We start from the raw sequence: 70,295 nt of genomic DNA on the forward strand, positions 1-70,295 counted from the left end.
CGTTTTATCACTGTTAAATTAAAGGATTTTGATTGAACATGCCATCAGTGTTTTGCAACATTCGCACAGCCTTTGTGTAACGATTGACTAAAAAATTATCTTTAACTATATCCATAAATATGAACTAAGCCATCGAATTGGCTCTGCGCTTGATTTGTGTGGTTTAGATTCACAATCTGATAATTATCTAAGCAAATAAATATATTTCCTACACTTATGGTCTATAATCTTGTCAGACTGTTTGGCAACAGCGCCTTATTGTGAATCCGCATTATATCTTTTCAAGTTGACTATGTGCATAACTGAATACCTAGTCACCTTCTACACACAAATTCTTTATTCTGACACTCCTTTGCTCAATTCAATGGCTAAAAAACGAGAGTGCATCAGATGAAAAAGTGCCAGCACAAATCATTTCCCTTAACTGATTTCTGATAATAAATAGACCTGAAAATAAGAGTTAAACTTAACTGCGGGAATATATCATTCATGATTTGTAGCCATCAAAAGTACAATATACCCACAGATTTCTCTATCCCATGTTGTGTACTTACCTAATCCTCCTGTCCCTGCATGCTAAGAGCTGCGACTTCCCAGTCATTTTCCAAGCCAAATGGAAAAACAGAATATTCATAAGCAGTCATGTTCAACTCCAGAGATAATCCCAAGAAAATTCAATTACCTATGTTTGTTTACCAAAAAACATTAATATATATTTCTTTTCAGGGAAAAACTCAGGGAGCAAAACTCTCAAGCTACTCAAGTGTTTGCAAAAGGTCCTCTATCTTTTCTACAGCTGTCCCAGGAAGGATAGCAGAATCCATCATACACACACACACACACACACACACACACACATACATCTATATCATGCTTTTGAGCCTGTCCCAAGCAAACATGCCCTACTCCACTACTTCACTTGGTTACAAAGACAAGAAAGACCACCTCACCTCATCAATTCATAATATTCACTCTTACACCTTGTACTTGTCCTACAAATTAAACCTTACAAAAAGTGTGTGTATGACTGAGAATATATCTATCTTGTCTTCGAAATCTGGCTTAGTTTGTAAAAGACCAAATTTCTTGCAGTGCTTCGATACAAATCGTAAGTGAAAAAGGGGATACTCACGAAACTCATGAGCAAAAGAAAAAGGTGGAGAGATTTATCAGGTTTGATCCCCACAACTGGTTTTGACCCATTATAACTTTGTTTGTAGATAGATAGACGGTGGAGTTTCTATCATCACACTTTTTAGGGGAAAAAGGTTGAGGGCAAAAAGTTCATACAAGATCTGATATGTAGGAAATTGTTTTGGCCGCATATTATGTGTAAATTGAAGCAATGAAGCTATTTACACCAGCAAAAAAATAAATAAAAAAACATCTAACCAATGTATGAATAGTCGCGTAAGTTACACTAATACCATCATCGAAGCCGAATTATATATAGATTTATACAGTAATTACGCAATTGAAGGCAGATTTAGTTAAATCCTCCAACTCTCCTGCATGCTGGAGAATACGTATGATCTCAGATTTCAATCTTGTGAAGCGCCAAAACTGAAACTCTTTGAGACTGACAGATACTATCAATTTTTTGATGTGTTCCTCAGTTACAGACAGGAACAATACTCGTGATGCCAAACTATCCGTAACGAACAGTATCTCGGCTTCAACATGTTTTGTGTGATTAATAAATAGAGGTGCAACTCGAGCGGGTTGGCAGATACGAAGTTGAAATAAAATTACAAAATAATATCAAAATTTCAACCAAAGGAAACGTAAAATCAACATTATCATTCATTGTTCAAATAAAACGACATACTTCAATTAAAGTCGTCTCAAAAATTGTACCTAGCTTATATATAAAGCGGAATGGGTGAAGTTAACACTAATGGTGCGGCTTGTGATGCCTCTGGTTTGGCGGGGATTGGGGGTAACTTTCGAGATCGTTTTGGCAATTGTTTAGGCTGTTTAGCATCTTCAATCGGAATTGCTTATTTTTTAGAAGTGAAATTGCATGCGGTTATTCATGTCGTGGATTAAGCTTGGGAAAATGGTTGGAATTTTTTGTGGATTGAATGTGATTCTTCTTTAGTAGTCTTTTGCGTCTGCGTGTTCGTTGGATTAATTGCCTTTGCTCCTCTCCCACATGCATGTTCATGTCTCTCATATTTTCAGAGAGGGTGATGCAGTTGCTTATAATTTGGCTAATTTCAGTGTGGATCATTCTAAGAGTTTATATTAGATTCTTGTCCTCCTTGTGCGGCTTCTGCTTACATTTATAACCTTTCTTCACGACCTAATTTTTGGTTTTGCTAGTTTGGTCCTTGATGATTTGTTTTCTTTGTGTGGGGCAAAAAAGGTTTGGTTTTCCTTTTTCTTCTTTTTCACTGACTTTAGCTTGTGCTTCTCAGTTTTTCTCTACATGTATTTTTATTGTTATGGTCTCTTAGACTGTAGCAGCTGAACAAGCTCTATTTACAGGAGGGGTAAGGTTATTGCCCTCCCGCTTTTTTTTTTGCACCTTTTTTTCTCTATTTAATAAATAATAATAATAATAAATTATTATAGGGATAAGGCATCCACCCAATTCAACCCAATAAATAACCGAGTTGAGATTAGGTTGGGTTTGGACAAGTTTTTACTTTATTCTAATCCACCTGATCGAGTTTGAAATCAAGTAAAGCATAGATGAATTCAGGTTGACCCAACCTAAATTGCACTTCTAGTTCTAACTAAACCCCAACTCCTTGGGCAAAAGCCTTTAGCCGTAATGTCCACCAGCTTTGAATTCTATGCGCACTTGATTTATTGTTCCAGAACATATTGTTGTGGCATTACCTATTAAAAGACGTACAAACCCTCTTCACGCAATCGAAACGAGGCAACAGAGGATTAGACAGGCAAAACTACATATACATTAGGGCCAAGTCATCGAACTACCCAAGCAGCCTACCCTCCTCTTTTCAAAGCGATGAAGATCGAACATTTGATTCGAGCCTTGGCGATGGCAAGTATAGAAGCCACCCTAATGCGCCTGAAATTGAGTGTCACGAATCAAAAATATCGATATAAAACTTGTGGAGCAATTGAGCAGAACTGGAACAAGCTGTAACTTCAAAGTGAAAAGGAATCAAATCAGAGAGAATGGGAAGTCCCTCGGTTCTCCCACAACACATCCGAAAAATGAAGCTTTTATTTGCAAATAGATGGCATCCCGATCAAGTTGCCTTCCATCTTCTTAAACAAGGTCCGCGCAACAAAATAAAACAAATCTTTCTTTTCCTTCATAGAATTTTGACCATTACGAACACAGGAAAAAGGGCGGAGATCGCAGACTCAGTCTTCAAACACCTTTTAGAGGTTGTCAAAGTTTACAGGTTCCCGCAAATACCTCTCCATCTGGCGTGCCCTAGTCTTAATCGACATGTCAAACACCTTTTTATCAAACTCTATCACGAGCCCACCCAAAATACTAGGATCAATCTGCATGTGAAACAGAGAATCAGATTTCCATCCAATGTATAAAGATTTGTGAATTGAAGAGCAGACGGAAAAACCAGTACATACCTTTTGTTCAAGAATGACCTTCTTCCCCTGTCCAATTAATTCCTGCAGTGTGTCCTTCAATTCTTTCTCCTCTTCGGCGGGAAGGGGCTGATCACAGAATAACAATTAGACAGGAAAATATGAAATAAAATATACAATTCATCGTCCTGTATTTTTTTAGTCCATTAAATTTCCTTTCCATGAAAATTATACCAAAAGGAGCACCTTAATTTTAGTTACGTATCCAAGTAAGAGTTGTAACTGGGATTAATCATGCCATGACAAATGACACTTCAAAATACAGTACAAAAACAGAACATAAATCAAACACATACACTTCTCATAGTAATCATTCTATTAGGTTCCCTTGTTGCCCAAAAAAGCACAAATCATCAAAAGGGTAACTACTCAGGCAAAAACAGCGTAAGTGGTACCTCCGTCGCCCAAAGACATAACAAGGGAAATAATAGCCCCTCAAAGTCAAATAAAAGCGAAACAAAAATGAGCTACAAAGTAAGTAAACGTATAACAACTGGCCCCAAAAGGTCCAGGGCTCCTGAACAGGCCAGCCTAGTTGTGCACACCCCATTTCTTTACATAGCTATTGATCAATTTGTTTTAATATTCACTCCAAAGCAGGCAGCCTACTTTTATACTCGAGAATAACCATTCACTAGAGCCTAACAGTCATAGTTTTGTAATTAACTTTTTTATTTACAGGTCTTGTTGAGCATTCTTTAGGGATACAAATTGCTTTCTTTGCTTCTTCCAAATATTTCATAAACAGTTTATTAAACCAAATATCAGTCTATAATACAAATCACTTACAGTTAACAATTACATGCACCACTGACCAACTCAAGCAATCATATCACTTACCCAAGTAACCATCCCTCTTCCTTTGCAGTAGGGCCTTGTTTAGGAAGTCTAAGTAATGCTCATTAGAAAAATAAATTTACCATTTAAGGACTACAACTTACAATGACAGATGTGACAATAGCTTTCACTTCTCCCTTATGTGCCATGGTCAACTCCGCAAATCTCTTTGATATGGTTTCAAGGTTCCTTAACCTCCCATTCTGAGCCAAGACAACTAAAACAAAAAAAAAAAAACATAGATGCATAAATAAATAAAAGTGTATACATGTATATAGATCCTTTTACAGCCAAGACCTCTCAAGTAGGAACAATTTACAAAAATCAAAATCTGAACCCAAATCCTTTTACGGCTGCTAACACATCCATCATATATTTATAATACATACATGACTGAAAATTACCTACTCCGTTGGTGATTGTAAATATCATTTTTCTCTGTTAGGTTCTTTCACATAAGTTCAACCAAATACTTCAGATAAAAAAAAAAGTAAAATAAAAAATTGCCCACACAAACGAACAACGAAAAGAAAATGCAAGGCAGTAGAGTTTTTGATGTTTAGAACTGCCTAAATTTTGAATTTGAGGCTGCCTAAAGAAGATAATGATATGGGATTAGGCTATATTGTTTTTAACTTTCTATTGGGAGGGAGCACATCTGACTTTTTTTGTGCTTGGTTTGATGCTCTTTCTTAAATTTCTGAAGAATCCAGGCCAAACCAGATGTTCGACCTTATGGGCTTTACAACTCTTGCAAAACAGCGCATCTAAGCGCCTTAAAAGATACACGTTATGAATTCTGAGCATATTTGACAATTGACACCAAGGACACCTTATAGTGTTTCTTTTGGAAAACACATAGACATGTGAATATACTTTCCCTTTCTTTTGGCATATCCCAATTAAAATACACACAACCCATGGTCAAAAGGTGGTCATATTTGTTTGAACGGTCATACAGTGATGTACTTTTCACAAAACAGCACACAGATATATGAAATTTTCAGAGCAAGTATAATTCATCACTGCTGATATCAGAGTACAAAGAAAAGGAAAAATAATAAGAATACATCACAATTTTTTACTAGAAAGAGGCAATAATCATACCCAAAAAGTTCTTTGTAATTTCTGAAAATTTAGCTTCAGCAGTAATTTCATTGATTGCCTTCACTCTAGTATCTGCTGGCACTGACAAATCCTTTGTGAACTGAGAAAAGGTAGGACTTTTCTTCATAGCCTCAACAATGGCAAAAATCTCAGACTCAACCTTTTCCAAGGTATTAGCTTTTACTGCAGCAATGTACAAAGCAGAGGCATAGTTCCCAGAACCCCCAAACAAAACCAGAGGCACCTGGCATACCATGGCAGAAAAAATCAATACAGACCTAATCAGTATAAGCAAATTCGGACGCAGTAAGCACATACATCAGTTTATGTTCTATTTTACTGACCCTTCACATAATTTTAGCTATGATTATATAAATCTTAACATACTTTGTAACAGAAAATGTGCACTTTTTTTTCAATGCCCCGTTATAACTAAATAAGTGACATCCTAATCCATTTTGTTAATTATGCAATACGCGTACCATAATATAACATACTTCATGAAAAGAACTGAAAAATCAAAAAAATGCGTGAAGTTTCCAAGCCCATGCACAATAATATGTGTTTGCCATGAAAATCTGTCTTTTAAATAAAAATAATGAGCTGAGCACATATAATTCTAGAAAATGTCGAAAACCAACGAGTTCAATTACCTTAACCTTCACTTCCTTCTTCCCTTGCGCAGTAGAAAAGTTCCTGGATGGCTACAAATACAAAATACGAAACAATTAATCCACATTCTGAAAATTCGACTAAACTTAAAATAACGGCCTCCTAAAGCTTATTCCTCAAACCCATATTTAAGAAAAACGCACGCACAGATACACACTGTATATACTGCTAAAGCTGTGTTTGGTTGAAAACAATGTGAAAGCAACAAATTAATCAAATTTTAATCCCTAAAATTTCTAACGATCCTAATCAAACTCTTTGTCCCAGTAACACACATTTTTCATTATCTAGAAACAAAATACGAAATACAAAATTAATTAATTAATCACTAAAAATCCTATCTTTTGGGGAAAAATGAAGCGGAGAAAGCAAGCAAATTAGATCAGACACTCAAAACGAGGACCCGTTCTATGTATTTCTGCGAAATTTGAAATCTCATTACCTCAGAATTGATGAAAGTAGGGCAAAGCACCGAGCGGTGGGCGATGGATCCGTTGGCGGCGGCGGAGACTGAATCCGATTTGAGAATCTTGGTGACGAGAGGCAGGCTCGATCGAATTCGAGAAGCAAATGCCATTGTTAATAAGCACTAATTTTTTTTTGTTGCTTCTGTGTGATTCTCTCTCGCGCAGTTGTCTTTACTTTCTGCTCCTTAGCCAAACACCGGCTTCGAAAAATGAAAACTAGGGGGAGAAGGGAGGGGTAGTAAATGGTAATTAGCCATCCAGGCGATAACGCAACATTGTATTACTACCGAGTGGTACTGATTTTGTGTGCTACTAACACGGCAGCGTAACACGTGGACTAAGGGAATCAATATGGGTTAATTACGTTTTGTTTCCCTGTGATTTGCTCTTTGTAAATGTGTGTAACGATTGTGAAGATTTTTTCCTCCAACCAAAAAAAACGATTGTGAAGATTTTTGGGACACTTCGAATGTCTGATAGACATACGGATTTTTTATTGGGTTCATCAACTGTTTGATGAAACGTTTTTTTGGAATATCTCCACAGCATTTCAGTTGTAAGACAAATCAACAACATTTTATATGGATGTCGACAACACTCGATAGACTTCTTTGATATATGTCAATACGAAGACTTGTAACGACAAAGGAATCTCACATTTCGCACATGAGGGTTATTTCTTAGTTCATCTAGTCATTAATAATTTGATTGTCTTTGGATAATAATAGATAGAAACAATACTCATAAGGATTCTTATTGAAACTAAGAAATATAAGTCTTCTTGCCATCCACACAACCAAGTGCTCGAGAAATTTCCTACCTAGAAATTTTGCGTGCGCCGTGCACAGCTTTCATCTAAATAAAACTTAGATGCTTTACATTAGGACTCCAATATTAAAATTTTATTTCCATATTGCAACGACAAAATAATTATCTGAAAACAGTATTTAATAATACCAACAACATATTAAAGGGCGAAAAATTATTTAATAAGCAAATTCATATTATGCTTATCAACGTGGGTATCATGAGAAATGAAGCCAAAAAATAAAAAATTGCCTTATCCTGTGAGAGAAAAGATAAAGGAAGAAGAAAAGCCAACGATTACGCGCACTCAGTCATGGGCTTAATCCTTTCTCGACCTGACCCAATCGAATAATAAGGGGCTGCACACCGACACCGACCTGCCAAACATCAAAATCCCCCATCACAAAAGAGTGATTTTTCAATGTGATCGTCATACGATATGATACATTACGTGTCTTTATATAAATTGTGCGTGATGTGTATTAAAAGATTAATAACTTAAAAATTAAAATTTTTCACCACTTACATAAAAACACTTAGATATATCATTTGTGTTTCCGTCGTAATTAAAAATTTCTCCTATCAAAGTTAGTCAGCCCCACGCAACTACCAGTCAGATTCAGACATTTTACATTTTCCAATTCTTCCTTTCCCCAAAAAATCCATCTGTTATCCATTTTCTCTCTCTCTCCACCCACTCTCCAGCTACTTCTTCCAATTTCGAGAAACATTCTCTCCAAAACCCTCTTCTTTTCTGCATCACAATCCTCAAAACTCAATTGGGTTTCAATCAAAATCCAATCTTTGAGATCATATTTTTGTGGGTTTTGATTTGAATTGATAGATAGATAGATGATGGTATTGCAGTTGTTCTTCACAGTGGCCTTCTCTGCAGTGCCTCTCACTCTCTACGTGCCTCCAATCAGAAGCCTAAACCCATTAGTGGAGACCATGGAGGAACTCTTCTCCGAATCAAGAGCTTACACCAATAGGGTCTACCCACGTGTCCGACATCTTTGGTTTAGGATCTTGGATTGCTTACTTTGCAGCAGAACCACAAGGTAGACACACACACACACACACACATATATATAGAGATTTTGATTTCAGTTGGTAACATGTAGTCAACTGCATATCACCCAGCTTCACTTCTGAAACATGTTTAAGATTTTGGTTTTTGGTTTTTCCTTTTTGTGGTAAATAAGGTGTGAGTTATGGAGAGTTTGATTTTGGTGGTGATGTTGGTGTTTTATCGGCCGGATTTTTTGTTTATGTTGTAAAATTCTGTCTTGTAATTTCATCATTTCATGAGAATATTTTCATGGCATATTGCAGAGATGTTCTTTTTCTCTGTTTTCTTTTTTTTCATCTCTCATATTTTAGAGCAACTTATATGGTATTGATATACCGCTATTGTAGCCGTTTCTTGTGTCTACCAACATATGTGAACAAAAACTAAATATGTTCTTTTACAATTGGACAGTTGCAGTGCCCATGTCATGTAAGTCCTTCAATTGTTAGATATACATGGTATATACAATCTGGATTTTAGATTCTGGGTTTTCATGGGCAGCTAGACTCTTAGGTAGTTAATTGCCATGATTTGAGTTAAAACTAGCCGACATTCACCTCTCCCAGACCCTGCGTAAAGCGGGAGCCTTGTGCACTGAGTACGACCTTTTTATACAACTGAAATCGAGGGGAATCGAACACAGGACTTTTGAGGTTCAAAGTTCAGGATCAATGATCTTGGCAGCTCAAGCGATAAGCCGGCTGCTTCTAGAGTTGGATGGTCAAGAATGTCATATGTCATGATTCATAGATGTCTTTAAGGATAAGTATTCAAAGTTGAGCCCTAAATTTCCGGAAACTATAGGATGATAATATAAGAACAAAGGAACAAAGAGTGAACTTTGTGGCTTTAACTATTAGAATGTGTAACATATTGATAGTTAGAGAATTGTCTAAGATACGCACGGTTTTGTTTTCCCTAGTGAACCTTAGATTCTTATTTTTTAGAGAACTTTAACGAAAAGCTCCCGGTACTATTCATTTTAACGAAAAACCATATTTTTACACTAAAAAGTCAATCCTGGTACAATTCACTTTACCCTTTATTTTGTCCTTATTGTTAAAACTAAAAGTTTTCAAGTCATTTCATTAGGTTTCCTTATTTTTAAAGCTGTTAAAGAGTGGTTTGAGGTGCAAAATTTTGATGCTAAAGCCTGTGAGGCATAAGATTTTTTAGCCTGTGATCCTCCTCCCCCTAATTATGCTAAGTCGAAAGTGGATGGAAGTACAAAGAGTGGCAAGGGGTGCTCTTGTGCTAATGGCATTTTACGTGCTGCTGCAGGTGAGTGGATTGCTCGTTACATTATAAATATTTGTGTGGGGAGTGTGCTTAATGCTGAGTTATGGGGTCTTTTTCATGGCCGCTCTCTTGCTTGGAGATTGTTATAAATAAGTGCTAGTTGAAATGGACTCTGTTGTGGCGGTTACTTTAGTAATGGATTTTAATTCCTTACTTCACCCTCTTGCTCATCTCATTACTGCTTGCCGAGAGCTATTGCGGAGGGATTGGATTTGCTCGTTTTCACATGTTTATCGTGAGAAAAATAGAGTGGATGTGTTATGGCAGAACTAGGCCATGAGTTTGACATTGGTCTTCATGTTTTTTATGAGCCTCTCCTCTTGTGGATAGGTTGATCTTTGAGGATGTTGTTGGGCTTCCGCAAACCGTTTTGTTAATAGTACTTTTCTGGAAGAGTGTTCTATAGTTAGTTGTTTTTCTTGGGTCTTTTGGCCCCAGTTTGACCAAAAGAAAAAAAACTGTGAGAATGAAAAACACGTTGATAGTGAGAGAGTTGTCTAAGATACGAACTGTATCGGTTAGCATATTAATGAGATTCAATCTTTGAAAATCATAAGATGTCTCAAGTTTGAATCTTTTTACTCTTAGTTGTGTACATTCGAAATAAAATCTTAAAAGAAATCTCAAGTTCGAATCTGTTTGTAATTGATTAAAAACGGCGGAAAAGTACAAAATTAATGTTTTTTCTTGGAGCCTCCAATTGTGGGCTTTGTAGCCAAGGCCGAAAAAGAACAAAAAAATATGGGATGTGAGTTGGGTTTTTGATCTCTATGTGGATTAGGTTGAGATTCTTGAGAAGGTTTGGCGGTTTGTCATTGTTGGTTCATTGTTGACATCTGAAGTTGGTACCACACCTAAGAAAAACGAAAGGGAACCTTAACAAGTGACGCCTATGATTTTAGAAGCATTTATCATGTGAAACTGTATACCATAATGTGTGTACGTCAACTCTTTCAACTATTAGATGTGACGGGTTTACCTTTCACTCTTATGGCATAGAATAATGGAAGCTTTAAAGAAATAATTTCGGTACTGTTCATTTTTAACAAAAAATGACATTTTTATCTTTTCTGATACTATTCGCTGACACATTTATTTGTCAATTTTCATTAAAATTAAAGTTTTTGAAGATTTTTCGTTAGTTTTCCTTAGAATAATAGGAAAATTAATGAAAATTGCTTGAAAACTTTGAGTTTTAATGATAAGGACAAAATAAATGGTAAAATGAATAGTACCATGATTGACTTTTTAGTGTAAAAATGTGGTTTTTCGTTAAAGTGAACAGTAACAGGTGCTTTTCGTTAAAGTTCCCTAGAATAATAGTAACGTCGGTCCATCAAAATAGGTCTATGTTATATGGCAGATAGACTCTAGAAGTAAAGAAAATTTGGAAACTTGAAACTACATGTTCAAAAGTGGAACTTCGCCAAACTACATGGAACTCATAATTTGGCCCTTCACCAGAAGAAGAGAAAAACCAAAACACGGTCATTCCAAAAGGCTTACGGTGCATGAAACTCAATGCTGAATATCGAAAGCTTATTCATGGGAGCTGAGCTCAGTACAATTATTGTGTGGGTGTGCTCGGTACATTACAGTTTTATTTAGCAAAGCTACAATTGTCTGAAGCAAATTAAAACTGTAGACCACAAGGGCGAAACAATTAACGAACGGTAACAAAGAACTAAGAAAAAGAATCGAAAGAATGAAAGAATGGATGTAATTTGTTGCTCAATGTTTTAGCTGGAAAGTGTTGTGCAAGGTCTTAAAAACCAGAAAACGTCCAACGCTCTTGCTTCTCTTCCATCGACTATACAGGCAGGTTTACCTTTCTCTGTGGAATCCTCCTTGCTCACCACCTTTTTATTCTGCTCTACCTCTCCAAGGATTCCCCGTTCCTGATCATCATTCAGTTACAAGTCAATCAGAAAAATGACATAACTTGGATAAATATTAGCAGGGATATACGAGGTGATCTTAGTTTGGGGCAGCAAATTGAATCAAATCAAAAATGGTTTAGAGTTTGTGGAATAATAGCACCGTAACACTGATGCGATGAAATGTCTATTTGTAAATCTCAAGCAAATTACTAATGTTGGTTAGGCATGACTGAAATTCTTCTTGACTGGACCAAAGTTTTAGCACTAGCAAGCTTGAGTTGCAAGAAAGACTCGAATATCTCAGTCAAGTTAAAGATTGACTTGACTGGACCAAAGAGCTAGCTTATATTTCCTTCCCTACCAACTTTTGGATATCGTCGGCAGGGAAAGAACCAAGACCATAGTTTTAGTTCTTCATGCAATTCTTCTTTCACCTTGTGATTAAGCAAACGAATATAATATGAAGAAGGAGAAGGACGCAGCTAGGTACATACCATCAGCTTGGACTTGGAAGCTTTTGAAGGTGTGATGTTGCTGGGGGGCCTTGTGGCAGAAAAGCATTGAGGAGAGGGAGGGTTGGTGCGGATTTGCAACAAGCTCTCGCCTCCTTTGCGCTTGACATTCGCTAAACTTAGAGGGATTGGGACGTTCTCTGCCTCATCATCTCTTCTGCAGAAGGTGGTCATCAAAAGTTAATCATATGTATCCAATCATCAAAGCCAGAAAGTTTCAACATTCATAGAGGAATATTGCCTTGTTATCATGTGACCATCATTTTAACTGCATCACATGTATGTTTTTACCATAACAAGTGAAAAAGAAAATGATCATGCCATAAAAACACAGATGCAAACACACATTTACATACAGAAAAAGGCGTACAAGTGTGCACAAATATAGAGGCTTTCATTACACACAAATACATAGAGAAAAAGAACAAACTTACTTCTTCCTCGTCGGCTTCTCCTCAGTATTGCTCCCCTCCATTCCTTCAGTGTTTGTTTTGCTTACCTCATGCAATGGCGTTCTCTCCGCTTGCCTCTCATTTTTCCCTATATTAACCTCCAGCAATGGAGTTGTCTCAGTTTGCCTCTCAGTTTTTCCATTACCCACCTCAAGCAGTGGCATTCTCTCTGTTTCCCTCCCTTTCAACTCCCTTAAAACCTCACTGTTACACTCCTCATTCTTCACTACCTCTTCCTTCAAACCCGCTGGGCTTTTCCTCACATCCGAATTCTCCACATCCTCTCTCTCCCTCGCTCTCATCGCCATTCTCTTCAATTCAGAACAGAAGTCTGTAATCTGATTCAGAATGTCCCTCCCCGCAAATAAATTCCTTGCAGACAGCGTGCTTCTCAGCTTCGGAAGCACCTCATTGTTTGGCGGTGTGCTCTCAATTGGTTGCTTCTTCTCTGTGCTTGATTTGATTGTTGCCTTCATGGCCTTAGCTTGGTTCATTGGAGGGGTTGATAAATTGGGGTTCTGATTTTCACCATCTTCCTTGAATCTTGAGTTATTAGTCGGGTAAATCGAAGATTGCTTCAATCCCCTTCTCTTTAACTTCACATCTCTGAATCAGCAAAAAAAAAAAAGGAGGTTAAATCGTTCCGAATTTGAATTAAAACTGTACTGTGAAAGAAAAGGATTCATGGGTTTTTCTTGTTACCTCTGGATTTTATCACCAAGTGGAGAAACTTCAGAAACAACAGCTGACCTTGGAACCTTTCCCAAATCAACAAACAAAGAAATTAGAATTTAGAAACTCCAGAAAGAATAAAAGTAAAGAGAAGTATACAAAATCTATGCTGGGGTAACTCCGAAACGCAAGGAAAATAAAGACGAAAAACGAAGATAAGATCTTATCCCGAATACAAAAAGGGTTTAGGCTGGAAAATCGAAATCTTCAATTTTCAATCTTTCCCATCACATTTCTTAGCAACCAAGCAGATTAACGACAATAAAATATAAAATAAACAAAACCCTCATCAGAAAGCCAACCAAAAGAAAGAAAAGCTGGAAAAGAAGAAACCTTGGGAGATGATGACTTGAGAAACTCTTCAGCCGTCTTCGGATGCTTGCATTCTGCAATTTACAAAAAAAAAAAATAATCCAAGCAAATCATGAGTGAGTCAAAATTCGAAACAAAGAAAAAGAGAAGGGGATGAAGTATAATTTGTGAAGGATTAAGGTACCGGGGCGGCAGAACCAGGCCTGATCGTCGACGGAGTTGTCATTGGGGTTCAAGAAATCGAACCACTTGGGGGCGTTTATCTCCTCGTAGTATTTGTCCTCTGTGAATCTCCACTCCAAACGTTTCCAATCGATTTTTGCCGGTTCCATAACTCTCACAGACAAAAACCCAGAAAGAAAGCGAGCTGTACAACAACCACTGCAAGAGAGAGAGGGAGACAGAGAGATTGGGGGGTTTTGTTGGGTTTTGGAGCTGAAGAGGTGGACAGTGGAAGAAGAAGAAGTAACCGTTGCGGGAGAGAGAGCGAACGTTGGTGGCGTCGGTGGGGTTTTACCAAATTTTCGACCGTTGGAGATTAATTAATTAATTAAGTATTGGGGTCTTTTTTTCCTTGTCAAGAATTAAGTGTCGGGGTCGTGGCTTATTTAGTAGGATTTCCCATTCTTGGATCTGGACTTCGGAGGTACACGTGCTTTGGATGACAATCATGTGATTTTTAAGATTTGTGGAAAAAAAGGCATCATACTAAATTAAATAATTACGATGTCATATAAATTAAGCACATCAAATAAAAGAACGACACGTGAATTGTGAGCATACCACACCTGACCTTAAAAGGCTAAACATATGCCTACCTTTGTGGGTCGATGGCATTTGGGGCCACGTACATATCAATGCGTCCTTAAGGCCCATGATGTGCCATTCGTGCTACCACATCTTTTCCGGCTCAATGAGGCATGGGTCCACTCTTCGGATTCTCCCTTGGGTGTCACATCCTCTGGCGCCACTTCCTGCTAAAGGCATCCCATCAGCGACTTCCCATAGCTACCGGCGGAGATTGGTCACCACGCTCGCAAAACATAGCGATCTGCCAAGCATGAACTACAACCTCTCCTCCTAGCTGCTTGTGATGAGTCTGTTTGGATCAAAACTGAAACTTTGGGCTTGGGGGAAGTTGGCCCAAAGAGCAGCCTAAAAGGAAGAAGCCCAGTCGAAACCCAGCCGAAGTCCAGAAGACAGTAGAAGCCCGTTTCTGACTAGATGCAGGCCATGCAGACTACTTGCTCACCTACCCAATGGCCAAGTGGTATAGACCAGCCAGCTAATCAGCCTAAAAAGTACTTTTTAATGGCAGTACAAGTAAATAGCTAATGAGTCACTATCCTTCAAACTACATTCGGGCAAGATTATTGCTATAGGAGGCCAAACCAAGTTGTCTATAAAAGGAGAAGGAGAAGTCAGAATCAATAACACTCAAAACAAACAAATACAAGCACAAACTCTGCTCAAAGCCAGATTTGCCTTCAAAACGAAGCTGTAGTCAGCCCAAGCCCTCATCCATTTCAGGATAAACCTTTTGTAATAGCTCTGCTACCCTGCTCAACGCCTGCTGTAGTATCGATTTCCTTTCTGCAAACTCATTTCTCAACCCCTTTTCTAAGCCTTCAAACCTTCTGTTAACCCACAAAGATAGGAAGTTGCAAGACGATCAGCCTTGCCCGACAAGGTTAAACCTTGCTCGACCTGCTTTGTTTTTTGTCTTTTTCATTCATTAGCCTAGCAATATGTTGTATACTTCAAATTGTATCCAAGTTATTTCTAGTAATATGGCTTTTAAAAGACTCTTTCAGCGCTTGAATCCGATTTGAATATGTCTGCTCTATTCAAGCCAGATCTAAGTTCTAAGCCTTCGGGCATATAAGATTTGATCACATTAAAAAGTCATTGGCCTCAAGGCATAAAAAAGAACCTGATGTGGACTTAACTCATCCACTACAAGCTTTGATAACAAGAAGTCCAAAGTTACTTGGGGCGCAAGTAATCGACCTACCACTAGGTTTTATTTCTGTTATATTATGATGACCGTATAACGTTCGAGTACGGGATGAATTCTGATGGGAAGCCTCAAGGCCTATTCAAGGCCCCACAAAGGCACCTATTTGGATTCATCCTATTTCTCGGGCAAGAACATTGAGTATAGAAGGGGTTCTGATGGGAAGCCTCAAGGCCTATTCAAGGCCCCACAAAGGCACCTATTTGGATCCATTCTGCTCTTTGAGCTCAAGTAATCAGAAGTATAATGGTTATAATAACCATATAACTCACAAAAGGAACCTTATGTGTTTGAGTACTAAGTTAGTTACTTACGGGAAGCCTCAAGGCCTACACCTAAGGCCCTACAAAGGCACCTGTCAATAACTAACATAGGCTCTCGAACACATATAACTAAAACCCAAACATCCGTTCTACATCTACCATGCTGAAGATGGTAGTGGCACGCCTGAGCAATTCAAAGTTAATCTTGATCGTGAGCCTCAAGGCCTACATTCAAGGCCTCATAAAGGCACCTTTCAAAGTTAACTTTGTCCTTCTCTTTCAGCCTTGCCCGACGAGCCTTGCCCGACAAGCCCGCCAGTAAAGCAGGAGCCCGACAGAAAGCATCAACCGGCGCCAACCTCTCGGGGAGCTGTGTGCTCGTCGGCCAGGAAGCATTCCCCACGGAAATTCCCGCCACGAACAGAGTCCTTCCTATAAATAACCAAGTCAAATAAGGAAATTGGTAATGGCCCCTTATTACTCAAAATTCTCTTGTTCTAATTTTTGTCAAACTACCCCTGACTTAGGCATCAAAGGCCCTTTGGCAGACACCCTTCCCCTTCTTCTCGGGTGTTCGTCAATTAAGCTAAAAGTGATTTTTGTTTTGTAGGTGTGATTTCGTCGAACCAACAATGGACGAAATTTGTATCTAGGTGTGCTACCATAGATTAAAATATCCTTGATATTACCAAAATATATCTCAATACATCTGTAAAATAGGGTTGTCCATAATCAATATGGGTGAAGCAATATCTATACAGGATATCTTAGAAACTTCAATTATATTTCAGTAATATCAAGAATTTTAATAGTTTGGTCCAATCTTAGACAAATTTGAGAAATTTAAAGATATTTCAACAAAAATTTTGTGAAAATTTTGGTGCAATTTCGATCATAAGATTTGTTTATAGTTGCTAATCAATATCTGAATAGTGTAATTTAAAATTGAAAGACAATAAAACAAAGACAGAACTTGGCTGCTGAAAAAATCAACAACAGCTCTTACTACTAGCAAATTACATATGGACACGTCTAATCTGTAATTAAAAAATCAATTACTTGAGACATGTGCCCATTTGTGATTGGTCAATAGCAGGAGTTGTTGCTGATTTTTCAGCAACCAAGTTCTGTTCATAAAACAATTGTCTCAACTACCATGCATGTGTTTGCATTGTTTAATTAAAAAAACTTAAATCATACCATCAAGGTTTCATGTATGTTATAAAGTACAAACAACAAGGAACAAAAATATAGAAAATGTATTTTATACAATATAATTCAAATTCAAAATTCTTACTGGTGTAGAAATTTCAAACTTAACTTTATGTTTTTGAGCAATCTTCCATGATTTTATATTATATATTTTTTAATATATTCATTATTTTATATTTTAAACCTATATTTTCACTCGATATTTTTCTAAATTTGGACTATCGATACATCAACAAAATCGAAACTTAAATCCTTGGTTGTAGGCTTGTACCACAGAATCTCAAAATAACAAAATTTTTAGAATGCCATTAACTTTCTTCTCTCTCTCTCTTCCATAGCAAATGGTTGGCACTTTTCACATGCTAAAGCTTCTTGTAAAATAAGGAATTCATTATGTTGTTTGGACAAGTGAATTTTTGTTTCGTGTGATGTAAATAGATCCAATGAGTACCAAATGAAGTTTAATATAGGTCCAATCAGTACCAAATCATCAACTTCACAGAACCCAAATAAGATCCGATCCACCTCAATCTCCTCAAGTCTTCAATCAATCATACAAAACTACAAAATTCACTAAATAAATTGACATGAATCTGATATAACAACATTTTCAATAACACAAAGCTCAAATAAACTAAACCTCTAGCTTCGACGCGAATCAGTGATTTTACGCACAATATAAATTTGTCAGGTAATTTATCTCTTATTTGAATCTCATATTCACTTACAGGAGGTTGAATTATAGGGTTTGTTTTCTCTACTACTTCACCGGAGCGTGTTAAACGAAAGAGATAAAGGGGGAGGACCATAGTCTTACCATAGTCTTCAACTACTTTATGTATAGGCAAAGAAAAAATAACCAAACTATATGAAAGGGAAGGAAGATAAAAATTCAGCTTCAGCTAGGAAATGAAATTGATGCTCTAGTGCCTTGACTCCTCACCGAAAACCTCGAGGTTGCAAACTGGGCATACCTAAACAAATATAGAAACGGAAATGAGAGTGAGTTAGCGGGATGGATCATCAAATGGAAGAAAGAAAATAGTGATATAATGAATTCTGAAATCCATGATTTTAGGGCGTTGGCCTACCTTGTTGATACCGAGCCATTTGCTGATGCATTCGCTATGGTAGACATGTTTGCATGGCAATGTGATTTGTCGATCTCCTCTTTTATACTGCATCTGGCAAATCACACACCTGCTCGTGGAAAAAGTTCGCATCAAGGGGCAAATTCCAAAAGATCAAAAGAAAAAGAGGATTCTTCTTCTTTTTTCTGGTCAAAGGAGAATCCTCCAACAAGTTTTCTGGAAACAGATAAAAGAATGGGAAAAGAAGTGTTCTTTTGATAACTTCTACAACACAAACCAACTGAACAAATCATCAGCAAATAAAGGGTGCGCCACGAAGTTGCCCATTTTATCAGAGCAATTATATGCTAATAATTTTATTTTTTGGGAAATCATTGTGAAGACAGTAAAAAAAATCAAAAGCATCACCAGATATTTTACATCTTTTAAAGGATTAAAGTTCATCTTAGACGTTTCTAAGACAACTCTTCTCGAGAAATCACATTTTCAGTTGCTATATAATGAGGTTGGCGTCTCAAGTGCTTTGTAGATGATGATAGAGTTGAAGCAGGAAAAATTTCTCATTTCTGATAGGTTAAGTGTTTATGACAAGATTATTTGCGTTAGTATGACAAAGTTTTCTCATTAGGAGCCTACAATATTTAGCATAATACCAGACAAATATCCAGATTGTCTAGAGAATTACAAATGAAACGAGAGGCCATCACATTTACTTCTGAGATAAGGAAAAGATAAGGTTGGAAAACAGGTTTAGTGTTTCAGGCAGATAAATTCTCATTATCAACTGTCCATGAGTCAGAATGTTACCTCTCTCCGGATTTTTTTCTTAAAAAGAAGTTTCCACACTTGTACTTTGATGATGGAAGCAAACTAATAAGTTCGTCAGAAAGACCTCGGCTTTGAGTGCCAACTGCCTCACCCAAGTCAAGTAATTCCTAGAGGCAATACATAAAATAAAACATTTCAATATCATTCATGAAAAATTGGAAAATCCTATAGTTTGTACTAGATGTGTCATACCAATATAAATAACAAAACAAAGAGAAGTCAATGCACAAGATCAGTGAAACCACTTGCCTTAAGTACCCCAATCTATACAGCAAATATGGCTAATTGCAATTATGAGACAAAGGCTCAAGGAAAAAGAGGTAGAGGAAGACCTAAGAAGACTTGGAAAGAGACTTTAAGAAAAGGCATGGAGTACTTGCAGCTAACAAAAGACTTGGCGTAAAACGGATTGCAATGGTATTCTACGATTCACACATCCAGCCCCACTTAGTGGGACAAGGCTTTGTTGTTGTTGTTCAATATGTCTCATATTCTTAATTTGGGCCGGGTATAAAGAAGTTAAACCAATATTGAAGCTAAACCCTAAACCCTACTAACTTCAAAGAGTTATGTGTGGACGTGCAACTGCCCAGGTTTGTGTTAATGCTTAATAAGTCCCTTGTGGGAACAAAATGGTAAAGAATTTCTACTTCCAACAAGATTTGCTTCGTCTGAAAAACCCATGGGACAGTAACAATGCAGGATAATAGAATAAGGTATACATAACGAACCTCATAGGTCATGTTATCAGGATCAATGTCCTCTTGCCATGCAACCTGCTGTGCAGGAGTTCAAGTTCGAAATAGTTAAGTTCATTTTTCCAAAACAAATTAGTAGGCTTAATAATGCAGAGTAAATATGCATCTAAATACCAAATAATCCAGCAGAAGGAAAAACATGCAATTGCACAAACCACAAAGCAGGATCCATACCTCGGAAGTATTTGTATTTTGCTGATTCTGAATACCTTAAAAAGCAAAAGAAATTCTTTATGGTTAGAGATATTGTTTAATCAACCGGTTAAACGTCAGTTTCACAAAACATGAGTGAAGTATCAAGGTTATAAGAAAAATCAAATCACATTATGGCATCATAGCACCATCAGAAATCAATTGCAACAAAATGGTATTGTGGGTTTTAAAACGTAATGAAAATACGAAATGTCAAGGAAAAATGGTCTTTGATAACTCCAATTGGCCAGTAGCATAATCTTTGATTCCACCAGATAAGTAGTCACACAGAAAACTGAATTGAACTGAAATTTGATTTCAAATTCCTAGCACAAGAAGCAAAGCATGACAATAAGGGAAACTTAATAAATTAAAACATTTGGCATGCAGTCTAATCAAAGTGTGATCAATCAAAACAATTTTCAGTGTAGGAATACAAATAAGTAGAAGTTTCTGACTAACATTCTTCAGGCACAGCTTGAGCTTCCATGACAGCGTCCTCTTCTGGCTGTGAGTCGGAGGTTGCAGGCTCTTCTGGATTTGTCACTGTAGGGTATTCCCAAGACCTCCTGCTGACGTCCATTCTTGGTAAATGATCATTTACCTCATATGTACCGTAATAAGAAGTACTCCCCGGACCAGATGGTAAAAACTTGTATGAACTCATGTTCATTGACCAGTATGCAGTTTCCTGGACAAACAGCATATAAAGATTAGCATTTCAGCAAAAACTAAAATTTGAGTTCATCAAAATAACACAGTATTTCACTCAGCAAAAATGCTAACTGTAAACGATATGACAATATCTTGAATCCAACTAAAATCAAAATTTACTGTATAGTTCAGAAAATTTGTAACGAAAACTCTAAATTAACACTCAGTAAAGGCATCGATACATTTCAGCTTCCCCAGATCTTTCCAAACTCTCATGAATACCAGACAAAAGACGAAAGCAAATGCATCTGAACAAACACCAGCTTTCCAAATTTACAAGCAAGATGGATCTAAAACAATCTTACGAGGCAGCAAACCTTATGAGGCGGCGCAAAACATGTCATAGCAGAATAACTCTCACAACAAAAGAACACATCAAAAATGGAAAAAGCTAACTTGCCTGATCATGCATCGGGATGGTGTGACCATAATTCATCGGTACATTAGCAAGACCGTCAAAGAAACCCATGAAGCCTTCAGTAGGCTGGTAAGGATAGCCGGTGTCCAGGTAATGCATTTCCATATGTCCATTAACATTCATTTTTGCACCACTAATTAAACTGAGATTCACATAACAAGCTACAAAACGGAAACAAATTATTTCAATACTTATGCTAAAAAATGAAATTTAAACTAAAGAAAAATATAAACTTTCACTATATATTCATATTTGTGTGTGTATTTATGTGTACATTGCAGCACTATCCTCGTAGACTAAGAAACTTTTACTATAAATTCAGAATAAAAACTTTTTCTTTCAACAATTTGGGACAAATTACAACATATATTCTAAAAATTTGCAAAATTTAGGGCAAAATATGGACATGGGCATTCTCAGAAATACTGAAGCAGAATTTAAAGCCCTGTTTCATCTCCTACCTGTACATTCCTGTTTGGCTACTAAGAAAATGAAAGAAAGAACTTCAAGACATGAAATTTTCCTTCTCTTTCCTTCTGTTTTGATTTTCTCAGCAGCCAAGCGCATGACAAGGTTGTGTAAAGAAGCAGTACCTTGATATTAAGCCAGAAATCCCTTCACATGTCGCTGTAAAGCAAAAAATCTGAGAGACCGAACAAGCAGCCCGGAGGACAAGTGAGATAAATTGCAGCCTTCTTTCTTTTCAAGTTCAAAGTTTCTTCCCCTGAATTTCTTTGCACTTCACATATGCAGAGAGAGAGAGAGAGGAGAGAGAGAGGCTTTCTGAGTTGTGTGTTTTGTTTTGTTGTTTCTACCACGCCAACTTCTTACCAAAAAAACATTACAACAACAATCCCGTCTCTGAGTCTACTCCATGCTACACCATTTCACTTTATGTAATTAATACTAGTATATTTGGGACATGTGATCTATGGATGGATGGATGCATGGATGCCTTGGCATTGAGCGATTGAGTCAAGGCTGGGCAGAGGGGTAAAAGCCGTTTTTACCGCCGGTGAGATCAGTCGGGGTGGGGGGGCCGCCGCACTTACCAGAAGATCTGTCTCTTGCTTTACTCTGTTGAATCTTTGCCGTACATCTCAGATCAGGTCTGCAGTGTAAAAAGATCTTCAAGGTTTTTTATCCCTACAATTTGTTCACCTAAAAGAAAAAGTTGTTTGGTCCCTATTTCGCAAATAGCCTTATAAAGTGCAACAGGATAAGGTTAATTAATATCAAAAAGTGTCTCCTTCCAAACAACATTAGATCATAAACAAAGGTAAATTTTGGTTAACGACCCTTGTTTTCTAGGGTTGTTGGGAGCGAAACATGTCAAAACGAGTTCACTGTCATTCAGCGTTTTAGTTCAATAATGGATTGTTTGACAATGTTTCAATAATGCATTCATATAATCAGATAAATTTGCACAAGACAATGCATAATTAAACTGAGATGCTACGTGACGGTGAACTGGTTTTATGTTGTTAATTAAAGCAAAATGTCTCACTTTGGCCATTTCACAAAATAAAACACAACTTATATCAAATTGATTTATTTCTAATTTCCTAGAGCTCTTTTACGTAAAAGTCTCACACCTATTGATTACAAAGGCGATTAAGTAGGAACAATATCGATAGAATTAGTAGTGGACCGATGTCTGTCTCTCTTATCATAGTAGTGAGTTGGTTAGGATATTGATTTATTCACGTGGTGATGAATCTATTTTGAGTTGTTGGTAATAAGGCATAAGATTGTTTGGATTGTAAAACTATTATATCACTCTATAGTATAGAGTGTCACAGTGTTTTTTGTTGAGGGTGACAATTCATAAAAAAGAGCACAAATAGTGCCTTCAAGTAAAAGAAAATGAATATAGCAGATGAAATTAATAGTGATAATTTCTCAGTATAGAACAAAATAAGTATGAAAAGTAGGGGTGAGCATCAAATCGACCGAACCATCCAAACTGACCAATCTAGATTGTATTGGTCGGTTTGGTTTGGTTTTGATCAAGAAAAAAGTCAAACAATTTCAAAACCGAACCAAACTTATTTTATGTTAGTTTGGTTCAGTTTTGATACTTTTAAAACCGACCAAAACTAAAACGAACTAATTTTATGTTAGTTTGGTTCGGTTTTGATACTTTTGAAACTGACCAAAACTAAACAGGAAACGATAATATATCTTTTAATTATAACTTTATTTATTTTACATATGTCAACATATTATAGGTTCTTTGGATGTCTAATTTTACATATACAATAAGTGTTAACATATTATAAGTTGTAATTAATGACTATTAACCAATAGAAGATTTGTTTGTATTTTAGGATTATGTGAGATTGTAACTAATAAAATGTTTGCTAATATGAGATTATATATAATTGAAACTTAATTAGTCCTACTTAACTTGATTAAATCTTTATGTTCTAAAACTATCCAATTGACATGTGTGAGATGTATCGAAATGTTGGACATTTCTTATTGATGTGTGGGCAATAGGCTTAAACCGACCAAACCAAACCAAACTAAACCGATTAACAATGGTTTGGTTCCGTTTCAATGGTGCTATTGATCAAAACTAAATGAAACCAAATCGTTGAATGTTAGTTAATTTGGTTATAGTTTTAATATCAAATCAAATCAAACCGATTGTCGCTCACCCCTAATGAAAAGCCCACTATTTGAAAGCTCTGTAGAGCAAGAAGCATTATAGACTTATAGTATAAATTTCCACCAGCAAATGTGACACATTAGATTATGACTAGCTTATTGTGTAGTTTAGCCCCATCTCCCACTCACTCGGTATAAATATTATCTATGTATAATAAAAAAAAATTCCATAAGTCAATTTTACACCTTTGAATGATGCCTTTAGTGGTCATTACAAACTTTATTATGTATTTCAGTGTATATATATATATGCCATTGAAAGCTTTGTTTTTACGCAATAGAAAATAATCTAGCCCTTTGAACCATTGGAGAGTGGCTGTTCTAGCACGTATATAAAAATGGAGCAACATATTTTAACTTTGAGTAAGTCAATGATTCAACCAATGAAAGAATCTTATGCAAAATCACAATGGAAGAACTATAAGGAAGGTTTTTAACTGGAGAAATGCTAAGAAGACTTTCTCAAAAGTGAAACTTTCAACGGACTCTCCACCACATTATGTTTTTAGCATAATTCTCTTACTAACATTATAAAACGTCATGCCAAAAACATGAGCTGGCAAAGAGTATGAATAGTCCCACTTTTTAGAGAGTCTCCTTAACATTTCTCTTTTAACTAAGATTCCGATTCAAGAATTGGTCTCGTTTGGTGTGTAGGACAAGTACTAGCATCACATTATATATAGTAATTCAATCCTAATGCACGGTACTTAGGGTATGATTACTGGAAAGGGATCCTCTCGGGATCCCTTCCTTCTAATCCACCAAGTTCAGGAATCCGGACCATTGAAATTTGATCCAACGGCTACAAACAGGGGCTCACTTTAAAAGTTATAATAATTTTAGTCATTAGATCAAATTTCAATGACCGAATCTCTGAACTTGATGGATTAGGAGGAAAGAATCCCATAATTGCTTACAACGAATGAATTTACACAAAACATGTATTATTTTTATTTGCATTTTATAGGATAATCAATCCTTATAAAAAGTTACGACAACTAATTAATCGTACTAATCCCATCACATGGCTCAGAGCACATGGCTCAGAGCACATTACTCATAAATTGAGAGAAAGACATTGATTTGATTTGCATTATTATGAGTAAGTTTTTCTCTACCTGACAATGTATGTTAATTGAAACGCCAGAATATGATGTATTTATTTTATATAAATTGCTCTTGTAAACCGCACAAAAGACCTTGGCACTCGGGCCCGGGGCCCTACCATGAAAACAATATATAAAAACCTAACAGAGTAACAATGAAAAACATGATTTAATTAGTCCAGATGTTTAATCCTATGTTAGGCCAACCATCTTAATTGGTAAACCTAGTTGAGACTTTGTAAATGTACTCACAATGTACATTTTTAATTTTTTTTTTTTTAAAGTGGGACAATTGGTGTCAAGCCACATTTATCCACCTTTTCCGGAAGTTGGAAAGACTACAATGTACATTAAGTTTTGAAAACCTTTATTAACTAGGGCACTTTGTAGAGACATTGAGAAAGGTGCCAATTTTGAAGTATAACTAATATGCGCATTTAAGTGATGGATTGTTTTGATGATAAGGGTTTTTCTCTTCAATTCACTATGTTCAGAATTCAAATCATCCCTCCTCCACGTAGTATAAATTAGTGTAAAACATCGCTCGTAAATCGTCGGATTAGTCATTGTCTGCAAGCTTCAAGTCCAAGGTTGCACCAAACTCGTCCTCCGCACTCAGGCCGAGCGCGACCTCAATTGCCAAGCCACTTAACCACTGACGCCACTACGATGTGGAGTCGACAGTTGGAGGAGGGATGAAGGATGGTATTGACAGAGGAGAGAACTTGGTGGAGGGTGGTAGGGGCTGAAGACGAAGAAACCAATCTAGATAGCATGGGAGATGGAGGAAGAAGGTATTATTGGTCTCTCTATGCCTTTTGAGAGAATACAGTTAATTTAATTACAAATATTAATGAGATAGTCACCGATTTTTTCCTCTAAATTTGTAAGGAGCTGTCAATTTTGCTCTGAATATTAATTTTTGCAAAGCCTCTTGGGGATTGAAAACTAATTCACCTACCTATGCTTCCATTTCCTTTCAAATTAGTTCACTTCAACTTTGAAATTTGGAACCTATAGGCCACAAGGGTAATGTGACATTCAACCTTCTTTCTCTCTTTTAAATTCAAACATGTATACGGCAGGCAGCAGTTGGGACCATGAAATAAAAAGAAGAGAACCGTTGTTCCCTAGAGCTATATTAATGGAATTAAATAAGTTGGTCTTTCGGGGGGTCATAAAGGCCATTGAATGTGGATATATAAATACGATCAAATGCTGGTTGTGGGTAGAGTTCTATGGATGGGACCATACTAGCACATAGGGCCTTGTACTACAAGCAAGTTATTCATGGGGCTTCCAACAAAAAAGCTGGTCAAGATTATACGTAAAAGGACGAGAGATCTGAGAGTGTTTTATGAAACACACTAGTAAGATGTGTGATTGTGTGTAGCTAAAAAGAATTCTACAAATTTGGGAGACGTGAATGATATACTTCTAAACTCTTTCTGCTCATCGTCGCTAGGAAGAGAAGTCAAAAACATTAAGGATATGATTAATTGTCAAAATTTATTTTTAATACTCTTTTTAGTTGAATATCAATTCAAACAAGTTAAGAATCTTCATCACATTCAAGATATTATCTCTTAATAAATATCTTGAGAATATTCTTATCTTATCTATTCTACAGATGACTCACTTTGGTCAATGGGAAGTCGCCATGTATAAGGCAAAGCCCTACAACTAGGTTGGCCGCCTCCCTATAAATGTCTCATCTCCACCAAATTCTGATAAACTTTTTGCTACGCATATAAGTCTAGAAAGCCATAAACACTGAATCTTTTCAGAAAAACTAACTTGGTCAAAGATGTTATTTTGTTTTATAGTTACAATTTCGTCAAGACCGAAGACTGCTGAATTTAGCTACTACAATGCGCGCGATAAAGCATTTGATAAATGTATTTAAAATGACTTCGATGTAATGCACAGAGAGATTTGTATATGACTATTTAAAATGAATCATTAAAAATCCTTTATTTCGCGGTCTTATGACATTCATGTAGTGATTTTTCAATCTCTTAATCTAATGTTTTGTGATACTTTTCTACTTAATTTCGCCTAAATCCTTCACCCATATATTTAATTAAGATCTCTTTGGTTCGAGTATTAGAAGTTTAAGAATGAGTATGATATTGTTTTACCATGTTTAGTAAGCATTCAAAATACACTTATTCACTACTTTATGTTTGTACAAAATGAAAAGTTCTAATTAACTATGGATACATATAATAAAAGAATGATGTTAGTAACGATATTATAATCATTTTTAAATCATAAATTAGATCCGACAAAAATTCAATTTGATCTGATTCAATACTTATTGGATATGAACCGACCAGTCAAATTTAATAAATGCGATAAATCGATTATAAATGAATCCAAATATAGATCAAAGTTGCCCAATTCGATTGTGATCTCCTACATGGGCTTTTTAAGGACAAAATACTTGTTACATGGTATTTTTGGAGGAAGGGGGGAAAGCTAAAACCCTTAGTACCATGGTATGCTATTCCATGCGATGAGAAATAGTTTTCACAACATTTCCAAACACGTGAACCAAAATCTTCCATTTCAGTTTCGTACGATTGATTTGTCATTCACATATACAAAAGTAGACATTCACTGTATCATAATTGGAATTCAGAAATCAACCAAGATCAACTGATAAGCAATGACATCACCATTTTGGACAGCACTAAACGTGACATCAATTTTGGCCTTTCATCTTTGGCTAGTGTATTGAGTTTCTACAAGCAAGCACAACAAATTTACTATGTTCCGACACTACACCAGAGCAATGGATGGTTAGACTCGCAGTCAACGGAACACTGATGCGATGATTGAGATCACAATACATATGTGCTTGCAAATAAGTGGCAACAAGGACCAAGAAGTAAGATCATTGCCCCAACGGAAACAAGCGAATCAGTGGGTACTTTCATTTTTTGGTCAAAAATTACAATGGTAAAATTAAACCACTTGAGGCTCACAAAGATCATGAACAACATTATTTTTTTTTAATATAAGAGTATGTCACCGGTCACCACATACAAATGATAAGACTAATCCTCTTCTTCATATAATTTTGATGTCACATGAGGCTAAAAACGTACTTTTGGCCTCCAAGCAAATGGTACACTAAAACAGAATCGATGACCCTAAAAAGTGCATCCACAGGAGTTCAAACTTGAATTAGGAGTTTCAAACCGCTTTACTAGGCCAACCCCTTGGGGTTCCTGAACTACAATGTTTCAAGAATAAGACTTCTAAATTTAATTTCAAAACTGCTTCCATTCCATTGATGAAGGACTGGTTTGGTATTACTGTGCTTTGAAAAAAAACTGCTTCTGCTGTGCTATGAGAATAAGCTCATTTTTTGTTGCTTCACGTTTTTAGCTTATTTTCATCCAAAACTGTGAAAATAAGATGTTTTTAAATGTTTACCAAACACATATTTAAACTCAGTTTTTTTTATACCCACTTTTTATAAAAGCACCTTAGTATCAAACCAATACGAAGACTATCCCTTTCTCCCTACATTGTTTCAGAAATAATAGATAATAAGAAAACTGATTAAGAGAATCGCTTTTGAGTAATAACTTTCAAAAAGCAAGTTTTTAGGATTCTTAAAAAGGAAAACTAATGAAAATGGTTTGAAAACTTTGAGTTTTAATGATAAGGACAAAATAAATGGTAAAGTGAATAGTACTAGGATTGACTTTTTAGTGTAAAAATGTGGTTTTTCCTTAAAGTGAACAGTACCGGGTGCTTTTCATTAAAGTTCCCTTCTTAAAATGTTATTTTCAGCTTCAGGTGTTCACTACCATGGAAAGAGATCATCTTCGGATCTCTTTCACCAAATTCACCAAATCTATTAATCTGAGCTTTTGAAATTTAATCTAACGGCTAAAAATAGGGATTCCCTTAAAAGTTATAATAACTTTAGTCGTTGAATCAAATTTCAAGGGTCCGGATAGGTGGATTTGGTAGAAGGGATCTGGGGATGATCCATTTCCCACTACCATATTCAACATATGACTTTAGCGAACAACTTTTTTCAATGAGTAAATTGTAACAATAGTCCTTCAACTTTAATCAAATTGGAGCAATGATCCCTCAATTAAAAATTCATTAATTTTCCTTCGATTTTTAACAATACGTAAATTTCAGAGACGAACATTTGATTTGACCATAATTATTTGACGTCATTGAAGGAAAAATGATGCAAGCATGAATTCACAAACTGGAAAAACCAAAAACAGAAAGAGACATAAATAACTAGATCCGTACTTCTTGCCGAAGACAAGCAGCTGTAGCTTGTCATAACCAGACAGGACACCAGCACCAGCAATGGCACGGAGGATGTTAGCACCAGCACCCTTGAAGAGAGAGTTGGCACCCTCGTTCTTCAAGATTTGTTGGAAGGCATCCAGGGAACTCCTGTACTTGACGGCTTCACCGGAGGTCATCATCATTCTTCTGCGGACAGTGTCAATTGGGTAGGAAGCAAGACCTGCACCATTGGTGATGAGCCAACCGAGGGCAAAGCTAGCGAAGAAACTGTCCTGTAGTTTTCCAAATATAACAGCAGCGTGTCACCATATTCATACTGCAGATCAACAGGCCAATAAGCCCAAACACTTGAAAGGAAACAAAAACAAGTTCTTGTAACGATCAACTAATAATAGACGATGACTGCGGGCAACAGATTAGAACATTGGGGCCTATCATTACTTAAGAACCAACTTCATCGAATTCTTTGTAATTGCTTCGCATAGCGTTCTTCACAAAGGAAGCATTACAATAAAACGAAGCCAAAAATAATAAACAGAAGAATGGCTGCATCATACAACTTTTTGCAAAATTATTTTAGTCCCTTCTCACAAGTTTAAGAAGGGAAATGAATGACATAAGAAACATTATATGTCATAACAATATGCATGCATACAAGTGATTATATAGTACGTAAAAAAATAACAAAGTTGAGCTAGCAACTAACGTAAGCACACCATCGAAAGAATATACAAGCATGAACAAAAAGGTAGTGAATAAAGAAATGAAAGAAATAAACTAACCTGCAAACCTCCAGTAAGGACAACAGGCTTCAGTGAATCATAGAGTCCAAAGTAGAGATCATGGTAGACAATGATTCCAACACAAGAGATGTTGAATCCACGGTAAAGACCAGCAATTCCATCAGATTTCAGTGTCTTCTTGTAGACATCAATCAGACCATTGAATTGTCTTTCTCCTCCCTTCTTTGCAGCTTTGGCATCATTGGCCAAACGAGTACGAGCATAATCCAAATAGTAGGCAAAGAAAAGATAAGAAGCACCAACAGCACCTCCTGAAGCCAAGTTACCAGCAAAACATTTCCAGTAACCATCCCTGTCTTTCTTGAAGTTGAACAGCCTCTTGAAGTAATCCTTGAATGCAAAGTTCAAGGCCTACAACAAATCCAGGTAACAATTTTAGTACAAGCACACATCAAAATTTTTGTTTTAGCAAGGGAACATTTAGTAGAACAATAACATCACTAACGTGAGTGGGGAAGTAACGGATAACATTGGCAGTGTTCTCTCTCCACAATGAACCAAAACCCTCTTCCTTGATTGTATGGCTAAAGCACTCACCAATGCCCTTGTAAGGTTGAGACAAACGACCAGTTTTGATCATCTCATCCTGGTTTTGAATCAACAGCTTGACACGCTCAATTGGGGCAGCAACAGTTTTAGATACGGCAGCGGAGACACCGCCCATGAGAAAATCAATAAGAAAGTGGCCTTTCTCTGCACGGGCTTGAACAAATATAATGTGGGACAATACTTCTCTTTTCTTATTATCAACAGGCCATGATCAATAATTGCATTGAGAAACTTTTGTGTGACCAAGTCAAATGGTCATTAGCTTCTGAATGTCGACGCTATGTTAGTATTTTCATTGATGGATCTTTTCCTTGGAGTACAAAGAAGATCAAAGGAGGGGAGATTTTTTTTTTCTTTTTTTTTTCCTTTTCATTTTGTCGTAGAAGAGGGAATATTTGAACAATTGATGGTGCCAGTATAAGGTGTGGTTTGGTATTGAGGTGATTTTAAAAAAACTAGAGAGTATTTTTGTGTTTGGTAAACTTCCAACTTCAGCCTTTTTCATAGTTTTGGATGAAAAAAAAGCCAAAAAACAGAAGCAGCGAAAGGCAGCTTTGAAAAACTAGCTTTTCAGCTTCTGCGCAAACCTCTTTTCTAAGGGCTGGTTTGGTATTGTTGTGCTTTGAAAAAAAAAAAACTGCTTTGATGTGCTATGAGAATAAGCAGCTGTGAAATAAAGCAGCAGAGTGTTTGGTAAACTTTTTTGTAAAAGTGATTTTGGAAAAGAAAAAAAAAACAGTATTATAGTGTTTGGTAAACTTTTATGTAAAACAGTTGTGATTGTATGAAATGACCAAAAAGGGTTTGGTCTTATTTAGTGTGCCTTGAGGGGAGTTTATTTGGTCTCCCTCTTCTTCTCTCGTTCTTCCCTTTTTCCCGTGAGACTCTCCTTTCTCTCTATCTCTTTATCTAACTATGATACTCTACTCTCTCTAATTACCGAGAGAATCACCTACACCAACGCCAATTTTCAAGTGAAATCCATACCAATATTCCCTGTTTTAGGTGTAATTTGACCTATGGAATCGAATGGTGGCGTTGCATGTGAAGATCAAGTACTCAAAAATGAAGAAAGCCAACCCTTCCCTTTAGGTGAAAAACTCTTCGACGAGTTGACTTGAGGCTCGATGAAATTGGGGTGCTTCAAACTGAATTCAACCTTAATTTAATCTCAGGTACAACTTATGTATCATGCATATCGAATTTTGGCATGAAATTCTTGGGATTTAACCCCAAATGCCATCTCTATGTTCAAGCCCAGAAATCTGGTGACCTTCTTGGTCATTTTTCCGGCGAACTCAAGCCAATCGCCAAATCTTAACTCTGGGTAACTCTCTTGACTTTATCTGTGAAGTTTGAGGTTAAATTTGAAGGACTAGAGCTAATGCATGCTTTGTATTTTCTGCCCAGAAACCAACGAAGCATCACCGGTGCCATTACAACTAATCAAAGACCAATTCATTCCTAATCGACATCTGGGTAAATCTCTGAACCTCTGTGTGAAGTTTTAGTTGCTTAAGGTCATTTTGGGTACATGAAAGTTTTTTTAAAGCGCTCAACGCATCTTAAGTCATGTCTAACACTCAGCTGCAAGGACCGGTAATTAAACAAGTTAAGGTCCCACAAATTCTCTATTGTTGAGGCCAAATTATCGCATATTCGAGAAAACTGATATATCTTAGCCGAAAATACAAAATAACGGTTTAATAACAAATAATGGGACATTAACCAACAGTGATATTAACAAAGGTGTTAAGTTGTTGCAGTTAAAAAAATACGTTGTGTAATATACGGAAATAAAAACTTCATGACTCGAAAATCATGTGAAGTAATATGCAATTAGCCCAAAATTGAATTATAAACAAGTGTTTGGAGAACAGATAAACCTTGCACACCCTTCTCAACGATTAAGCTAACAAAGGCGGGAAGTGGAACATCTCCAAAAATGGCAGCCATGGTGGCGGAAGAAAACCCAAAGCAGAAGCAGGAACTTGCAATGGGTAAAGAAGACGATGACGACGAGCATGGCGCCAAGGAGGCAGTGCTCCAAAAGTACTTCCTTCAAGAATGGAAGCTCGTCAAGTCCATCTTAAACGACATCGTCTCAAATGGGCGGGTGTCCGATCCCTCCGCTCCCCACAAGATCCGATCCATTGTAACGCTCACTTCCATCACTTTTGATATTCTCTGCATTTTGCAAGATTGAATTTTTTGTTAGAACCCATTTGGAATTACTATTATTAGACCAATAATACCATTTTTCGTTAATTACATTGTGATTGGAGACATTTTTAAGTGAATATGATATGAAATTAGTTTGCTTTTTAAGTTTTTGATCAAGACACCATTTTAGCTTACTGTAAAATGAATTGGTTTTGGTTTTGGATTTGTGGGATGCATCCAAGTTATTGTATTTAGGAGTAGGCTTTTCTGATTGGGTCCGTTTCGATCATTTCAGAGGTGAGCTAGTGATTGCACTGCTCCAAGTTGGTTTCTTGTTTGTCTTTCAAGGCATTACTCGATTGGTGAAAATGTTTTTGTTCTGTACTGAAAATTTGCTATTTGTTCCTTATTTGTATGCAGATGGACAAGTATCAAGAACAGGGTCAACTAGTTGAACCTTACCTGGAAAGCATCGTTACCCCGCTCATGTTTATTGTTCGCTCTAAAACAGTAGAATTAGGTGTAGCTTCAGATGAAATTCTTGAAGTAATTAAACCCATATGCCTTATTATTTATTCTCTCGTCACCGTTTGTGGATACAAGGCGGTTGTCAGGTTCTTTCCGCATCAAGTTTCGGACTTGGAACTTGGTGTGTCTCTTTTGGAGAAGTGCCATCACACAAATTCAGTGTCATCACTGCGGCAGGAAAGTACAGGAGAGATGGAAGCTAAATGTGTGATGCTTTTGTGGCTGTCTATACTCGTGTTGGTTCCGTTTGATATCTCCACTGTTGATACTAGCATTGCAAACAACAGTAATCTTGGAAAACTTGAGCCAGCTCCACTGGTATTGAGGATAGTAGGGCTCTCCGAAGATTACCTTTCAAATTCAGGCCCTATGCGCCCTATTGCTGCTTTGCTGCTCTCGAAGCTTCTAACACGTCCAGACATGCCAAGGGCCTTTTCCAGGTTTCTTTCATCAAGTACATAGGTCATAACTGGTGCATACCAACTGCCTACTTTAGCATTGCATGTTTATGTGAAAAAAATTGATTGAAATTCCAGCTGAGAGCAAGCTGTGATTACACCCTCATGGAATTTAACCTTCTAGCCAAGAGAATATGAGTTAATCCTCTCTTGTTTTTGTTTCTGCACCACAATAAGTTCTTCCCTTTTTTTTTTTGGAAACACTTAAAATTTAGTATTGGTTTTATGGTTGATATTTTGAATAGAAGATAGTACGAACACTCAACGTCAAGTAACTTATCTCTCCTTACATGCTCTAAGACCTTGCTGTTTGAACCGTCAGATTTTCACCCAATGTCTTAGAATGGGTGATAAATTTGATATGAAATACCCAACCTTAAGTGCTTGTACATTACCCACACATGCTTATGTGCATGTTCTGTCATTATTTCTTTCTTAGCTAGTATGCTGTAATTCTAGACAACTTTTATTGCTGCCCTTGCTTACCTATTTCTTATACATATTCTTCTTCAGCTTTGTTCAATGGTCACACAAAGTCCTATCTTCTCTGAAAAATGATGCCATCAATCATTTCCGGTTACTTGGAGCTACAGAAGCACTGGCTGCTATTTTCAAGGTCTGCTTTTACTTCTTTGTTGTTCATACGAGATTATGATGACAAACGAGGCCTAAAGCTCACAATCTAAAACTATGCTTGATATAATGATAAAGTAGTAACTAGTAACGATATTATATATTAAAAACTGTTCGACCTACTTGGTTTTAAGATTAAATATGTTCATTCATTTCCACTTTGAGGCATAAAATATCCCTTTAACTTCTGATACACATACTTCAATTTACATGTTTTTTAATATAAAAACAAAACTGTATATTATTAAGTTATGGAGATTGTTTTAAACTTTTATGGATGCTACAAATCTACGTACAGCAGAAATCTATTTTTCTAGAAAGGTTGTCATTTATTTTGCTCAGTTTATAATATTTCAGTATCTTATATACTATCTTCAATAGACAGGTTGGTGGGCGGAAACTCTTGCTTGATGTGGTTACTATTGTTTGGGTTGACACCTTATTGTTGATCAAGTCTAGCATTGCCGCTAGGAGCCCATTACTGCGCAAGCATCTGATGAAATTAACACAGAGGATTGGGCTTATTTGCCTCCCTCATCGTACACCTTCATGGTGCTATGTGGTTAGAAATACTAAATTTTTTATTCTTTCCTTATTTTGAACTTAGTTTTATAAATAATAAGTTGTTTCTGTCAATGTTTAAGAAACTTAATCTATTACACTTGTATTTCATTACAAATGGTATGTATTTCCTGTTGAGTTCCAAATATGTCCCACCTTTTAGTATCTTTCTTTTCAAATTTTTATGCTCCTGTTAAATGATTAGAGTACTTCAGAATTCAAATACCAGATGTGATTCTGCATCTAGAAGCATAAGATTTTTGAATGGGGCTGCACATTAAGCAATTCTTTGCATTTTACAAATGACCACACAATGGATTACTGACTTTTGTAAAAAAAAGCCCTGATATGTCTTGGATAATTTCGTTTTTTCTCTGATGGCTCTCTTGCCTTAATCATGTACTGTTGATGCAGGGGAAAACAAGCTCTTTGGGAGAGAACGTAACTTTGTCTGCATCTGAAAAAACTGGTCGATACAATTATGCTTTAGATGATGAGGTTTCCAACTCCGAACCAAGTTCAAGCTGCCAGCAAGATGAAGAAATGGATGTTCCAGAAGTCGTAGAAGAGATTATTGAGATGCTACTTACTGGGTTGAGAGACACGGTATGTTTAAAGGTGTGAGATTCCATGAAAACTTGATTACTTTGAAGTTAGTAACTCCTGCTGTTAAAGTTTCAATGACAATATGGATCTCTTTTTTTTGTTGGTCCCATCTTGGTCATTTACTTGATCTTTCTTTAGAATTTTATTGGTTGGGAACATTGCTGGATTTCTGATATAGTAACCTTTGGAGATGCCATCATTCCTCAATATTCTGCTTATCTGCAGACATTTTGATCTTGCATTTTAACCAAACTGTTTGTTGTGAACTTGAAAAGCCAAGCATCTGCATAACAGCTTTGAAATGATTCTCCTCATAAGTGAGTTCGTTCTTAACAATTACTATACAGATGAACCTAAAGGATTATTAGTTATACTTGCAAGATAAAGAAAACTTTATTAGTTATACTTGCAAGATAAAGAAAACTAACTAAAAGTCTGATTTCCAAGATGTGGATGATTTGGCTGAGGCTTTCAATGTTGGAATGAGAAAGAACACTTACAAAAAGTCCCATCAATTAGATGAAATCCTCCTAAATTACCTTGGAAATGGGGAATAATAAGTTTCTGTGGTAAATACTCAGGAACAGTTCTATTTAGTTCACTGGTTTATCCTCTGCACCACCTTTTTCATTGATCCATGAGGTTCAATGCGCAAAATAGTTGGTGGTCCTTGAGGAATGAAATGGTCATCATGTCTCCTGATTCTTTTGAGATGCGAGTCCACTATTTTTTACATGAATTCCAGTAAGCCTTTCTTTCAGCTTCTCGCACAAGTTTTCTTTTTGGGTCGAACTCTTCCAAAAGTTAATCTCCTATAAAACTAAAAACGAGAGCTTCATTGCATGGATATAGATTGCACCACAGAGCAACATAAGTTGGTAGTGATTCATCCTATTTTTGGATATTTTTATTTTACTTTATTTGAATTTATCTTTCCAAAAGTCATATGGTATGTACTTGTTGTTAATAGCATTTTATGCAGGACACGGTTGTGCGTTGGTCTGCTGCAAAAGGCATAGGCCGCATTACATCATGTCTTACATCTGCCCTTTCAGAGGAGGTCCTGTCATCTGTGTTGGAGCTGTTTTCACCAGGCGAGGTATAGTCTGGTCTCTTTCCTTAGTTTCTTTTCCCATACTTATACCATTCAACTGGTTCAAATGGCCATGCTGAAAAATCTTTCATACTCACATGGATTTCTGTAATCCTTTAAAATATAGCATCTTCATGCCCTTTCATTAATTGTAAGTAATTGTACCAATTTTATTGCTCAAAGGATGTACTGATATTTTGTTTTTTCAGGGTGATGGGTCATGGCATGGTGGTTGCTTAGCACTGGCCGAATTGGCACGTAAAGGGTTGCTCTTACCTATCAGCCTTCCAAAAGTTGTACCCGTTGTTTTGAAGGTTTGGAAAGTTGATATTCTCTTACCACTTATAAATCTAGCTTATGCTAATTGACTTTTTTGTTGAACTGTAGCGAAGTGTATGTCATTATGGTTGATCCACTATCGAACATTTTTCATCAATAGTGAAATGATTTTACATTTACTCTAAATTTGAATGCCTTCTTTCTTTTCCTTTATTTTTTTCTTTCCATATGTTATACTACGATCTGGGTGTAAGTGACAATGAACATATGCTTCCGGTACATCATGTCATATTTGAACTCTACTTTGGTTTTGTGAGCTTTTATTGAGCTTCAAGTTTACACCGCAGTAGGTTGCTCTAATATGGTGCTGTTTCTCTGTTGTATTCTACGTTAGATTAATGATCGATGTTAAAGTTGAATTAAGTTTAAACTATAAATTCTTGGCTTGTAGAGATATAAATTAGCACTGATGAGAGTAAATCTTCTAAATAGGCACTACATTATGATATTCGAAGAGGTCCACATAGTGTTGGATCTCATGTACGGGATGCTGCAGCATATGTTTGTTGGGCTTTTGGCCGTGCATATTATCACACGGATATGAGAAATATACTGGACCAGCTTGCGCCACACCTTCTGACAGTGGCCTGCTACGACCGTGAGGTACTAAACTTTTATTATAGTATGATTTGAATCATTATTTTGTACCACATTTGCTTTAGGTTTCTTATTTTCTAGTTTTATGATGCTTAGGTTAATTGTAGAAGAGCAGCCGCTGCGGCTTTTCAAGAGAATGTTGGAAGACAGGGTAGTTACCCTCATGGAATTGACATAGTGAACACTGCGGACTATTTTTCACTTTCTTCACGAATAAACTCTTATGTTCATGTTGCTGTCTCTATTGCTCAAAATGAGGATTATCTTTATCCATTTGTGGATGAGCTGCTGAATAACAAAATTTGTCACTGGGTAGGCTCCAACTAGAATTCTTTTGATGCTTATTTCAACTGCCTATAGTTTTTGAAGTTACTTTAAGCTTATATTCTCTACAATCTTAGCTGCTAAAGTTTTAAAATTCCGTACAGACTGCTTTTATCTATCAGTGTAGATCTTATGCTTTACACAATGTCATCAGGATAAAGGATTGAGAGAACTTGCGGCTGAGGCTCTTTCTGCCCTTGTTAAATATGATCCTGAATATCTTATAAACTATGCTGTGGAGAAAATAATTCCTTGCACTCTCTCATCTGATTTGTGCATGCGCCATGGAGCAACACTGGCAGCTGGGGAACTTGTTTTAGCACTGCACAAGTGTGGTTATGCTCTTTCTGCAGGTTGGTGTTCTAACCTCTAAGAATTACAAGTAGAAGATTACAATGAGCAAGATAAAACTTGGGTCTACCTTAGATTAAAGTGTTTTCTTATTTCCAAGCAGAAGGTTTCAGATTCAGAAACATTTCAGAAGTACAGTTTCTGGATCATACGTGAACCGAGTAACTTTCTTAGAAATTGACTTGTATGTATGTTTATATATTTTCCGGTAGGTATCAGGATAAGGAAGTAGTACTGTTCACCAAAGTGCACAGAAAAAGTAGGTGCAGTGGGATAAGAGGGAGATAAATTATAGGAGTGAAAACATAGGGAAGTGTTTTCAGATGTTCTTTTTTTCACTGTTTTTTTTTAATGTTAAAAACAGTGAAATTTTTTTTGAGGCATTACTGAAACTTGAAAGACATGATTGCTTAGAAACAAAATGGTTAGATAGAACTAGGTCACAGAAAACAAAGTCCTTGCTTACCAGTTTAGATGTTGTACCAAAAGCCCTAATCCATGAGGAGGAAGTTATATAATGACATGTCTAGGAGCCAACTCATCTGAGGTCATTGACACCATAAGTTCCTAATGTCTCCTTTTCAGATGGTTTTCAAATTTCAAGTAAAATAGATCTTTTTTCTTTCCAATTCAAGCAAAGCAGTTTTACCGGGTTTGTTTTCTACTTTTCTTTTCTTATCCATGCTTTTTTTTGTTGGGGGCAGTTGCTGAGGTGTGGTGTAAGATTGGTAGTTTTTTTGCATTAGCCATTACTGTTTTGCTAAACTTGGCGTTTACAGATAAGCAAAAACGTGTTGCTGGTGTTGTGCCTGCTATTGAGAAAGCACGCCTTTATCGTGGAAAAGGCGGAGAAATAATGCGTGCAGCTGTTTCCCGCTTCATTGAATGTGTATCTATATCATCTGTGTCACTGCCCGAAAAGATAAAATGTAGTCTGCTTGATGGTCTTAATGAGAATTTGAGACACCCTAATTCGCAAATTCAGGTGGTTACCTCTTGCTTTAAGTCTTCTAACTAATTTCTTATTTATTTATATTTTTCTGCTATCTAAATTGCAACTCATGTTTTTTTACTATTATATGCAGGATGCTGCAGCTGAAGCTCTGAAGCATTTTGTGCCAACCTATCTTGTTGTTTCATCTGTTGGAGGTACTGGTGATATAACATCAAAGTACCTCGAACTCTTGAGTGACCCAAATGTGGCTATAAGAAGAGGGTCAGCACTAGCGCTAGGTGTTTTGCCTTGTGAACTTTTCGCCCATAGGTGGAAGGATGTGCTTCTGAAGCTTTGCAACTCTTGTTTAATTGAGGTGCAAAAGGAGTTTTGGATCTTCATTTCCTTTCTCCTTTTTTGTGGAAGAATATCAGATGATGGTCTCCTAATTATATTTCTCATGTGTAGGATAATCCTGATGATAGAGATGCTGAAGCACGAGTAAATGCTGTCAAAGGACTTGTGTCAGTGTGTGAAGCATTAACTCGGGAAAAAGAACAATCTGGTATTGATGCTGTGGAGGGTGACATGTCCTTGTTTCTTCTCATCAAGGATGAAATAATGATGACTTTATTAAAAGCTCTTGATGACTATTCTGTTGATAACCGAGGCGATGTGGGTTCTTGGGTGCGTGAGGCTGCTATGAATGGCCTTGAGAGATGTGCATATATCCTATGTAAGAGTGATTCTGTTGGTCTCACTGGAATATCAGGTCGAGTCGATTCTGCACTGGAGTTGCAGAACTGTGATGACAATAACCAGCTGCAGTTATTGTATGATGCCAATCTTGCTACCAATATAGTTGCTGGCATTAGTAAGCAAGCTGTAGAGAAAATGGACAAACTGAGAGAAGCAGCTGCAAAGGTTCTACAGAGGCTTTTGTACAACGAGATGGCCTATGTCCCACATATACCGCACAGGAAAAAATTGGAGGAAATTGTTCCTAATAAAGCTGATTTAAAGTGGGGGGTAAGCATACACATGCCACTTCTGTAGTACTAATACTATTGATGAGTAAATGAAGTTCTTTGACGTAGACCCTATCCTGTACTTGCTTGTAGGTGCCAACTTTTTCATATCCTCGTTTTGTACAACTGCTTCAATTTGGCTGTTTTAGCAGATCAGTGCTATCTGGGCTAGTCATCTCTATTGGTGGGTTGCAAGATTCTTTGAGAAGGGCATCACTCACAGCATTGATAGAGTATCTTCAAGTTGTAGAAAGTGAAGACCAGAATGCAAGGTCCAGAGAGTATATGCTATCTACTGACATGCTTTGGGTTCTCCAACAGTATCGGAGATGTGACAGAGTCATTGTACCTGCATTGAAGGTATTGTCAAATACTACCTTATTCTGAGAAGTGAGAAATATGAATTTCTTTGTTTTATGGAAATTCTGACGGAATTAGAGGCTTTAGAGAGCAGAGTTAAATAATTAGTTAGCTTCTTGTTTATTCTTACCTGAGACCTTGGCTGGCTTCAGAGAGATGATACCATAACCATGCGTTAATGTTGTTTCCTTTGGCTAATCATAAGTCCATAACCTATTTATTGCAATATTCATCATCCTCCCTTGGTCAAGTTTCTTGATTTCAATGAAATCTCTTTGGTATTGCAGACCATCGAGATTCTTTTCAGCAAACAGATATTTCTGAGTATGGAGGTTAGTCCCTTATCATCTTTAAACTTTTCAATATTAAGTGCATGTTTTCTGTTTCATATAGTGGTTTGCAGTCAGTCTTTTGATTATATATGACATGAGGGCAGTTCTGATTTATTTGGATCTCAATTTCAATTTACAGGCTCATACACTTGTTTTTTGTTCTGGTGTTTTGGACTCTCTGGAAGTTGAATTAAAAGGGTCAAAGGACTTCTCCAAGCTATATGCAGGCGTTGCAATACTTGGATATATTGCTTCAGTTTCGGAATCCATCAACACTCGGGCCTTCTCTCATCTTCTCAGTTTTCTTGGCCATCGCTACCCTAAGGTATGGTTCCCATGAAGTTTAAGTATTTTATGGATCAAAATCTTAAACATAATTGCATTGTCTTCTCTCTTAACCGATTGTATCACTAGTGGGTAGCAGCTCCAGTTGCAATTGTATGTTTCCTATAAGTTTTTTTCTTCTTTCCTCTACCCAGATACGGAAAGCTTCTGCTGAACAAGTTTACCTTGTCCTCTTGCAAAATGGGGGTCTTGTGGTGGAGAAAAAGATGGAGAAAGCGCTTGAAATTATTTCAGAAACCTGCTGGGAAGGTGACATGGAAGCTGCAAAAGTCCAAAGGTTGGAGTTGTATGATATAGCTGGTCTTGACACAGATATACTTCGAAAGGCTAGTAGTCGAGTATCAAATAAGGATGGTAACAGAAAGCCAACAACTACAGATGAAAATGCATCGTATTCCTCGTTAGTTGAGTCATCTGGGTTCTAAATGTGTACACTAATCCCGCGTTTTCTTCTGCTGGCTAAACACGACAGCCCTTTCCTATTGTTGTTTGTAGTTTCGTTCTTCAAGTGTGCTTCGAGGTGCTTGCTGATATTTTGTTTGGAAAATCTCCATGGATCTCAAACTTGGATTCAGAGAGAGCGCTTTTTTGTAGCTTTACGTTACGAGTCTTTGGCACGTTATTTGTAAATAACTGAGTTCAAATTCTTCGGCTCGTTTCTACTTTGAGTGCCAAATATAGCAAGCCCGATAGAATTTGATGATTCCATGTAGCCCCTTGTTAGAGATGGATTTTAGAGCAAAAGAGGCTAAAATAGGCCATTAGCCATTCATTGGAGATGGCCTAAGCCTTCAAAGAAGCTATGGACTCTGCACTTTAGTCAAATTTTCACTTTGTGGAATTCACATCGTTAATTTAGTCTTATTTTTCCTGCTTCTGTTTGTTGTGCGTCTTTCTTGAGTCTGCAATCTCTTTGTGGAAAGCTTCTCTAAACTTTCCTTGCTCCGTAACTATTTTACCGAATATGACTGGCAATGTCATTAGTGATGGTGAGTTCGATACTTAATTATAACCACTAGATAGTGTATAGCTGAGCCTAGTTAATTTGTTTCCTACGTTATACTACGGAGGGAAAATCAGAGAATTGAGAAGTATAAGTACAGTTTGTCCTCATCAAATTTTTTGTAGGAAAACTAATGAAAAGGGCTTGAAAACTTTGAGTTTTAATGATAAGGACAAAATAAAGGGTAAAGTGAATAGTACCATGATTGACTTTTTAGTGTAAAAATGTGGTTTTTCGTTAAAGTGAACAGTACCGGGTGCTTTTCGTTAAAGTTCTCATTTTTTTTCTTTCTTTCATCCTTGATGGACATCTACTTGTATGCTTACAATGACAAAGAAATCAGGAATTTAACCCACAAATTATAGTTTACAAGCTAATTATAATAATAAGAGCATACTTTAAGTCATTAAAATGATAATTGGTTTATTGCCTAAAAAGGTTAATCCTTACATCTTTTTCTTTTTAAATTGCTAAATACGACTTGTTTACAAAATAGGTAATGTTAGGTAGACCAATTTTTTAATTTATTAAATTTGCAAATGAAATGATATGTCACTAATATGAAATAAGCACGTTAATCAATACTTATGTAACAATCTTATCATCAACAACCATGCCTTATAGTTTACGAAATTTGGTTTAAAACTTTGGTCTCCCTATTATTCCCGGAAAAAAAAGTGTTCTATCATAAGATTTCTTTAGTGCTGGTGTTCCCACAATCCTACTTACGTCCTAATTCCTCTCCCACTATTTTTTTTAACAAACAATATTATTTGGAGTGGGCTAGTAATAATGTGGTTCAAATTCGCCTTTGGCGAGAATCGAACCTTAAGACCTCTCACTTACAAGTGAAATTGAATACTACTAAACTATAGTACTAAGTGGCTCCTCTCCCACTATTTAATAAAAAAAATATTGGAATTGTTCAATTTCTTAATCATCGTTTAAACTTTAAGGATCATCTCTACAAACAAAACAAAACAAAACAAAAGGGCAATAAAATAAGATCATTTTATGATAAGAATTCTGATATCTACTGGTGTCTGGATAATTAGTTTAAGCATTAATAAAATGATCATAGTGTATTGCAGTAATAGGAACATTTAAGTGAGTAATGTTTACAACTAATAGATTACAACAGATATTAAAATATAGAAAGTGTTTGAGTGATATGTATGAATGCCCTACATGAAAGTCATACTTGTACACGAACAGTGACTCTTCCTATCATGTCAAGTTAGCATCTAATGCACGTCCTCCTCACCCGTCACCCTTTGGTGTTTGGTACACTGTTCATCATCAAGTGCAGGAGAGTTCATCCATCTTATATATCACTTTCATATTTATAAAGAGAATGGTGAAACTAAATACATTGGAATTTATTTTTGTTTATTTTGGTAAATTAAATGTGGGGGCTAAGGTTTCATAATACGCCGCGGTTTCATTATACAGGTCTATGTGCCAGACAATAAAATATACTCAATACATTGTTGTAGTTGATTAATGTAGATTGCAAATTTTGTACATCGGTTGGCCTTTTTTTAGTTAAACTTCATTACTCCATCTAATAATTCTTAAGATTGTACATGCATGGTGGATAGGCTCCACAGTTGATGAGAAGTTCCTTTTTCTACGCCAACTGATTAGTGGAAAGAAGTGTGGAATTGAAGGATGTGGTAATGAAATCAGATCTCAGAGTACAAACATGTCTGCACCTATTTGAGAAACTACACAACAAATTAAGAGAAAGAAAAATCTTTTTCAAGGTTTTACCTAAAGATTGAATGACAACGAAAATTCTATGGTATTTTAAAGTATAAGATATTTTGAACTTTTTAACCGTTAATGATAACATACTTTTGATGTGTGCATGAAAAACAGGGGGAAGCCTCTCTTTATTTTATTTGTTGACAGACGAGGATGATAGTAAATTATTTTTTTCAAGTAAAAGTTGTACAAATCAAATTAATAAACAATTAGGAAGCGAGCCAAATGTGGTTTGATTTGGTCTTTTGTGGGAGTTCCAACTTGGGAGGGATAGGTTCTTTTTTTTTTAAATTAGGAAAATAATTTAGACATATTTTATAAATTATATGATGTGACACTTGATAATTGAATTTTATTTTCATTATTTAAAGAAATAATTCAATTATCAATTGTCATATTATGTGAATTACAAAAATATGATTTAAAAATAATCTAAAGAAAATGTGGTCTCCTATAGCTTCATCCTTTGAAAGTGATGGACATGGGAACTTAAAAGGCTGAAGCTCAATTTCCAAACACACATGCACTCATGTAGTCTTGGAATCATTAAACCATGAGCATGGACTCTAGTCAAACAAATACTTGAAAGTGAAGAAAATTAGAGTATTTAACAACTCTTAATGATGGTTTAGGGATTAGTTCTTCATTGCTTTGGCAATTCATTCTCTTATCAGAAAATCTCGAATCTCTAACTGGCTCTAGCTAAAATTTAGAAAAATGTCAAATGAAAAGTAACTCAATTAGGCGAAAAAAAGTTGATTGGATACACACTAATAACTGATGGTTGTGTTTTTAGATAAAAAGTAACTTTATTAAAAATGACCAAGAATTTATATATGACATACATGTCAAATGTGAGTTACTTAGCAAACTTTACTCAAAAAGTACATAGGATTTCTTGCAATCTCATGATCAAAGATACAATAGAAATATACAAGTCCTCTACATAAGACTCATATTCAACCAATCGGGAATTAATTGTAAAAGCATCACAAAGAAAAGACCGCACCACCCTTTGTTGATCTTGCAATGGTCCACAAAGAAGCTCCACTATATACGAGTCACCTTTAACATACACCAAACTTTGTTGATCTTGCAATGATCCACAAAGAAGCTTCACTATATACAAGTCACCTCTAATATATGCCAAGCTTCCTCCTCATAATCCTTTGCTAAGCGCCTGACCATAAAAGCAAAAATATTTTACATCTAAACAACAAGCGCTACTCCAAGATTTGTTGACTATTAAGTTATAACCGTTATAAAAGACTCTTCAATAGAGTGAGAAAGTGATCAACGCCAATAAAGTTTTTCTTGACAAAGTGAAAGCACGATCATAACTAGGTAGAAGATGGAGATGGTTAGAAGATAGTAGGAAGCAGCCACATAGAATAAAAATTTGCTAGTTTGCTAAAAACAGCTGTCTCTAGTCATTTTAGTTAAACTTTAGTCAATATAAAATCATAGATCACCAAGACGAGGTCTACATATCAAATATTAAAAGGCTACTACAAAGCTCCTCTCAAATGTATAACATCTGATCATTTTAAAAGTCCCTCCACATAAATTTGTGGTGCATTCTTAACTAATTTAAGTCAATTAAGTTTTATGGAATTTCAAAATTCCTGATCCAAACGCACCTTTAAAAATCGGAATATAAAAACATGAAATTACACACCACTTAAATTTCAGTTACAAAGTTAGAGGCCATGATGCCTATACCATGTGAACCTTTCTATCATGAAATGACGAGTGATTCGTACCAAGTACGACTACATCTATTGAAAAACATATGCAATGAGTTTGCTTGTTCCAGTACTAGTCAAAGAAAACATGTCACAATTCAAATTGTCCCCTGCAGCTTGTCCTTTGAGTATTAATTAAAGAGCAAGCTACTCTCTCTCTAGAAATTTTTTAGGGAACTTTAACAAAAAGCTCCCGGTACTGTTCACTTTAACGAAAAACTACATTTTTACACTAAAAAGTCAATCATGGTACTATTCACTTTACCTTTTATTTTGTCCTTATTATTAAAACTCAAAGTTTTCAAGCTCTTTTCATTAGTTTTCCTAATTTTTTATATATTCCGAATGTGGGTAAGTTATCATAATATAATAAAGAATATATATTTTTTTAACTATCGTTCCACTTATATTATAATAATAGTGTACCAACTCATGTTTGGGTATATTAAAAAATCTCTCATCTCTAGCTTTCTCTTCCTATATCACAACGAATGTACGATACAAATCAAGCCGCATATGTTGAGATGGTGGTGTAATAGTGGTTTATGGTGTTGAAGAACGTCATATAAAATGATCACAACGATGATTAAACTAAATCAATTTCTCGCATTGGAAATTCAACTAACTCAAAAATGGTTTTTTATTTTATTTTTATTGACTAAGACTATAACAGTGATTTCACACGAAAATAACACACTTCAAGAATTCAACACTCTCTTATCCAAGTGGTCTTACATACAATATTCCACAATATCAATTAAAAAGTGTCAACAAGTTTGGCTAATTACTTCTATTGGTAAATAAACAAATGAACAATGTCTTATTTGAACACTTAAAATAACCAAGATAATAATTAAATCAACGAAATGATATTTAATTTTTGGATAAATTACATAGTAGCCTCTCAGATTTAAGGTCTATTACAACCACATACAATATCTTTAAAACATTTCACTTTCATACCTCATGTTCTATTTTATTTCAAAATAATACATCTGTTACATTTTCCATCCATTAATTTGTTAAATGTTGACGTGGCTGTCACATTTGTGCCACGTGGCTGCCAAATGTGTGCCATGAGGCAAAATTTTTTTTTTTTTTTTAATTTTTTTTTTAAAAACCTAAATCTTCTAAATAAATTATAAAACTAAAATAAAAAATAAAAAATAAAAAATCATACAAACCCAAAAACCCCCCGACCCACTTCTCCATCTCTTCCCTCTTCACCCTCCCATCCCTACTCTCTCCCCAGACCCACACCTCCCATCCCTTACAAACCGTCACCCTTACCCTTCTTCTCCAGTTCACCCGTGTCCCGCCGCCGTCGTCTTCCTCCTCAAACCCCCTGCTTTGTTTATCCAAATCCATCAAACAAAACAAAAGCAACATCACATCGTTACAAAAAAATTCAGAAATGCCAATTAAACCCAAGCCAATTGGGAACACAGTCGATTCGGAGCGGGGCCTGCGAGCTCCAGTCAATTAGGAGCAGTGGGTCGGAAGCCGTGACCGGATCGAGAGGAAGGGGGGTTAAAAAGATGCAGCCTTGGGGGTAGCCATTTGGGTGGGCGAGCTTCCAGTGCACGAGGTCGGAGAGCTCGGGTTCATGGTGGTGGATTTAGGGTGGGAAGAAGAGAGTGAATTTTTTTCCGGTTGGGCTAGGGTGGTGGTGGGTCGAGTTCGTTGGGGTCGCGGGGGGGGGGGGGGGTAGGGGGATAATGGCTGAGGTGGGTCGCGTGGTGGGGGGAAGGGTGGGAAAGTTTCTGGGTTTTGGTTTGCGGGGGTAAGGGTTGCAGGGAGGTGTCTCTGACGTTTTTTTTTTGTTTTTTGTTTTTTTATTTTTCTGGGTTGCGGAGAAGATGAAGATGGGGAAGAAGATGGGTGCGGTGGGGTGTGTAGAGGAGGGAAGAGGGTGGGTGCAGGGGGTGGGTGCGCGATGGGTGCCATGGGGAAGATGAAGATGATTTTTTTTCCCTCCTCTTCTTCTTCTAGGTTGCAGGTTGCAGGTTGAGTTTTGGAGGGGGGGAGGAGGGAGGAAAGATGAAGTGGGCTTTGGTTTTTGATTTTTTTTTTTAGTTTTATAATTTATTTAGAAGATTTAGGTTTTAAAAAAATATATTAAAAAATTACTTTTTTTGCCACGTGGCACAAATGTGGCAGCCACGTCAGCATTTAACAGATTAATGGATGGAAAATCTAATGGATGTATTATATTGAAATAAAATAGTACTTGAGGTATGAAAGTGAAATGTTTTAAAGATGTTGTATGGGGTTGTAATAGACCTCAAAACCTAAGGGGCTACTGTGTAATTTACCCTTAATTTTTTGTTGATTTTTTATGGATGATATTTGAATGGTGTGACTATGTGGAGGTGTTGTTTAACATTGTCAAGTTAAAGGGCCTTATACTTGCTTATAAAAAGTTGAGCTCCTCTCTTATAATTAACAGTGAATTGTCAATTTAGTTCCTGAATTATCACCTGAATGAAAATTAGGTCTCTAAATTAAAAAAAAAAAATGTTCTTGAAGTATTAAAATCTGCAAATTACATCCCTTTTTTTTTTTAAGGGGGACAACTGGGGGCAAGCCACGGTTATCCACCCCTTCCGGGGCCGAGAAGATTCACAGAGTCATTTCAGCCTCCCCTGGCCATAAGTCTGAGTTCCACACCAGCAACGGGTTTTGAACCTAAGACCTCCAATTTTTAATTTGAATGAAGCCTCGCAATCTGCCCTTTACCACTAGGTCACCAACTCGTGGTTGACAAAAAGTTGGATAAAATAACTTTGAATATAACAGTAAGGATGAAATTAACAATTTTTAATGAATTTAGGGACTTCTTTTATTGAAAAAATAATTCAAGGACTTAGTTTTTACTGAGGTGATAATTCAGGGACTAAATTAACACTTTACCCTATAATCAATTATTTTTAGATAGAACTTTAATTTTCTTCATAATATCACAGTAAGTTGATCACACATGCTATATGTGTTTGGCTTGAATATCCCCACCCGTAAAAGGGCTTATAAAGATGTGAAGTATTTACCGTTTTAGAGGGAGTAAGATTCTCTTCCCCTCCAAAATTCTCTCCTCTTCTATCTCTTCCTGTTTAAACGGTTACGATTAAATCATGTTAACATCTTGTATTGATTTGTTTTATAGGAAGAGAAAAACAAAAACAAAAATAAAAGAGTAAAAGAAAGAGAAGAGAAAGAATTAGAAGGGGAGAGAATCTTATTTCGTTTTAGAATTCGAACTTTGACTTCCTTCCAAGAGCACCTAAAAACTTGAAGACTACACCTCAAAAATTTCAAACCCCAACGTCACACCTGCTTTCACGAGTTTGTTGACCAGCAAAGCAAGAAAGAGGGAGCGGTACTGCATGTATATGAAACATTGTTCACGCCCATCCAAGCAAATGCTGGATGGACTCAGACCCTCATCAAGAAATGACTTGATTGCTTGAAGCAAGATATAAAAAGTGAGCAAATGCATGGATGGACTCATACCCTCATCAAGAAACGACTTGATTGATTGAAGCATGATATAAAAAGTGAAAATGTTAAGACCAAAAATAACCTAGCTAAATTCCCGTCTCTCTCTTCTCCTCTCTCTCTCTCTCTCTCTCTCTCTCTCTCTCTCTCTCTCTCTCTCTCTCTGGAGACAGGCTGCAGGTCTGCTACCTGACTTTATCTCCCCATCTTGTCAATTTCTGGTTTTTTTACTTGCCACCCAGGGTGGTAAAAAATTCTTGACTTTCCACAGCTTCAGTTTATTTCTTTTACCTGCAGGATCATACTCTCTCTCTCTCTCATTATATATATTCCAATCTCATTCTGTGGCCAAAGTGCCACACCGACAGCCAAAACTGTGTCTTTCTACAGTACTGTCCTTCACTGAGACTGAGAATACTCTTCTACCATGGCAGACCCCTATAACTCCTCCAATCTCTACAATAATGGATGGATCAACTTTATGCCTCTCCGCCCTCACCATTGCCCTTCATTGCTCTCTACTGCTACTTTTTTTGCCAACTCCTCTAGAGGTACCCCCATTAATTTGAATATATCTAATCCTCCACACTCTTACTCTTCACATAATTTATTCATTGACTACAAATCCTCTAATAGTCAAAGCCAGATGCCCTCATCCATTAATGACCATATTAATGTTTCCTCACCTCCTCTGAAAGAAGCTCTTCCTCTACTAAACAACTTATTAAGCCCTAGAGGGGTCCTAGAAGAGGAACGTGGTCATGAGCCCTCAAGCAGCAGTACGATTACTCCAATGGAAGTGGAAACCATGAACAAATATGATGCTGTTTATGATGACGGTGATGACGACGAGAACTTGAGTGTAGCCCTACACATAGGCCTCCCAAGTTCTTCTAATTCTGGTAATGTGCAATCTCAGTTTGCAGATCATGATCATATTACGGAAGGAGTGATCAGTAGTACTATTAGTCATGTCGTTTCATCAGGTAACCCTATTGTGGCCGTGGACAGACTAAACAAGGGTGGTAATTACTGGATTCCCACCCCTGCTCAGATTCTTAGTGGCCCAACTCAGTTCTCATGTTCTATTTGCTCCAAAACTTTCAACAGATACAATAACTTGCAGGTATTTCCTTATATACATATGGAGAAAGAAATCCCTTTACAAATTCTCTTATTGCCTTGCAATTTCTTATTTCCTTATCTGGATCAAGGTTAATTAGTTTCCTCAGTTACCATTGAAGGTTAATTAGTTTCAGTGAGGTCGCCTGTGCGTGTTTAATTAATTGTGGCTTAATAAACTATGTGTTGTATGCATGTGTCTTTGATTTTTATTTGTGTACTCTTACCATTAATATTTGGATGTTCATGTTCCTTCTGATCTGAAAAAGCCTCCCTGGCGCAGAATTTTAAACTGCTGCAGAAGCAATTTAATTACACACACACACACACACACACCAAGAAGTAGTAGTACTTCCGGTACCAACGCTTGTTAACTAGCAGGACAGCTTCACTAACAGAAAAGATGAAGCTATGATGAAGGTGATGGAGAGATCACGATGTATATCAATTGGTGGCAACTGGATGTATACTACTATTTGCATAATCAGTTGAATTAAGAACTAAAGAATACTGTAGTGCATTTTACATTTTTGGAGATTTAATGACATGCTTTTTTTTTTCCTGATACAATTATATGTTAACTACGGTCGGGAAATAAATTGGTATCAAACTCGTCATCCACGAGATTCAAACCTCAAACCTCTTATTTAGAATCGGTGGAAGTAGTTGATCCCATATATGAGAAGTTCTTCATGGTATTAGGGTCGGTAAGCTCATGTCAAGTACAAAACTACACTACATATATGTGCTTCAAATCACCCAATTAATTAACTTGTTAACGTGTTTAGCTAAAAATTTAGCTAAGCATGTGAGAATGTGAATAATGTCCCATGTCAAAAATTTAAGAAACTTTGCAATAGTTTATATGGAATTAATTTATGATTTACATATTTTTTTTATTCGTTGAGTCTTAGTATGTTATTGACGTTTGAATCTCCTAAGGACTTTTGAAACTAAACTTTCATCTTAGTGGGGAATATAAATGTGGATTATTTCTTCTAGGCTAAGAAAATGTGTGAAAGGTACCTGTTTGACATAGTTTTTAATAGTTTTCTGTCCCTATATCAAACTTGTTTCCTGCGCCTGAAAACATACTTACCTCAAAAACGATGAATTTTCTTGGCCAATGATAATTCTAGCTTCGTTCACTCCACCTAGTGACGGGTACAAAAGTGACGACATTCATTTCACAGTGCAAGAAGATTGCCAATTTTCTGTATATTTTTTCTGCTCCTTTTTCTCTCATAGGCAACATATCGGTATTTATATATGGATAATACTTGCATCCTTCCATAATCGTTTTTTTTTTAAATTATGCATAACTTGTTAAAACACAGAGAAAATAGAAACACATATGTTAACTGTAATTGGTATGAATCTAAGAATTTCTATTTGAAGAGAAAGAGAAAAGTATTATTCATACATATTATATACATCGATGTTTGAAATGTATAGCTTTAACTTGCAGAAGTTATAAGGCGTCAAAAGTTCTTGGTGCATATAATTAGGTTTCTTATTTGTATGGAATTATATATATATATATATATATATATATATATATATATACATCTTTGGGCTCTAACATCATTTTTTTTGTTTTTCCTTCTTCTTCCACATGCATGAAATTAATTAACTGTACAGATGCATATGTGGGGGCATGGTTCTCAATACAGGAAAGGACCAGACTCTCTAAAGAGAACTCAACCCACAGCCATGCTAAGACTCCCTTGCTACTGCTGTGCACCAGGTTGCAAGCACAACATTGACAACCCTATAGGTGCAAAGCCACTCAAAGACTTCAGAACTCTTCAGGTACATTACAAGAGAAAGCACGGTGTCCGGTCCTTCATGTGCAAACGCTGTGGCAAGGCATTTTCTGTGAAAGGTGATTGGAGAACCCATGAGAAAAATTGTGGCAAGATTTGGTACTGCATTTGTGGCTCTGATTTTAAGCACAAGCGATCTCTCAAAGACCACATCAAGGCCTTTGGTCATGGCCATGGATCGTTCGATATTAAGTGTTTCGAAGAAAGAAGATGAACCCGCACCCGAAATCGAACATGATGCTGAGGCTTCAAGACGGTGTACATTGCAAAATTAAGATTGATGTGTGTATGTCATATCTCTACCTTGAGCTCTTATGTACTATCTCCAAATGTATATTTGTTCCTCATCCTCATGAATGGACATATGGTAACTTGGCCTTGCCTTTCTTATGTATATTTTTATTTCATATATTTCAACCTATGAACTTCAACTGTAAACAATACAATTAAGATAGTATACATGGTTGAGATAATATAAATTGATGAATTTTTTTGAAGAGGCACCTTTTTCCCACATCAATTTTCAGTTTCAGGTCCTAGTGTGGAGAGATTTTTCAATGTGTTGGGAACTTGACTCGGGAGTTTGTTGGGAATACGATTCGATACACCAAGTGTAATAATACAATTGGTTGGAAACTTGAAAAAAAAAAAAACAAATTTACACCTTTTGTCATAAAATCAATCAAACCAAAGAAAATATTGATGCAATTTCAATACTTTAAGGTGCAATATGAGAAAATTGAATTTTCTAAATTTATTCTAGAGATAACTTCAAACCTAGAGGGTGTAACATGTAGTTAGCACTTAGCACTATGTTTTAACTTTTATGTAAACATAATAAAAAACTATGAAAATGGGATAACTTTTAGAGCATCTCCAAGAGAGTTCACAAAATTAAATTTGAAGTGTCACATAGCATTTTTGTACTCCAAAAAAGTTGTCAAATGAGTCTCCAAATTTAGCAAATGTTCAACACTGTCTAGATTTATCCCACTTTTCAATTTATTGTAGTAAAAGTAATGTAAATTAAATTTGTAGATTAAATTTCCAAATTAAATGATGTGTCTCCAATAAAAAATAAACACGTTAATCAGCATTTAAGTAATAATTCAACTGTCAACTTCCATATCACTTAATTTAGAAAATTTAGTATTCATAACATTACCCTTATAATAATGTGTCTTTATCAACTTTTTCCCAAAAACTAAATACTAAAAAGGGTCACATAATGGAAGATAGTAAAAAATAATATGTCATGTTATCTCCTTCCCCCCCCCCAGGGCTGTGTTTGAGATTTTGGGGGCCCTGTATGAAATTTATAAAAGCGCCCCTCCTTAAGATAAGTCTTAAAAAATGTAGGACAATGTATTGATGCTAGAAAACAATCACTTAAATCAAAACAAAACTTAGCACTCACTGATTGCATGTTTAAAAATGTCATTAATAATAAGTAAAAAGAGCTACAAACATAACGTTCACTAAATAATCAAAAGCAGTTCAATCTTAAACAACCAAACAAGAAAACAAACTTCCAAAACTCTAACTTTAAAGTTTCACTTGAATATGTAACATTATTATATAATAATATTGAAAAAAAATACCATCTTTTATGGTGTATTATTGGCACTTAAAATATCTTATTGTTATCTAAATTTTTGTATTTAGAAAGAAAAAAAATTACGCTTAATAGGAGTGTAAGATGAGATTTTAAAGTGCTAACCAAAATCAATTTTTGAATATGGAACATTATTTCATAACAAAAGCAATTTTAAATATAGAATATTATTACATATAAATATTAGGTTGTTATAAATAGGCAAAAGTTAGAGAAATAACCTTTGCTAAGAGCGAGAGCGAAGCGGATGTAATATATCACATTGTTTTGTTTATTAACTATAACAGAATGATTGCAGGTAAAAGAGAAATAGGAGAATGCAAAAAATATTTTAACTTATCTTTCTTCTCTTATTGCTTTTTGTATCCGTGTGTTTTGAACACTCGTAGTGCTCTATTTATAAAGCAACTACCTTGAAAACTTACAAAAATTTCACTATTTAGCATATGAATCTTTACTGTATACATGTGGGCAAACATACCCATTGTTTACAACACTCCCCCTTGGATGCCCACATATTAACATTAGTTGCCTCGTTAAAACCTTACTTGGAAAAAAAACCATAGCGAAGGAAAAATAGTACAACTTTACTCGGATTGTTGATATGGTGTTGAGCATGCTTATGTTGCCCGTTAAAACCTTGATAGGAAAAACCCAGTGGGAAAAATCCTAATCGAAGGAAAAAGAGTACAACATGCATGTATCATGGATGCTCCCCCTGAATTGTATCTCCCCATGATTCCTCATTCTTCAAATTTGTAAGCCGACATAATCCGATTCCCTGCACTAACTTCTAAAATGTGCACTTTGGTAGAGATTTGGTGAACAAGTTTGCCAAATTTCATTGGAACAGAATGGTCTGACTTCAATAACTTTAGTATTCTGAAGCTCATGTGCACTGAAAAACCTTGGAGATATATGTTTAGTTTTATCACCCTTGATTAATCCTTCCTTCATCTGGGCAACACAAGCTGCATTATCTTCATGGACAACAGTTTGAGTGTCTGTCTTTGAAGGTAGACCACATGAATTCCAGATGTGATGGATCATTGATCTTAACCAAGAACATTCACGACTTGCTTCATGTAAAGCAATTATTTCCAAGTGATTGGAAGATGTAACAACTAATGTTTACTTCGTTGAGCACCATGAAATTGTTGTATCTCCATTAATGAACACATATCCAATTTGTGAACGGGCTTTATGCGGATCAGAGAGAAAACTAACATCTGCGTATTCAACAAGGATCTGGTCATTTGTGAACTTGTCTGAGTAAAAGAGACCCACGTCTGTTGTCCCACGAAGGTATCGTAGAACACCTTTGACTCCCTTCCAATGGCCAAATCGCTTCAGTATTTTTTCAATGTAAGTTGATTGATGGGCCAAAATTTCATTAGCACAATGCTCGATCTGCAGGCCAAGACAATATTTTGTTTTCCCAAGGTCTTTCATTTCAAATTTGCTTTTCAGATACTCAGCAGTTTTATTGAGCTCTTCAGGAGTTCCAACTAGGTTCATATCATCAACATATACTGCCACTATAGCAAAACTAGTATTTGATTTCTTAATGAACACACAAGGGCAGATGACATTGTTGGCATAGCCTTTGTTGATGCACAAAATCAGCGAGGACTTTGGTACAACAGAAAATGTTAAGTTTGTGACCTTTGCTAGATTGCTCCGGTCACTAGTGTGGATAAGTAAGTAAATGGATAGGGATAGGGAAGCAAACACATGATGTACGTGGTTCACCTAGATTGGCTACGTCCATGGAGTAAAGGAGTTCTCATTAATTGTGAAGGGTTTACACAAGTACATAGGTTCAAGCTCTCATTTTGTGAGTACTAGTGAATGATTTAGTACAAATGACATTAGGAAATATTGTGAGAGAATGATCTCTATTTATAAAAGAGAGTTTCTAGTTTCATTCTGACATTGACACGTGTCGTGTTGTGATTGGCTTCTAATGTTGACACGTGTTGCGTTATGATTGGTTTATGATGTTGACACGTGTCACGCTGTGATTGGCCTCCTGGTTGGAGGGAAACTCTTCTGGGTCCTTGATGGTATAACGTTGACCGGTGCTCAGTAGTTTCGGGATTGGTCAAGTATGGTACAAATAGTGCTCCCCTAAGTTCCCGAGTGAGGGAAACTCCTCGGTTGGGGACTTGCAAGATCCAAGCTATTGAGTAATCACGAAACTTCTAAGTACCGAAGTGTGGTATCATTTTCACTTGCTTTATCTGTCTCATATGTAAATGTGGCATCTTCTCTGGAAGTACTTTTCCTTCATCCAGGGGTGGTATCTTTAACCGATGAAGATGCACAAGGTAACGTATCAATTTCACTTGAAGTTTACTTGTAGTTTCGGGCTTGGTCAAGTGCGATACAAACCCTATAGTAGGAGTCCCCCAATTTGCCGAGCTAAGAGATTTGCCGAAGGAGGTAACATACAAGGTAAGTAATCAAACTTCCAAGCAAGCAACCTGGATCGGAGGTTCGACTTCGGCTTCCGGTTGATTGTTCTCCTTCTTCTTGTGTCGTAAACATCACCAAGGATAAGGATAATCAAATGGAGAAGAGATGATATGAGATACTTTTGTTTTTTAAGAAGTAACTTTCCACAGGCTTATTCTTGAACTGGGCTGGAGGGTTTTCTGGGTTCCTCCAGAGTATAAGGCTGACTCAAGAGTTTGAGGGTTAAAACAAGTCCATCAAATCTAGAGTACGTTCAACCATGATGATATGGGATACTTTTGATGTTGACAAAGTAGTGGATGTATCGGCACGTGTTCTATTACGCTTGTCTCCACATGCTTCATTGTATCATTCTCACTTGCCATATCTGTTCCTCAGGCAGATGTGGTATCTTATATGGAAGCATAAGATGTTGAAGATGAGTACTCAAGAGAAATGCCAGGTAAGTAATCAGGCAAGGGGTTCCAGGCAGTTAGTTCCTGACTGGAAGCTTGATTCCAAGTGCTGACTGATTGCTCTCTTTCTCTTTGTCTTGCAGGTAAGAACAAGGCCAAAGGAAAAGATAGGAAAAAGCATGATATGGGATACTCTTGCTTTTAACCCTGATGATATGAGATACTCTTGCTCTGGTGTGGCTTGTTTGCAGAGGTACTATCAGGAGGAAAAGAAGCTGAGTATTTCGAGAGACTCTGCTGAGAGTGCCCTCTCGGATGTGAAGAAAAGTTGAGCATTTTTTTTATTTGCAGGTCTTCCTGGCTGTGGAGGATGAAGGTCGACATATATAGGAGTCTCCCTAACAGCAAGTAGTAGTGATATTCCTTTACCCTTCTTGGTCATAGAAATGTAGTGGGAGCTGCAAGCTTCACATGTTTTAACTTTGTCAGAGCACTTTGAAAAAGTGGTCTATGGTATCTGGAAAGTTGATGTTGCGTGTAAAGATTGCAGACAAGCTTTATCCAAGGAAATCTGGCTCTCGAAGTTCGGAGAGCAGTGCCTCTTCGGTTTTCGAACAAGCAATCCTGTCGAGGATCTGACTTTCGAGATTTAGAGAACAATGCCTCTTCAATTTTTGAGAAAGCAATCATGTTGGGAGTCTGACTCTTGAGATTCAGAGAGCAATGTCTCTTCGATTTTTGAGAAAGTAATCCTGTAGAGAGTTTGGCTCTTGAGATTCGGAGGACGGTGCCTCTTCGATTTTTGAGCACATAATCCTGTTAGAAGTCTGGATCTTGAGATTCGGAGAGCGGTGCCTCTTCAATTTTTGAGAAAGCAATCCTGTTGGGAGTCTGACTCTTGAGATTTGGAGAGCAGTGTCTATTCGATTTTTGAGAAAGTAATCCTGTTGGGAGTCTGGCTCTCGAGATTCGGAGGGCGTTGCCTCTTCGATTTTTGAGCAAGCATTCTTGTTAGGAGTGTTTTCTCGGATGTGAGTAAAGGTTGAGCATTTTTGCCAGTCTGCCTTGCCACGGAGTACGGAGGTTGACACACATTGGGACTTTCTAGTTATCAAGCAGTGGTGTTGTTCATTTACCTTTGTGGGTAATAATAGGGTAGCTGGACCTTCAAAATTTATGTGTTTAAACTTTGTTAGAGATCTTTGGCAAAGTTATCTGTGGTACCCGAGGAGCTGATGTTGCGTGTGGAAAGTGGTGCCTCTTAAGAATCCGAAGAGTGGTGCCTCTTCGATTTTTGAACCAATGGCCCTGTTGCCCTTTCTTTTATAAGGGCACCAATTATGTGCAAGAAGTACATTCAGAGAGTTATTGCTTGTAGGAATTTTCCCCTTACTTCAGAGATTTATTGCACCTCATTTCTCCTTCATCATTTTTGAGAATGTCTGGCTCATCCGACCGTCGTTTTGACTTGAACTTTGGTGAAGAGGCAGCCATGCCTTCTCAAGACAACATATGACGCCGATCCTTCTTATCCCCTACTGGTCCTCTTACTGTTGGGGACTCTGTGATGAAGAATGATATGACTGCTGCGGTGGTGGCCAGGAACCTTCTCACTCCCAAAGATAACAAACTACTTTCCAAACAGTTTGATGAGTTGGCTATTAAGGATTCTCTGGCTCTCAGTGTTCAATGTGCAGGTTCTGTGTCTAATATGGCCTAATGCCTATTTGCTCGAACCCGCCAAGTTGAATCATTGGCGGCTGAAGTGATAAGTCTCAAACAGGAGATCAGAGGGCTCAAGCATGAGAATAAACAGTTGCACAGGCTCGCACATGACTATGTTACAAACATGAAGATGAAGCTCGACCAGCTGCAGGAATCTGATGGTCAGATTTTACTTGATCATTAGAGGTTTGTGGGTTTGTTCCAAAGACATTTATTGCCTTCGTCTTCTGGGGTTGTACCGCGTAATGAAGCTCCAAATGATCAACCTTTGGTGCTTCCTCCTTCTGGGGTTCTGCCTAGTACTGAGGCTCCGAATAATCACACTCTGGTGCCTCCTCTTTCTGGGGCTCTGCCGACTGCTGAGACTTCTCCTGAGCAACCCTTGTGAAGGCTCCCTCTTGTTTGTTTATTTTGATTCATGTATATGTACATATTTGTAACTTATCGGAGATATCAAGAAACGAGCTTTGCTTCATTTCAACGTATTGTGTTAAATACACCAAGGTCTTCTTCACTAAGTTCTTTGAATTTTTCCTTTTGTTGAATTTTGTATGTTGAAGCTTTGTGAGTGAAGCATGTAGGTTGAGGTAGTGTTCCCTTAATTTCTCGAGTGAGGAAAACTTCTCGTTTGAAGACTTAAAAAATCCAAGTCACTGAGTGGTCGTAAGACTTCCGAGTATCAAGGTGCAGTAGCATATGGTAGGAGTCCCCCAAGTCTCTGGTCGAGGGAGTTGACGAATGAGGCATTTCCTTTCTAAGTGGTAGCCCAAAACTCATTCTTCATATATATTTGTTATGAAAGTTGTTAGGCCCAAAAAAGAGGAAAGGTTTTGTAGGTGAAGCTTTTGTGTTGAAGCTTTGTAGGTGAAGCTTTTGTGGTGGGTGAAGCTTTTGTTGGAGAAGTTTTTATGGGGGAAGCTTTTGTGGTGGGGGAAGCTTTTGTTGGTGAAGCTTTTATGGGTGGAGCTTTTGTAGGTGAAGCTTTTGTGGGTGAAGCTTTTGTGGGTGAAGCTTTTGTTGGTGAAGCTTTTATAGGTGAAACTTTTATAGGTGAAGCTTTTGTGGTGGGTGAAGCTTTTGTGGGTGAAGCTTTTGTTGGTGAAGCTTTTATAGGTAAAACTTTTATAGGTGAAGCTTGTGTGGTGGGTGAAGCTTTTGTAGGTGAAGCTTTGGAGTTGAAGCTTTGTAGGTGAAACTTTGGAGTTGAAGCTTTTGTTAGGTACCATGAATTGATTTTGCTTCACACTATCTTAATCAAGATAATGTGAAGCTTTTAAGAATTTGTAGTTGTCCTCCATTGATGAAGCTTTTGTTGGTGAAGCTTTTATGGGTGAAGCTTTTGTAGGGTACCATGAATTGATTTTGCTTCACACTATCTTGATCAAGATAGTGTGAAGCTTTTGAGAATTTGTAGTTGTCCTCCATTGATGAAGCTTTTGTTGGTGAAGCTTTTATGGATGAAGCTTATGTTGGGTACCATGAATTGATTTTGCTTCACACTATCTTGATCAAGATAGTGTGAAGCTTTTGAGAATTTGTAGTTGTCCTCCATTGATGAAGCTTTTGTTGGTGAAGCTTTGGAGTTGAAGCTTTTGTTGGGTACCATGAATTGATTTTGCTTCACACTATCTTGATCAAGATAGTGTGAAGCTTTTGAAAATTTGTAGTTGTCCTCCATTGATGAAGCTTTGTTGAACTTCCCCCCTTTTTTTTTAGGAAACTAGAAATTTGAAAATGTGGGAGAGACAACATATACAAATTTTTCTTCTACATTGTTGAGCAAGAGATTGTGATGCAACTCACACCTTGTAGTAGTCGAAGGTTTGGATGAACCATATAAATTAAATTTGCTTCAAACAGTCTTAAATTTGCTTCGAAGGTTTGAGAATTGTAGTTGCCCTCCGTTGATGAAGCTTTTGTTGGCACCATAAATTGGTTTTGCTTCACACTGTCTTGATCAAGAGTGTGTGAAGCTTTTGAGAATTGTGGTTGCCCTCCATTGATGAAGCTCTTGTTGGCACCATAAATTGGTTTTGTTTCACACTGTCTTGTTCAAAAGTGTGTGAATGTTTTGAAAATTTTGGTTGAACTCCTTTGATGAAGCTTTTGTTGGCACCATAAATTGGTTTTGCTTCACACTGTCTTGATCCAGAGTGTGTGAAGCTTTTGAGAATTGTGGTTGAACTCCTTTGATGAAGCTTTTGTTGGCACCATAAATTGGTTTTGTTTCACACTGTCTTGATCAAGAGTGTGTGAAGCTTTTGAGAATTGTGGTTGAACTCTTTTGATGAAGCTCTTGTTGGCACCATAAATTGGTTTTGCTTCACACTGTCTTGATCAAGAGTGTGAAGCTTTCTACGAGTTGTAGTGTTTGCATTGTTACAGAGATGAAATGTCTGAAGCAGATTCAAGAGGGCTGAATAGCTTGATCTTCCTACGCTATGCACTGAAGTTGTTGTTGGCTTGCAATAAGACTTTGTTGGTGACTATAACTCTTGTTGGGCATAAGTGCTCCCCTAGTTGAGTTGTCAAGCTTGAGGGTTTTTGATTATTTGTGAATACAAGGAGTTCACATGTACAAGTTGTACCACTCGTCTTCTGGTAGGTGGAATGAATGGTGAATTGCTTTCATCACTTGGTTGGTGGTACGAATGTGAGTTCTTTCATCACCTTTCATCACCTGGTTGGTGGCACGAGGATGAGTTCCTTCTTCACCTGGTTGGTGGCATGAATGGTAAGTTACCAAATGATATTAGAGTACGGGTTGTACATTTCATCACCTAGTTGGTGGCATGAAAAAGAGTACGGGTTGTACATTTCATCACCTGGTTGGTGGCATGAAGATGAGTTCCTTCTTCACCTGGTTGGTGGCATGAATGGCAAGTTGCCAAATGATATTAGAGTATTGGTTGTACATTTCATCACCTGGTTGGTGGCATGAAGGAGAGTACAGGTTGTACATTTCATCACCTGGTTAGTGGCATGAAGATGAGTTCCTTCTTCACCTAGTTGGTGACATGAGTGGCAAGTTACCAAATGATATTAGAGTACGGGTTGTATATTTCATCACTTGGTTGGTGGCATGAAGGAGAGTACGGGTTGTACATTTCATCACCTGATTGGTGGCACGAAGATGAGTTCCTTCTTCACCTGGTTGGTGGCATGAATGGCAAGTTGCCAAATGATATTAGAGTACAGGTTGTACATTTCATCATCTGATTGGTGGTATGAAGGAGAGTACGGGTTGTACATTTCATCACCTGGTCGGTGGCATGAAGATGAGTTCCTTCTTCACCTGGGTGGTGGCATAAGTGGCAAGTTGTCAAATGATATTAGAGTACGGGTTGTACATTTCATCAACTGGTTGATGGCACAAAGATGAGTTCATTCTTCACCTGGTTGGTGGCATGAATGGCAAGTTGCCAAATGATATTAGAGTACTGGTTGTACATTTCATCACCTGGTTGGTGGCATGAAGGAGAGTACAGGTTGTACATTTCATCACCTGGTTGGTGGCATGAAGATGAGTTCTTTCTTCACATTTCATCACCTGGTTGGTAAGAATAAGGGTAAGGTGTTGAGGCACATTGTAGCAAGTGTCGATGACACAAAGTATGTTGAACCCTTTCGAAGCACAGATGGCTTATGTATGGATATGTTGGAATGTATGATGTTTATGTATGAATGTGTTGGAATATATGATGTTTATGTATGAATGTGTTAGAATGTATAATGTTTATGTTAATTGATATGAGTGATGCTTATAAATGTTTTGCTATGCATGAAGGGATTCATGCTTTTGATATGTGAACCATGTTGGTTGTAACACTTAGTATCACATACTTTGTGTCAAAGTACGTATGTTGAATCTCTGAGTTGGAGTATAAGGGTAGGTCAGCGTAGACCAAGTGTTCCAGTGCTAGGAACGCAAAAGACTCAGAAGAAGTTGTCTGAATTCCCTCTTCTTTAAATATTTACCGAATGACTTGTGTGACAAAAGATCTCAAGCGGTTGAGAGTCAAAACATTTGTAATGTGTATACCTTCTTATAATAGCATTTCCTTCAGTACCTAGTCTTCCACTTTGAAAGAGTGAGGCTTGGCCCCATAGTCATAATAGTCGACGGTACGTTTACCCCTGGTTGTCTTGATACGAACTTTTATCCCTCTTGTTGTAATGGGCTTGCTGAGAGTAAAAATCCTTCTTCTTTCCAAGAGACAGATACGTGTGGTGACTTAACGAGTAGCTAAATGAGGCAGGAGATGATGCAATGGGTGTCTGAATGGCCAATATCTCCACACTTGGTAAAACTTGACTTCCACTTCCCATTTGATGATAGGGGTTAACCATATGAGGGTTCCTTTGGTATGTCTTTGCTTCGGTGGAGGCGTGGTTGTAAGCCTGTGCCATCACCTCAGAGTAAGTCTTCCAAGTGTTGGCATTGATCATGTACTTGAAGAAACAATCATGTAGGCCTGCCGTGAAGGCCTTGAGGGTGGTCTTGTCATCTGCCTTAACATAGCGAGAATACTCATGGCTGAAGCGACCGGAATACTCTCGTAATGACTCGTACGGCTTCTGGTGAATAGTGTACAAGTCATCTGCAGAATGCAAGTGATCGGTCTGGAAGATATGTTAAAAGACAAACAGTTTCCTCAATTTCTCAAATGAGTCTATTGTCTCAGGTGGAAGACGGCAATACCAGTTTAGAGCTCCACCAGAGATGGTGGAGGGGAAGAGAAGACATCGCTCTTCGTCAGTGTGCATCCGATATACCATGGTGGACTCAAAGAGGTTAAGGTGTTCAATTGGGTCCTCCCTTCCAGTATAGAGTTGTAAACTAAGCTTTTGTTTTGTCTTCGCTTGAAAGGGGTGTCGATGATCCTTCTTGTGAGAGGGCCAGGCCTGGGTTGGTTCCAGTCAGGTATTTCGGCCTGACGTTCGGCCTTCAACTTGTTTACTTCCTCAAGAAGTTGTAGGACAATGAGGTCCTGAGTGGAGTCATGTACCACTGGAATTTTCTTTCGTAAGTCTCCATCGCCTCTTGGAAGTAGGAAAGTTTGAGCAAGGGCGTGTGGTTTTTTCTTAGACTTGCCGTACTGACTTCTAAGGCGAGTCTGTCGGAATACCTCAGAGTCCCCCGTACCTTCATGTTCCTCTAGGACCTGTCATTCCTTCCTTAAATTGGCAGTTTGCCTGGGTCGTGGGAGGGGACCGAGTCTTTCAGAAACTATTGGGTCATTGATCTTCAAGCATATGTGGAGGGGATTCTCTCGACGTTGCTTTAGAAAGTCTCGGCAGTCACGATAAACGGCTTTCGATCATTCCAACCCTTCTGCAAGGAAGTGTCTTCCTCCACTTCTTCTACTTCGGGTCGAAGCATCTGGGTTGAGAGAAGTCTCATGTTGATCAATGTTTTGATGATTAGCTCGCTCTTCATCAGGGATACCCATGTCGACGGGAAGTGACCCTCCATGTTGGGGGGCACCCAGATGCTGGTTGATGTCCATAGGGGCAACGAGCTCGCGTGTTTGAGTACGCCTAGTTTCGTGAAGCGTCTCAAAGAGCTTCTCATACTGCTCTTGGAGGACCTCATTCTTCATTACTATCTTGTTGTTCTGAGCTTCTAGCTCATCAACTTTAGCTTGAAGAGCAACCTTCTTTCATTCATTCTTTCGTTGCTTCGCACTAGGTACAAGAGGGGTGTCATTCTGTATGTTGTGGCTTCTTTCGCTCCCCATGTTGGAGAGGGATGCCTGGTCAAAAGAGAGTGTACGAATGGTGGAAACCAGCTTGGCAAAGCTGAAGAGAGTGGGAATAAGTGTCGTTCCCACAGACGGCACCAAATGTTGATGCACAAAATCAGCGAGGACTTTGGTACAACAGAAAGTGTTAAGTTTGTGACCTTCGCTAGATTGCTTCGGTCACTAGTGTGGATAAGTACGTAAATGGATAGGGATAAGGAAGCAAACACAAGATGTACGTGGTTCACCCAAATTGGCTACGTCCACGGAGTAAAGGAGTTCTCATTAATTGTGAAGGGTTTACACAAGTACATAGGTTCAAACTCTCATTTTGTGAGTACTAGTGAATGATTTAGTACAAATGACATTAGGAAATATTGTGAGAGAATGATCTCTATTTATAGAATAGAGTTTCTAGTTTCATTCTGACATTGACACGTGTTGTGTTGTGATTGGCTTCTGATGTTGACACATGTCGCGCTATGATTGGCTTCTGATGTCGACATGTGTCGCTCTGTGATTGGCCTCCTGGTTGGAGGGGAAACTCTTCTGGGTCCTTGATGGTATAACATTGACCGGTGCTCAGTAGTTTTGGGATTGGTCAAGTATGGTACAAACAGCCTTCTTTGATCAAATACTCACTGAGACGATTATACCACATTCGCCCAGATTGTTTCAGCCTATATAATGATTGCCTTAATTTGATTGAGAACATACTTCGTGGTTTGTTAGTCGTTTCATGCAACTTAAGTCCTTTTGGGACTTTCATATATATGTCAGTATCTAATTCTCCATATAGATATGCAGTGATGACATCCATAAGTCGCATATCAAGTTTTTCTAAAACCACTAAACTTATTAAGTAACGGAACCTAATTGTGTCCATTACAGGAAAGTATTTCTCTTCATAATCAATTCCAGGTCTTTGTGAAAAACCTTGTGCAACGAGTCTTGCTTTATATCTTGCAATCTTGTTTTTCTCGTTGCGTTTCCTTGTGAATACCCATTTGTAACCTACGGAGTTCACACCAGGCGGGGTTTGGACTACTTGTCCAAAAACACTTCGCATTTCCAAGGAATTTAATTCTGCCTGGATTGCATCTTTCCATTTAGGCCAATCATGTCTCTGTTTGCATTCATCAACAGAGCGGGGCTCAATGTCATTGCTTAATATGATTTCAGTGGCTATTGCGAAAGTGAACATATCGTTGATGATTACTCCATTTTGATCCCACAATTCATTAGCACATACATAATTTAAGGAGATTTCTTTGCTTTCATGTACTTCTATCTCTTTAAGGACATGTGTCTCATCAAGGACATTTTCTTTTTCAGAAAATTTAGAATCATGAATTGTGGATTTATCTTTCAATTTCTTTTCCTGAATGATTTCATTTGGATTCAGCTGTGCCATCATCTTTCTCTTTCGAGGGGCTGAATCTTTTGAATATGGTGGTTTACCACGCTTCAGGCGTGCACCAGATGAATCATTCGCTACCACCTTATTTTGTCCAACAGGGACATCAATTCTTACAGGTGCATTTGCAGCTGGTATATATGACTTTGTCACTTTCGAAACATCATTAAATGCATCTGGCATTTGATTAGCAATAATTTGAAGATGAACAATCATTTTCACTTCATCTTCACATTGAGTGCTTCGTGGATCAAAATGAGATAAAGTGGGAACAACTCATGTCAGCTCTTGTTGTTCTTCTGGAACGGTCTTTTCTCCCCTAACGACGGGAAGACTATCTCATCAAAATGACAATCAGCAAAACAAGCTGTAAATATATCACCTGTTAAGGGTTCTAAATATCTAATGATAGATGGTGAATCAAAACTCACATAAATTCTCAATCTGCGCTGAGGTCCCATTTTAGTGCGTTGTGGTGGTGCAATAGGCACATAAATAGCATAACTAAAAACTCGTAAATGTGAAATGTTTGGTTGATGCCTAAACACGAGTTGTATTGATGAGTATTGGTGGTTGGCTATGGGTCTCAACCGAACCAATGATGTAGCATGTCCCCATGTAGAGATTGGTAATTTTGTTTTCATGAGCAGAGTGCGAGCTATTAATTGAAGTCGCTTGATAAATACCTCTGCTAAGCCATTTTGAGTATGGACATGAGGAACAGAGTGTTCAACATCAATGCCCAGTGTCATGTAGTAATCATCAAAGGTTTGAGACGTAAATTCACCAGCGTTATCAAGTTGGATTGACTTAATGGGATAATCTGGGAATTGTGCTCGCAACTTTATTATTTGAGCAAGAAATCTTGCAAACACTACATTTCGAGTAGACAATAGGCAAACATGTGACCATCAGGTAGATGCATCAACCAAAACCATAAAATATCGAAATGGTCCACAAGGTGGTTGAATAGGCCCACAAATATCCCCTTGAATTCTGCAAAAATGATGGGGATTCAGCATCAACCTTTAGTTGTGATGGTCTAATTACCAACTTCCTTTTGGAACAAGCCTTGCAAGGGTTATCATTTGAGACATTAATGTGTTTGCTCAATAATGGATGTTCATTAGAGTTGGTAATGATTCTACGCATCATGGTAGATTCTGGATGACCCAGACTATCATGCCAAAGCATATAAACTTTTGAATCAATGAACTTCTAGTTCATGACAGTATGTGCCTCAATTGTCTTTATGTATGTATAATACAATCCATTTGATAAACCATGCAACTTCTCCAATATACGCTTCTGGGTATCATTGGAGGTAATGTTTAGATATTCCACATTTTCTGCACTTTTTGTTTCAATGTGGTATCCATTTAGATGTATGTCTCTAAAACTCAACAAATTTCGAGTAGATCGAGTAGCGTATAACGCATTTTGTATGAACAATATTGTTCCATTTGGTAACATGATATGGCCTTTTCCTGAGCCTTCAATTACATCTGATTGCCCTGATATTGTTGTTACCTTTACTTTTGCAAGTATCAAGTTCGAGAAATACTTTCGATTTCGAAGTATTGTATGTGTGGTTGCGCTGTCTGCAAGAAAAAAAATCTCCACCATTGCTCTTGTTTTGAGAATAACGATAATTTTTATTCATGCTTTCTGAGTAATGGAAATTACAATTAAAAGCAGTTTATTCATACTGGAATACTACTTTTATTGAATTGAAAGTGCAAGCATTAAATCACAAGTGCAAATAGCAAGAGTACATCAAACATAAATGATTTAATCGAACCCAAACACTTCATTCCCTCTTTCAATAATGAAGTCTGAAACATTCAGGTGGGTTGTGTTCAATTGTCCTAATAAATCAACACTGGATCAGGTATATCCATCTGTTGAGCCTGGTCGAGAAAATTGGTCTCAACACCCTTCTCCTTGAGGGAGGCTTGATACAGATCCACTAGATGTTTTGGGGTACGATAGGTATGTGCCTAGTGCCCATTGCCACCACACCTATGGCAAACTCCTTCAAAATTTCTAGAAGTGTTCATATGAGCTTTGCCTTTCTGGCGATTTGCATTTTTAAAGCTCGGGCCTGTAGGAACCTGGTTGTGAAACTGGACACCATGGTTCTTGCCCTTTTGGCCTTGCTTGTAGCCACGTCCTCGTTTGTAATTATTGCCATGAGAGGATGTGGTATTCCCATCAAGGGAAACAACATTCACTTCTGGGAATAGTGCTGATCCAGTAGGTCAAGACTGATGATTCTTCATCAGAAGCTCATTGTTTTGCTCAGCTACAAGGAGCACAGATATCAACTGGTTGTACTGAATAAAGTCTCGTTCTCTATACTGCTGTTGCAGGAGTATGTTGGAGGCATGAAAAATGCTAAAAATCTTTTCCAGCATGTCTTCCTCAGTAATGGTTTCTCCACAGAGCTTCAATTGGGAGGTAATTCTGAACATAGCAGAATTGTACTCAGCCACCGTCTTAAAATCCTGGATCCTTAGGTGAGTCCACTCATAAAGAGCTCTTGGAAGAATCATCGTTTTCTGGTAATTGTATCTATTTTTCAGTGCCTTCCAGATGATTAGTGGATCTTCAACCGTGAGGTACTCGCTCTTCAGTCCCTCATCAATGTGGCAACAGATAAAGATCATGGCCTTTGCCCGATCTTGAGAAGATGCACTGTTATCCTCCTTAATAGTTTCTCCAAGATTCGCTGCCTCTAGATGAATCTTGGCATCCATTACCCAGGTAAGGTAATTCTTCCCAGTAATATCCAGGGCAAAAAAATCAAGTTTTGCCAAGTTCGCAATTTTCTTTTCTGAAAGAAAAATAAGGTGTGTAAGAACTTGCAATAATGTGTATTCTGAAGGAATATATTGTTAAAACTTATGGTTCTTACAAATTTTTCATTTTAATCTTCAGGCCAAAATGATAAGCACTTGAAACTTCAGGCTCGAGATTTACATGATGAATGAGGAGGGCGATTGTACCGCACCATTCTCATTGAATAGCATATGATGGGCGATTATTCCGCACCACTCAAGCATTAGAAATTTAAATATGCAAAGCAGAGTGGGTGATTATACCACACCACCTAAAATTGCAATAAAATTAAATAGCAGGCAAATTTAAATATGCAAGGTAGGGTGGACGATTATACCGATCCATCTAAAATTTGCAGTAAAATTAAATCTACAGTCCAAGATGGGCGATGATATCGCACCATCTTTGATCACAACAAAGATAAATAAACATTGGTTTAGAAATTAGGAACTGCACCAAGCAAGAAATCAAAGATATAAGTAAATGTTATGTTGAGAACTAAAAGCAGGCATGGTGTGAACAATTCTTCACGAGGGTATATCCAGTAGGTGAGGCAGAGGAAGAAGAAAAATAGTAAAATCCTTGAAGGAAACTTTTTTTTTTCTTTCGGCGGAGAGAAATGAGAAAATGTTTTAGGGTTAGAGAGTTGTGCTGATAACGTGTTATAAATAGGCAAAAGTTAGAGAAATAACCTTTGCTAAGAGCAAGAGTGAAGCATATGTAATATATCACACTGTTTTGTTTATTAACTATGATTGCAGGTAAAAGAAAAATAGGAGAATGCAGAAAATATTCTAACTTATCTTTCTTCTCTTATTGCTTTTTGTATCCGTGTGTTTTGAACACTCGTAGTGCTCTATTTATAGAGCAACTGCCTTGAAAACTTACAAAAACTTCACTATTTAGCATATGAATCTTTACTGTATACATGTGAGTAAACATACTCACTATTTACAACATAAGTGACAATTTTTTTTAGGGCCCCCTTAGGGCCCCCCTCAACGTCCCCCCCCCACCCCGGCCCGCCGCCCCCAAAAAAAAAAAAACACGACCCCAACTTAATTTCCATTTTCCATATGTCATATTATCTCCTCCTCTCTGTCTAATACACACAATAGACCGAGTATTTTTCATGGCTCTATCTTCGGGCATTACTCAAATCTTCTTATGCAGGCAGTCAAGTGGTTTGACGGTCAAGAGTTGCTCAAGTAATAGTGATAGCAAAACAAGCTCATCCCAAATCCAGACGAAGAAGAAGCCGTGCTTGAGATGCAGCACCCTTTACTCAGACCACGACAATTCCCCTACTGCTTGCTCCTTCCACGGCCACACTACTGGTAATTATAATCTTCATACCACAATCATCCACATGTTAATTTCCCCTTTCAGTTTCTCACCCACATGTTAATTGGGATCTTGTGGGCTTTTACTAAAAGCGTGTTTCCTTTTGATTGATTGACATCAATATCAATAATACAAAAACTAACCAAATTTAGGAAAATGATTTCCGCACATTATTTTTTCGCACTGTGCATATACTATTTCTTTTTCTTCTAGCAATTGGATTAGATTATACAATTCAAAGGAGAATTAAGCGCTAAAATTAAGACGGTGTGCAAAAGGAGAAAATAAGTGTCATAAATCACTTTCCTAGCATCTCCAGCATCGTGAGCTAGAATCCGGTTAAATTTAAAATCACATTACATAAACGTTATCGTCTCTAGTTCTGGCTAACATGGATATTACACAATATTTAGTTATTTGGTCAATTTTTCTAATGGGATTGAATCATTAAGGGAGATAGAGA

General features: G+C 37.2%; 7 protein-coding genes, 1 long non-coding RNA gene and 1 pseudogene across 9 annotated transcripts in view; 4 read left to right on the forward strand and 5 right to left on the reverse strand.

The window, feature by feature from the left end:
* Window positions 1-3,184: 3,184 nt before the first annotated feature.
* Window positions 3,185-7,124, reverse strand: LOC103407484 (ATP synthase subunit O, mitochondrial). Its single transcript, XM_008346409.4, has 6 exons — window positions 6,653-7,124; window positions 6,192-6,242; window positions 5,539-5,782; window positions 4,536-4,648; window positions 3,577-3,663; window positions 3,185-3,492 (listed from the first exon to the last, which is right to left on the reverse strand). The coding sequence occupies exons 1-6, from the start codon at window positions 6,785-6,787 to the stop codon at window positions 3,364-3,366; spliced, it is 759 nt and encodes a 252-aa protein (XP_008344631.3). The 5' UTR covers window positions 6,788-7,124; the 3' UTR covers window positions 3,185-3,363.
* Window positions 7,125-8,123: 999 nt separating this feature from the next.
* LOC103413183 (uncharacterized) lies at window positions 8,124-10,411 on the forward strand. The gene is made up of 2 exons (XM_070817956.1): window positions 8,124-8,545; window positions 9,838-10,411. The coding sequence occupies exons 1-2, from the start codon at window positions 8,337-8,339 to the stop codon at window positions 9,839-9,841; spliced, it is 213 nt and encodes a 70-aa protein (XP_070674057.1). The 5' UTR covers window positions 8,124-8,336; the 3' UTR covers window positions 9,842-10,411.
* A 969-nt stretch (window positions 10,412-11,380) lies between these two features.
* On the reverse strand, window positions 11,381-14,322 carry LOC103418598 (uncharacterized). Its single transcript, XM_029096819.2, has 6 exons — window positions 13,928-14,322; window positions 13,765-13,817; window positions 13,402-13,457; window positions 12,682-13,305; window positions 12,230-12,404; window positions 11,381-11,753 (listed from the first exon to the last, which is right to left on the reverse strand). The coding sequence occupies exons 1-6, from the start codon at window positions 14,073-14,075 to the stop codon at window positions 11,595-11,597; spliced, it is 1,215 nt and encodes a 404-aa protein (XP_028952652.2). The 5' UTR covers window positions 14,076-14,322; the 3' UTR covers window positions 11,381-11,594.
* A 3,596-nt stretch (window positions 14,323-17,918) lies between these two features.
* On the reverse strand, window positions 17,919-22,416 carry LOC103413214 (E3 ubiquitin-protein ligase BIG BROTHER-like). 2 transcript variants are annotated; one of them, XM_070817942.1, is made up of 8 exons: window positions 21,830-22,416; window positions 21,219-21,397; window positions 20,567-20,795; window positions 20,087-20,121; window positions 19,886-19,930; window positions 19,134-19,261; window positions 18,327-18,435; window positions 17,919-18,209 (listed from the first exon to the last, which is right to left on the reverse strand). In XM_070817942.1, exons 2-8 carry the CDS (start codon window positions 21,357-21,359, stop codon window positions 18,159-18,161), a joined length of 738 nt encoding a protein of 245 aa, XP_070674043.1. In that variant the 5' UTR covers window positions 21,360-21,397; window positions 21,830-22,416; the 3' UTR covers window positions 17,919-18,158. The 2 variants fall into 2 exon arrangements, with proteins under 2 accessions (XP_070674043.1, XP_008349923.1); XM_008351701.4 differs by having other exon boundaries at window positions 19,886-19,933; window positions 21,830-22,329.
* A 6,807-nt stretch (window positions 22,417-29,223) lies between these two features.
* On the reverse strand, window positions 29,224-31,948 carry LOC103414138 (ADP,ATP carrier protein 1, mitochondrial-like). The gene is made up of 4 exons (XM_017336754.3): window positions 31,895-31,948; window positions 30,560-30,853; window positions 30,094-30,465; window positions 29,224-29,583 (listed from the first exon to the last, which is right to left on the reverse strand). The coding sequence occupies exons 1-4, from the start codon at window positions 31,946-31,948 to the stop codon at window positions 29,224-29,226; spliced, it is 1,080 nt and encodes a 359-aa protein (XP_017192243.3).
* A 559-nt stretch (window positions 31,949-32,507) lies between these two features.
* LOC103413204 (tubulin-folding cofactor D) lies at window positions 32,508-42,179 on the forward strand. Its single transcript, XM_008351692.4, has 17 exons — window positions 32,508-32,818; window positions 33,247-33,794; window positions 34,326-34,428; window positions 34,831-35,007; window positions 35,421-35,612; window positions 36,595-36,711; window positions 36,915-37,019; window positions 37,477-37,647; window positions 37,738-37,953; window positions 38,120-38,318; window positions 39,096-39,301; window positions 39,402-39,626; window positions 39,719-40,279; window positions 40,372-40,638; window positions 40,926-40,970; window positions 41,110-41,295; window positions 41,450-42,179. Exons 1-17 carry the CDS (start codon window positions 32,609-32,611, stop codon window positions 41,738-41,740), a joined length of 3,819 nt encoding a protein of 1,272 aa, XP_008349914.3. The 5' UTR covers window positions 32,508-32,608; the 3' UTR covers window positions 41,741-42,179.
* Window positions 42,180-49,631: 7,452 nt separating this feature from the next.
* Window positions 49,632-52,770, forward strand: LOC103413227 (zinc finger protein WIP2-like; annotated as a pseudogene).
* A 15,138-nt stretch (window positions 52,771-67,908) lies between these two features.
* On the reverse strand, window positions 67,909-68,406 carry LOC114823738 (uncharacterized). The gene has a single exon (XM_070813474.1). It carries the CDS (start codon window positions 68,404-68,406, stop codon window positions 67,909-67,911), a length of 498 nt encoding a protein of 165 aa, XP_070669575.1.
* A 1,165-nt stretch (window positions 68,407-69,571) lies between these two features.
* Window positions 69,572-70,295, forward strand: part of LOC103413235 (uncharacterized) — a 1,135-nt gene continuing 411 nt past the window's right edge. Inside the window, exon 1 of the long non-coding RNA XR_011578578.1 lies at window positions 69,572-69,825. This is a non-coding gene — a long non-coding RNA (uncharacterized lncRNA). The remainder of the gene's footprint in view (window positions 69,826-70,295) is intronic.

The sequence above is a fragment of the Malus domestica genome, chromosome 02, assembly GCF_042453785.1.
Source record: "Malus domestica chromosome 02, GDT2T_hap1".
Taxonomy (NCBI): Eukaryota; Viridiplantae; Streptophyta; class Magnoliopsida; order Rosales; family Rosaceae; genus Malus; species Malus domestica.

Coding starts and splice junctions, on each gene's coding strand:
- LOC103407484 (XM_008346409.4), bottom strand. CDS start 6,787: ATGGCATTTGCTTCTCGAATTCGATCGAGCCTGCCTCTCGTCACCAAG. Junction 5,783..6,191: donor AGAAGGAAGTGAAGGTTAAG/GTAATTGAACTC, acceptor ATGGTATGCCAG/GTGCCTCTGGTTTTGTTTGG. Junction 4,649..5,538: donor AATTACAAAGAACTTTTTGG/GTATGATTATTG, acceptor TTTTTGTTTTAG/TTGTCTTGGCTCAGAATGGG.
- LOC103413183 (XM_070817956.1), top strand. CDS start 8,337: ATGATGGTATTGCAGTTGTTCTTCACAGTGGCCTTCTCTGCAGTGCCT.
- LOC103418598 (XM_029096819.2), bottom strand. CDS start 14,075: ATGGAACCGGCAAAAATCGATTGGAAACGTTTGGAGTGGAGATTCACA. Junction 12,405..12,681: donor GAGAAGCCGACGAGGAAGAA/GTAAGTTTGTTC, acceptor CACCTTCTGCAG/AAGAGATGATGAGGCAGAGA. Junction 11,754..12,229: donor CTTCCAAGTCCAAGCTGATG/GTATGTACCTAG, acceptor AATGATGATCAG/GAACGGGGAATCCTTGGAGA.
- LOC103413214 (XM_008351701.4), bottom strand. CDS start 21,359: ATGAATGTTAATGGACATATGGAAATGCATTACCTGGACACCGGCTAT. Junction 20,122..20,566: donor TCAAGCTGTGCCTGAAGAAT/GTTAGTCAGAAA, acceptor TTGCTTTTTAAG/GTATTCAGAATCAGCAAAAT. Junction 18,210..18,326: donor AATGGCTCGGTATCAACAAG/GTAGGCCAACGC, acceptor ATATTTGTTTAG/GTATGCCCAGTTTGCAACCT.
- LOC103414138 (XM_017336754.3), bottom strand. CDS start 31,948: ATGACCAAGAAGGTCACCAGATTTCTGGGCTTGAACATAGAGATGGCA. Junction 30,466..30,559: donor TCCGTTACTTCCCCACTCAC/GTTAGTGATGTT, acceptor GATTTGTTGTAG/GCCTTGAACTTTGCATTCAA. Junction 29,584..30,093: donor TCCTTACTGGAGGTTTGCAG/GTTAGTTTATTT, acceptor GGAAAACTACAG/GACAGTTTCTTCGCTAGCTT.
- LOC103413204 (XM_008351692.4), top strand. CDS start 32,609: ATGGCAGCCATGGTGGCGGAAGAAAACCCAAAGCAGAAGCAGGAACTT. Junction 35,613..36,594: donor TTACTGGGTTGAGAGACACG/GTATGTTTAAAG, acceptor CATTTTATGCAG/GACACGGTTGTGCGTTGGTC. Junction 40,639..40,925: donor TCATTGTACCTGCATTGAAG/GTATTGTCAAAT, acceptor TTGGTATTGCAG/ACCATCGAGATTCTTTTCAG.
- LOC114823738 (XM_070813474.1), bottom strand. CDS start 68,406: ATGGATGCCAAGATTCATCTAGAGGCAGCGAATCTTGGAGAAACTATT.